Source organism: Muntiacus reevesi, chromosome 1, assembly GCF_963930625.1.
Source record: "Muntiacus reevesi chromosome 1, mMunRee1.1, whole genome shotgun sequence".
NCBI lineage: Eukaryota > Metazoa > Chordata > Mammalia > Artiodactyla > Cervidae > Muntiacus > Muntiacus reevesi.
Window position 1 is genome coordinate 191,542,368 of NC_089249.1, and position 72,089 is coordinate 191,614,456.

The window sequence follows — 72,089 nt, forward strand, 5'->3', positions numbered from 1 at the left end:
TTCTATCCTACAATTTCAAGAACAAGTGTTTCGCCAGCAGCCATTATAAGCCCAGAGAGGCGTAAATCTAGCCTGTGATTTGTGAATTTAAATGTTGTGATTCTCCATCTCACAAAAAGAGAATGAAAAACTTGAAATAAAGAAGTTATCCCACAACCATCAGGGCGTGACTCAAAGGTCAAGCTGGAGTCCTAATACTGGGGAGAGAAAAGACATTTTAAAAATATTCCTCAAATATTTTGCTCTAGAGCCCTGTAAACCCAAAACACCTGTTTCACTAGAGTCTAACGCAAAGACTAAAAATATAAAAAAACACAGAACAAAACATTCATGAACCTGACATGACATTTTTTTAATGGAATATTTCAGGTACAGCTAGTGAAAATAACTAAATGGAAAGAGAGACAGAAATCACAAGCACTGAGGTTTTCCTAACATTAATGACAGACAACACCTGTCCAAGGAGCTCAGTAAACAAAAAATTAAAAACTCCTAAAATGGAGACCAATGCATGTTATAGTCAAAAGAAGAAAAAAACAAAGGCAAGAGAATAAATTATAAAAAGTCAGAGGTAAACTTCTATGTACAGGAAAAGACTAGAATCAGATGGACTTCTTTTCAGTACAAACATAAACTAAAACAAGAATCATGTCAACTGAAATATTTAATGATTTCGTGTTAAAAAAAAAACTTCCTAGAATTTTGTTAGCAAGCACAATTAGGAAAAATTAAGAATACAAAGCCGTTTTCAGAAAAAAATCGAGGGAATTAGTCATTAATATAACAAGTTTGAAAGATAACTTTGAAAATTCATTAGAAATGGGGTGGTCAGCAGTTGACAAGCCACCTGCCAATGCAGTAGACACGAGTTTGATCCCTGCTTTAGGAACATTCCACATGCAAAGTGGCAACTAAGCCAATGGGCCACATGTACTGACTCTGATCTCTAGAGCCCTAGAGCCAGAACTACTGAGCCAGCATACTGCAACTACTGAAGCTCTTGCCCATAGAGTTGATGCTCCACAAGAAAAGGCATCCCAGTGAGACACCTGCTCACTGAAACTAGAGACTGGCTCTCTCTTACCGCAACTAGAGAAAGCCTGCATGCAGCAAGGAAGAGCCAGGACAGGCATAAATAAATAAATCTTTAAGAAAAAATTCATTAGAAAGAATATAAATTACACAGGTGGACTGACTAAAAGCAGCATTCTTGTTGTTCAGTTGCTCAGTCTTTTCTGACTCTTTGTGGCCCTGTGGATTGCAGCATGCCTGATGCCTCTGTCCTTCGCTATCTCCTAGAGTTTGCACTGATTCAACGAAAAACATGTAGTCATTATGACTACAAGGGAAGAAAGAAATAACTAATATAAGGAAGACACACAGGGGAAATGAAAATTTAAAGGACTTAGTAAATTCAAATAGTCATTCTGTGGCACATAACTATGTCTGTGAAACATTTGAAAGATACTCCAACAACAGATAACTGTTGGTTAGGGAGACATATTCAGAGTCTTCCCTGGTAACCTAGTGCTTAAGAATCTGCCTTGCAATGCAAGGGATGCAGGTAAGAACCCTGCTCCTGGAATTAAAGTCCTGCATGTCCCGGGGCAACCAAGCCTGCCTGCTTTAGAGCCCCTGCTCCATAACAAGAGACGCTGATGTGCCTGAACTACAGAAAAGTTAGCAAGCTGCAGCAAAGATCCAAAGCAGTCAATGTAAAGATGATGAAAATTATAATAATAATCTGGAAAATAAAAACTTGAAACTTCAAAAACAACAGGGCAAGACTTATCCTAATATTGGAAGAAAATCAGTATCTTCCTAGAGAGCCACAGTGAAGTTGGCCAAAGGAAAGGAAAGGCAATTCAAATGAAAATAAACTTTTTTTTAACAAATAATGCAAGAATTAATAGATATTCACAAACACACAAATAAAATGAATGTTGACACAGGACTTACATATTTTACCAGAAAAACCCTCAAAACCATTACAGATCTAAATGTAAGGTACAAAAGTAATAAACTCTTGCAAAATTTCACAGAAAGAAATTAAGTCACCTTGGCTTTGATGATTAATTCTCAAACAACAAACACAAGGTCTACAAAAGAAAATAAGTATAATTTCACTTCATTAATAGAAAATGCCTCCTCTGAGAAAGAGAGTGTTAAGAGAATGATAAGCCAAGTCACAGGAGAGGAGAAAATATTTGCAAATCACTTATGTGATAAATGGGGCTTCATGGTAGCTCAGCTGGTAAAAAGTCTGCCTGCAATGCAGGAGACCCTGGTTCAATTCCTGGGTTGGGAAGATTTCCTGGAGAAGGGATAGACTACCCATTCCAGTATTCTTGCCTGGAGAATCCCCATGGACAGAGGAGTCTGGTGGGCTGCAGTCCATGGGGTCACAAAGAGTCAGACACGACTGGGCAACTAAGCACAGCACCACACATGTGATAAATGACTAGTATTCAAAATAGCCCCACAACTATGAAAACTCAATAGTAAGAAGACAAAATAATCCAGCTAACAATGGGCAAATGATCTCGACAGTTGACCAAAAAGCATATACAGACGGGAAGTAGGAAATATGAAAACAAGCTGAACATCAAATGTCAATTGGAAACTGCAAATAAAACAATAAGCTGTCACTACACACTCATGACTATCAAGAAAAATACTCAGAAAACCAATTAGATGTGAAGATCATCCTCATTCACTGTTGTTGTTCAGTCACTAGGTGGCGACTGTGAGTCCCACGCTCTGTATTCCCATGGACTATAATTAAATATTGCAGGCTCCATAGGGGAGTTCCAGGCAAGAATACTAGAGTGTTCTGCCATTTCCTTCTTCTTCTTCTTCTTTTTTTTTTTTTTTGCCATTTCCTTCTTAATGGAATCTTCCCAGAGCAGGGATCCACCTGGAGGCTCCTGAATTGACAACGGGATTTACTGCTGAGCAAAATGGAATTTGATATCCCTATCAAGGAAGACAGGAGCATTCTTTGAAAACAAAATATACTGTTACCTTACTAAGTATCTTAAGACCCAGCTATACCACTCCTTGTTATTTGTTGAAATGAGGACAACTCTTGTATTCACACAAAAGTCATACACAAATAGTTGTATGAGCTCGATTCCCAGGGAGCAGAAGTTAACAGGTAAGCAACAAATACTGCAAGAGTCAAATAATCAGTGACACATTCATACAATCAAATACTGTTCACTAATGAAAAGGAATGAAGTGTTAATATCAAACTATGAAAACACATGAAGGAAACTTGTATTAAAACTGTACTGCTATCTGAAAGGAGCCAATCTGAAAAAGCTAGAAACAGCATGATTCTAAGTATATGAAGGCCTTCAAGTACTTCCCCTCCACAGAGCCTAAGCCGGGCCCTTAGCCTGAAGACAATGAACCCAGGCTCTGCTCCCCACTAAAGGTGCTCTACACCACCACTAAACTGTTAAATACACAAATCCTGTTTGACCAATTCAGCAAAAACACTCAAATCCAGTGTTTATGTGGAAATGAGGGAAGACATGTATAAGCCACGTCTATTACTTCACCCAGGAAACCACAAATAACTCTTCCTTTCATAAAAATATATGTCAATCATTATTTTCAACACAAGTAATCCTACTCGAATACTTTTTGTCTGCAACTGCAAATCCTGGAATGCCACTGGAAATCGAACAAAAGTAGAGCGCCCCCCGCCCCTATGATTTCACCATACTCACTCAGGGAATGAAAGAAAGTGAAACAAGTGGAATGTAAGAACGGACAATTTCCCAACTGACATTCCCATCTTAAGTCTTCGGAAATATTGTACACTGTTCGTTAAGCTCCATTAATTAAATATATCTTACAGTATAGAAAAAAGAAACTTAAATGAGTAGATCTTCTGAGGGGGACTCACAGGGTAGTTCGTCAAAAAGTTTCCAAAACAAAAATAAAAACCTTCATGAAAGTACTTCCTATGGAATATCTGTTCCCAGTAAAAAATCGGGCGAAGAATGGCTATCAGACAACCAACTTCCAGGCGGTTACTCTCGGCTCTCCGCTAAGGTAAAATACCTACCTATGTCTCCCCCACAACCCGGAAAAATGCCATCCAAGACTCTGAGCAAATAGGAGAAAAAATTAAAATATTGGGTTTCTTGAAAATGCACCGCAGAGACGAATTGATCATTTCAATCGGAGTCTTGGGAATGAGGGGAACGACCTGGAAGTTTAATGATTACTGCCAATAATAAAAAGAGCTTCCCTGATGGCTCACTGGCAAAAATACCGCCGGCCAACGCAGAAGACGCAGGTTCCATCACTGGCGCTAAAAAATCCCCTGGAGAAGTAAATGGCAACCACCTTCAGTATTCTTGCCTGGAAAATTCCACGGACAGAGGAGCCAGGAGAACTACAGTAGTCCATGGGGTCCCAAAGCATCGGACACGATCGAGAAACTAAGGCCTGGGAGCCCTCAGACATCTAATCCTACGACCTGACCCTGGAGAAAGAGTCGCGACTGTCCCCTGAAGACCATGCACGTGGTCAAGCACCATCTTGGGAAGAAGGGCTGCGCACGCCGAACTTTCGGCGCGCGCGGTGACCGGGCCAGACGCCCGGGTCCCGGCTGCTGGGCCATCCAACCCCGCTGCAAGCTGGATGGGACTGAAGTCCGAGTGGCGCCCCAGACCCCGCGTATCCGCAGACTCCGGCGGTGACCCCGAGGTGCCGGATCAAACCGTAGCCGGCTTCGGCCGGTAGCAACCAGTCCCACCTCGGTGTCGGTAACCCAGTCAGCGGACTCACCATTTCAAGTTGCTCGGAAGTTGCTCTGAGTCCCTCCTAAGAGCTCCAAAGACCTGCGCAGGTCGCAGGGCTTCTGAATGCTATTGCAACTAGACGGGTGAGACCGGAAAGACACCGGTCCTTCTCCGCAGTGGGAGAAAGGAAGCCCAGGCATTGGTGCAGAATTGCCCCGCCCACCTGCCGCAGCGGCCTCCTGGTTGGACAGATTCCGATGTCCCGCCCCTTCCTCCTGAGTGACAACCTGTGGCAGGTGGGATTGGACGGCCACTGCCCCCACCCCCGCCCCGTCCTGTTACTTGTGCTTGGAAAAAGAATAGTCTTGGGGTCTATGATTCCCGATTCCGTTTCAAAATGAAGCAAGTACAGATAAGATGGTGGCCCTGGCCAGTCCTCCCGGGAACAAAAGGGTCTCAGATCCTCCCGGGGTCAAGAGCTTGGCGTAAAATTGTGCGGCCAGGCATGGAACTGTGCTCCTTAAGAAAGGCAGACACTGAAATGTGAACTCACCGTCTCTAATAAAGGGGTCGCCTCCAATTTCATCTTTGGTCCTATGGAGGACTGAGCTTTCCACCTATCCCTTCCCCAGCCCCACTCATTAGGTCCTGAAGCTCAAGAATCCCTTGGCTCTGGTAGGAGGTCTGAATCACTCAGCCTTACCTGGGTGCCAGCACGAACCTCAGTCAAACCACAGCTTGTGAGGTGTCTTCATTAACTTCTTGGGTGTATGTTCTATACCAGAAGAAATTTTGACTAATTTATTAATTTGTTAATTTTATTCCATTGTAGCTGATCTACGATGGTGTGCGAGCCTCAGTAGAAGTCACATATTTATGTATGTTGTAGTTTGATCACTAAGTCATATATGAAACTTTTGTGGCCCTATGGCCCAGGCCATAGGAAATCCATGGGATTTCCCAGGCATAACGTAACTGTGGTGATTATTGTATCTACAAATATATTAAAAGCTTAGTAATGATTAAATAATGGGTGCCTTCTACTGGTGAGGGGATGGGGGTGGACCAGAATACTCTCCAGGTATATTCCAACTGACAGTATCATTTCTTGTTTTTATTGGATTATGGGAAATAGGAATACAGTTACCTTACATATATTTAAACTGTTGACATTACAATATTTTGTTGGCACACAGGTGGTTTCAAAAATTAATCACTCAATCTAAGAAATAATTGGGAAAATTTATTTGAGACAGATTTGAGGATTATTATCTGGGAAGAGCATCTCAGATAGCTCAGGGTAGGAGGAGTTGTGGGGGACAGCAGAAGCAATCCAGGCCTGGAAAAACTGTTCAAGAACCAGAAGTGCCTGGCAGGGATACATCCCAGGGCAGCCGCAGAAATGGCTCCACTGAGCAGCCATCCTCCTGCAGCTTATCCCTCAGGCACGAAGGGGTGGGCTACTGAAATCTACACAGCCAGGAGGCCAGGAAGGCAAGTGGAAAGGTCCACTGGCCAGTTTCCAGTTGCCATCCTGTGTGGGTGGGTTTTGCTAATACTTGTGGATTCCCAGTAGTTCTTGAGTATCCTCTGTGATTTGTGTTTGTCTTCAGAGTCGTTAGGAGGGACTCAGACCTCCTAAAGAGTCTGTTCAGAAGGCCTTGCTACTTTTGATTTCTAACCTGTTGATCTCATTCATTTCATTAAAGAGTTTGAGATGCTAGCCCAATTTTTCATCCTAAGAAATAGCCAAACTTGGTCATGTTTTATAATACTTTTTTCATAATACTGGCTTGTTGTTGCTAGTATTTGTTGAGATTTTTTGAATCTATATTCAGAAAAGAAAAAGGTGTGTGTTTCTTTGGTTATGTTTTTTCCTGTTTTTCTTTTTTTGGCAGTTCTCATGTGTGTATGAGAGAAAAACGGGTGTCAAAAACTGAGTGTGGAGTATTGTCTGCATTCTATTATTTACAATAGATTGTGAAAATCAGTAAATTTATATGGCACCAAGGGGAGCAATCACAGTCCATTAGTAACAATGCCAAAATAGTGTCTATAAATAAATACATTTGTTCTAGCCAAGGAATCAAGAAAGCCCAGATCCCTCATTAAAAAAAAAAAAAAGGTTTTGGCTGCACCCTGAAGCATGGCAGTAGGTTTGCTTTGTGGCTCAGCTGGTAAAGAAATTGCCTGCAATGCAGGAGGCCTGGGTTCGATGCCTCGGTTGGGAAGATCCCATGGAGAAGGGAAACGCTACACACTCCAGTATTCTGGCCTGGAGAATTACATGGACTGTATAGTCCCTGGGGTCACAAAGAGTCTGACATGACTGATCGACTTTCACTTTCACACAGCATAGGGGATATTAGTTCCCAGACCAGGGATCCAACCTATGCCCCTTGCAGTGGAAGTCAGTGGAGTCTTAAGCACTGAACCAACAGTCAGTCAGTGTTACCCTCCCTCCCCCCTTCCCTGTACAAAGAGGCTGTATGAATGGTTGACAATTTCAATTGGAGAGGCGAAACTGACTTTGGCAAAGAGAAGTGTGCTCTAGAAATTTAAGAATTTATTGCCAGCCCTACAGAAAGCCCATCTAGAGTGGAAAAGGTCTTGGATTTGAGATTCCAAGTCCCAAACATTTGGAAACGGAGATTCCACCTGTCCTACCACCGCCCAGAATCCTTCTCATTGACATCCATCTTGACTGACCAATGTGTACGCCACCAGGAAGGACCCTGAGTCAGAGTGACTGGCCAAAGACAACCCGGAAAGTAATCCCATCACCATAAAATCCGGGCCATGTGGCAGAGCAGTTCTCCTGGGTTCCCTTACCCTAATGCTCTCTGCCTGGGCACAATTCATTTCCCAGTGTTAAACAAGAGCTCCCTTTCAGGACGCCCAGGGCAACAGCCCCGCTAACCTTGCGAATCTAAGGGACCGAGGCCCGATCAGCCCCACAGAGACTCGCCCAGTCACAGACCCTGGCGGTGATCAGGAGAAGACGGGGTCCAAACATGGTCGGTTCAGCCGGTCCCAAAAAGTCCCTCTGCCGTGGCCGCAGCCGGATCAGCACACTCACCATGTCCAGGTTCCTTGGTTTGTCCGAGTCCCGCCTAAAGGACGCCAAAGACCAGTGCATATCAGGGGGCCAAAGAAGGACTTTTAAAGTTACCGGGGGAGTGAACCACACAGGAAACAAGCGCAACCTTCTCCGCGGTTCAAGAAAGTGAAGTCTAGGTAAAATCGCGGCATCGCCCCGCCCACCTGCCGGGGTTGCCTCCTGGTTGGACAGAGCCTAGTGCCCCGCCCCGCGGGACTGACCGACGACCTACAGAAGGTGAGGTGGGACTTGTGACCCCAAGTTTAGAGAAGTTTTTCCCGGTCTGGGACTGCCTCTGCTGTCTTCTCCAGGTCCTCCTGCACTGGCATTCCCGATTCTTGTAAGGTTTAGTTCGAGACGAGGCAATGAAGAAAGGAAGAAGACCTCAACAGAGACAGGTTACCTTTATTCAGGCAAGGAGAGGCGACTGTCGGTCTAACGACCAGGCTGACCGCCTGAGGGATCAGGGAGGTTTCATATTTAAGAGGAGGTTTGCGGAAGCGACACGGGAAGATTTAGTAAGGCGGGGCGTTCTGGGTAATCTTTAGCTGAGAGGGCAGTTTGCGGTTGAACAAAGGTGGGGTCCCGGGCAGGGGGTTGAAAATCTGCCCGGAGTATGGGGGTGGGACTTTTATGCTCAGTTGTATTTTCCCCGAAGTCAGGTGGTCCAGCACGGGCCTTTGAGATCGTTATCTCCTTTTTCCAGGCCCGAGGACTCCTTCAATTCTGTTTCAAGATGGCACAAGTATAGATAGGAGGGTGATCCAGGTCAGTCCTGCCTGGAACTTGAGCCTCTTGGGTCCTCTAGGGGCAAAGGCTTGCTGTAAAACTGTGTGGCCAGGCATGGAACTGTGCTTCTTCTTAAGAAACGCGGAACTAATGGGTGAACTCACCATCTGTAATAAAGGGACTGGCTCCATTTTCATCTTTGGTCTTCGACAGAGCTAGCCTTCCACCTCTCCCCTGTTGACACTCAATGGATACTTAAGCTAAAGAATCCCAGAGCTCGTGGCTCTGGTAGGAAGTGAATCAGTCAGCTTAAGGGCTTGTGAGAACAAGTTTCAATCAAGCCACAGGATGTGAAGAAGGGACATTAAGTGCTCAGGTGTACATTGAACACTGGAAGAAATTTTATTAATTTATAATTGGAATATAGCTGATCCAGAATGCTGTGCTAGCTTCAGTTGTCCAGCATGGTGAATCAGTCATGCATATACATATATCAGCTCTTCTTAGATTCTTCTCCCATATAGGCCACTACAGAGTATAGAGTAGAGTTCCCTGGGCTACAAAGCAGGACCCCCTCAGTCATCTATTCTGTAGATAGTATCGTGTACACTTCCATCCCAGTGTCCCAATTTATCCCTCCTCCCTTATGACTTGGTAATTACAAGTTTGCTCTGCACATCCCCGACCCTACCTCTGTCCTGCAAACAAGTTGTTTCACGTGTCCTGGTCCGTGCACGGGTTGGAAAAGAATTTCCAGACATGAGGCAGAACGACAGAAGAATAAAGTTTGTTAGAGTGGGAGACGCTGTTAGAATCAACTCAAGGAGCCGACTGGACTTAAGGGGGAGCCAAAGGCTTTTGAAGGCTTTTGGCCAGTTTTTATAGCCTCAAGACAGAGAATTCCTACTGGAATGGCACTAGGTGATTGGTTAGGATGCTATAGGGTGTATAGTAGGATGAGTATTTTACATTATATGGGGTCAGGGAACTGGCCGGTTTATATCCAGAGGCTCATGGAAACAGTTGCTATGGGGCTTGGTCAGTTTCAGAGATTTTTATCCTGTGACCGTGGTGTAGGGCTCTGCACCACCTGTAAGCGACATCCTGTCTCAAGGACGAGCCTATTCAGACTCTATGCTAGGTCTGCTGCTTTTCTTTTTCATTGCTTTTGCTATTAGTTTTGCTCAGAGGCTCTGTGATGTCCAACTCTTTGAGACCCTGTGGACTTTAGCCCACCAGGCACCTCTGTCCGTGGAATTTTCCAGGCAAAAATAGAGAGGTGGGTTGTCATTTTCTACTCCAGGGGATCTTCCTGGCCCAGGGATCCAACTCACCCATATCTCTTGCCTCTCCTGCATTGGTACATGTGAAAGTGAAAGTCGCTCAGTCCTGTCTGAATCTGCGACCTCATGGACTATACAGTCCATGGAATTCTCCAGGCCAGAATACTGGAGTGCTTAACCTAGCCCTTCTCCAGCGGATCTTTCCAACCCAGGAATCGATCCGGGGTCTCCTGCATTGCAGGCAGATTCTTTACCAGCTGAGACACGAAGGAAGACCCAGCTACCACGGAAGCCCCAGGAATCGAGCACAGGGAGCCGGGCGCGGGGCGCAGGGGCGACGAGTGGCAGCGGAAACCCAGCGAGGCGAGGAAGCGGGAAGGCGATCACCAGGGGACTCCGGCCGACCGGTCCTGCTCCGGGCGAGGACGGTCTCCCGCCCACGCTCGGTCCACAAGGGACGCAGAGCGCCGCCGCGACGGCGTGGAGGAACCAGGGTGCGAGCCTCGTGGCTGATCGGCCTTCCAGGCGGGGCCGGGAGCGGGGCCTGAGACACTGGCCCGGAGCCTCGGGAACGGCCGAAGCTCCCTCGGGTCCTCTGCCCCAAGGGGCGGGAGGCGCGGGCACGGCGGCCGGTCCACAGTGGCCCGCCGCGGACTGTATCTGCGCTCTAGCGAGCGCACCCTAGCTGGACGCGGCGCGGGGCACGAGCGCTCCCCCTGGTTCAGAGCAACGACGTCAGCGGACGGACGGCGGCGACGGGCAACGGAGAGAGACTCCGGCGGGCTCGGAGAGCGAGACGCACCAGGGCGCGGCCCCGGGTATCAATAGACAGGACGCACGAGGCTGACGGACGGACGGACGGACGGAGAGGGACACCGACGGGGTACGGCCACGTAGGCTGACGTTGCGAAGACGCTGCGGCAGCAAAAATCCGGGCGTGGAGTTGGGTGGCCGTGCGCCACCGCGAGGGTCCCCAGGGCCGTTCGAAAAGACCCGAAAGCAAGTCGGCCGCGGGGCACGCCGCGGGATCTCACCGCCAGAGGCCTCCAGCACAGGGGCGGTCCCGCGGCACCCAGGACGCGGAATGGCCTCCCGGGCTTTCGCGGGGCCACCCTCCCTGGGCTCGCGCCAACCACCGCTAACGCAGAGAGCCACAGCCCGCCCTGGAGAAGGCTCTCCCGCCGAGTACCGCGCCGCACGGCCCTCAGGCACTACTCCGCCCGGGACGCCACCCACGTAAGACGAGGCAGGTTCGGTCCCAGACAGGGGAAGCGGGCGCGGGCGGTCACCGGTCCGGTACCGGGTAGTGGGTGCGGGGTCGGGGGGCGGAGGGGAGGCCAGCAGCGACGGGGAGGGGCGGCAACCACGCAGAGAGAGGGCCGCGGGACAGGGACCAGAAAGGCCGAGACACGGACGGGCCATCAGGAAAACAAGCACTGGGTTCCACCGTCACACACAGGACCGCGGTCCTGAGACGCCGGACGGCCCCGTCCACCCCCGGAGCTTCCCACTACCCGGGCTGGCGTGTCACAGCCCCACCGCGTGCAGTGGAGGGGCCCCGTCCATCCATCTCCTCGGTCTGTCCGCAGCAGATCCGTCTTCATCCAGTCCGACCTTGAGGCTCAGGTCCTGGCGTCCAGCTCTCCAGCGAAGCGGCTCAGCCCATGCCCGACACCGACACCGACACAGACACCGGTTGAGACTGGGGTGGAGGGAGGGCAGGCGTGACAGGCTCCTCAGGGCTGCGGGACTGGGGTGCTGCACCGGGAGTCCCCCCTCCTCCTGGGCTCACACGGGGATTGTTCTTGCGCGTGAGAAGCAAGCGCGGCCTCAACCTGCAAAGGGGCGAGATGGGCCCAGCGGGACCCACCCAGACTCGGGAGGTGGGAGGCTCGGGCTGCCACCTGCATTGTTAGGCAGATTCTTTACCGCTTGGCCACCTACGTGTTATAATCCTACGTGCAGAACTACCTCAGGGAACCCTGCCTCTCACCGGAAGAGATTAACACCTCCCCTCCCTAATGGCAGAGACACTACTTTGCCAACAAAGGTCCGTCAAGTTAAAGCTATGGTTTTTCTAGTAGTCATGTATGGATGTGAGAGTTCGACTATAAAGAAAGTTGAGCATGGACGAATTGATGCTTTTGAACTGTGGTGTTGGAGAAGATACTTGAGAGTCCCTTGGACTGTAAGGAGATCCAACCAGTCCATCCTAAAGGAAATCAGGCCTGAATACTCATTGGAAGGACTGATGTTGAAGCTGAAACTTCAGCCTGGCCCACCTGATGCGAAGAACTGGCTCATTTGAAAAGACCCTGATGGTGGGAAAGATTGAAGGCAGGAGAAGAAGGGTTCGACAGAGATTGAGATGGTTGGATGGCATCACCGACTCAATGGACATGAGTTTGAGTAAACAATGGGAGTTGGTGATGGACAGGGAGGCCTGGTGTGCTGTAGTCCATGGGGGTGGCAAAGAGTCAGACACGACTGAGCGACTGAACTGACCGAAGAACTTTAAAGAAAATAAGGTAGGAGATCCCTGGAGAAAGAGAAACAGGCGTGGCTTTCTTGACAGGAAGAAGCCGTTTCTGGATTAACATATTCTGTGATCTAAGCCTGACCTGGATGCTTGCCCTTGAACAGGTCTGAGCAGTGATCTTAAAGGAACAAAGGAATGAAAGAACAGAGAAAAGGCAGTCAAACACTGCCTAGTGCAATGATACTATAGAGTCCTAGTCCTTCCTTAAGGGAGATACATAACAATGTATTTTTCAGTTATGTAGGAACTAAGGCCTCTACCCACGTGGAGGATGGAATTAGGAAGTTTGACCCTCCTGATTTCAATCAACTATAGCTTGGACTCTGTCAACATCTGTCAAATTCCTGGATGAAAAAAAAACCCATTAATATCCTAGACAAAGTGCATGCTAATCACCTCAGTCATGTCCGACTCTTTGTGACCCCATGGATTGTAGCCCACCAGGCTCCTCTGTCCATGGGATCCTCCAGACAGGAATAGTGGAGTGGGTTGCCATGCCCTCCTCCAGGGGATCTTCCAGATCCAGGAGTTGGACCTGTGTCTCTTATATCTCCTACATTGGCAGACAGGTTCTTTACCACTAGCACCACCTAGGAACCCATCTTAGACCAAAAACACCTTGTAATCAGTTCCCTCAAGACTGCTTCCAGCCAAATTTTAGAACACAGTGCAATTACAGGCCAGAAAAACTCTTTCTCATCACACCCTAACAGTATACACCGGACCTTACTGCCTTAAGGAAAAAGTTAAGAGCTACAGTGTACGAGGGAGTTCTCCTACATCCACAATAGTTTGGTGGTGAATTTTCCCATGATTATAAAATATGTAAGGGTTAAATCATTGACATCCTTCAAAAGAACATAAAGTCTCCTTGTAATTTCAGGAACAACTGTTTCCCAAGCAGCCACTATAACCACTGACAGGTGAAAATCTAGTCTTTGATTTGTGAATTTAACCATTGTGATTCTCCATTTCACAAGAGGAGAATAAGAAACTTTGAAATAAATCCTCCCAGAGCCATGGGAGCACTGACTTCAAAGGGCAAACTAGTGGGTGTCCTAAAACTGGGAAAGAGAAAAGAATGAAGTTTCTTAAATATGGTCCAAACATTCTGTTCCTAACGCTTATATCCAAGAAATTCTGTTTCACCGAAATCTAACACAAAGACAAAAAACATCACTAGAGGTATAACACAATATTCTGGAATCCTGGCATGACCTTTATTTATTTATTTATTTTCATTTTAAAATTTATTTTTTGGCTGTCCTGTGACTTTGTTGGGCTTCCCTGGTGGTTTAGACGGTAAAGAATCTACCTGCAAGGCAGGAGACGTGGGTTTGATCCCTGGGTTGGGATGATCCCCTGGAGAACAGAATGGCTATGCACTCCTGTATTCTCGCCTGGAGAATGCCAAGGATAGAGGAGCTTGGCGGGCTACAGTCCATGGGCTCCAAAAGAGCTGGACATGACCGAGCAACTAAGCATACAGCACATGTGTCTTTGTTACTGCATGCTGGCTTTCTCTAATTGCAGAAGCAGGGGTGACTCTCTAGTTGCAGTGCGTGGGATTCTGATTGTGGTGGTTTCTCATGTTGTGGAGCACAGGCTCTAGGGTGCAAGAGTTGCAGTATTTCCTGCAAATGGGCTCAGTAGTTAGGGCACGCTGAGTCTAGAACGTGTGGGCTTTAGTAGTCGTGGTACATGGGGTAGTGGCCCCATGGCATGTGGAATCTTCCTGGACAAGGTTCAAACCTGAGTCACCTGCTTTGATAGGCAGATTCTTAACCACTACACCACAACTGAAATCTTATAGCATGACCTTCTTTAACAGAAAATTTCAGATACATATAATGAAAATAACTGGGAAAAGACAGATAGAAGGAACAACCACTGAGATTTTCCTATTATTACTGACTGCAACATTCACAGACCCAGGAAACTCCCTAAAGAGTAAAAATGAAAACATCTAAAAATGGAAACCAAAATATATTATATGCAAAGTGTAGGAAAAAACAAAGGCAAAGAGCATTTATTGTAAGAAGTCAGAGGTATAGTTTAGGTAGGGAGAAACAAACACTAGAATGAAATTGGAGTTCTTTTCATGAAAAAAAGAAATAAAAACAAAAATAAGTGAGAACCGAGACTGCGCTGGTGGTCCACTGGTTAAGAATCCACCTTGCAATGCAGGAGGCACAGGTTTGATCCCTGGTTTGGGGAATAAGATGTCACACACTGCAGGAAAGTCCATGTGCGCCACAACTGCGGAGCCAGTGCTCTAGATCCTATGAGGCAAAACTATAGAAGCCCAAGCTCCCTAGAGCTGGTGCTTCGAAACAAGGGAAGACATGAGAGGCTGTGCCCTGAAACGGAGAGCCCCTGTGGTAAAACAAAGATCCAGTGAATACAAAAATAAATACATAAATATATGGGCCAGAACCAAGTGGAATGAAATGTTTAAAGTTCTGAAATTAAAAAAAAAACTTTTCTAGATTTTTGTTAGGAAGCAGAATTATTCTTAAAAATTAAGAAAGATAATGCCATTTTAAGACAAAGCTTCAGGGTATTTGTCACTAGTACACCAACTTTGAAAGACAGGTTTAAAGATTCATCGGAAAGAATGTAAATTACGGATGAGGATTAAAAGAGGAATAATGCTAAACACCTTTTATATTTCTTCTATAACAGATGACATGTCTACAATAATTTAGCAACAATGATGTTGGGAATGATAACTTTGTGATTCAGTGAAATAAATGACAGTCATGTGGTGGCTAAGATGGTAGAGAATCCACCTGCAATGCTGGAGACCTGGGTTCGATCCCTGGGTTGGGAAGATTCCCTGGAGCAGGGCATGGCAGCCCACTTCAGTATTCTTGCTTGGAGAATCCCCAAGGACAGAGGAGTCTGGGGGCTACAGTCCATGGGGTCGCAAAGAGTCAGAGACGACTGAGCAACTAAGCGTGGCATGTGGAAAAGGACAGAGGAGGGGAACTGAGAACAGTGTGGTGTGAGGTACCTGCACAACCACTGGAGAAGTACTGTGTTAAGTTGCAGAGGATGAATGTTAATTCTAAATGTATACTAAAATCTCAAGGATAACCACTTGAAAACTTTTTTTAAAAAATGGATAAGCTAAGAAAAGAAAAAAGGAGGCACGAGGTAAAATGCTCATTTAAATCCAGAGAAAGTAGGAAAAAAGAGAAAAAACGAAAGAATAAGAGTAACAGAAACTGTAAAACTGTGGGAGTTATTAATCCAACTGTATTAATCACCATCTCAACCACCAATGGTCTCAATATATGTGAAAGAAAATTTTACAGTAAAATCGGATTATTTGTTTATTTTTATTAAAGGAGAACTGCTTTACAATGTTGGGTTAGTGAGAGAGTTAATTCCTAGGTAGGTTGTTAAGAAGTCCGGGGTTCCTGAAAAGGAGAGGGGTCTTGGGTTCTCAAGGAGGAGGAAAGGACAAACTTTTTTCTCTACATTCCTTAGTCTTAGTCACATAAAACTTTTTTTTCCTTTAAACCTGGAACTGATGATTACACAACTCAGTCTAAACTCTGTACTAGTGATTATATAACAGCAATGTATCCTGTTTGAGGACAGTTTCTCCTTCCTGAAAACCTTCTGACTAATCCTGCTATCTTAGAATGCATATTATAGGAGTGGAGTCTGGTAAAAATTTTCACAAACTTGAGACATTCCTTTGATTTATTGTAATAACTAATTAAAAAAGTATATAACTCCCTTGTTAGCACTAGTGAGGGGGGCACTCTCCTTCCCCCTTCTGATGTCTATGTCAGAAGCTTTCTCTGTCCGTTTTCATACTTATATCTTGGGGGCTCAGCCGGGATCTTCAGGACAAGGCAAGAATGCTCGGAGCTCAAGACTCTGCTTTCTCAGTATACACATTTTCTGCCTTACCTTACTAACTCTGCAGTGTGCTTGTGTGAATGAATGACATGCCCTGTGCAAAGCAAGTGACGAGCCCTGCTCTGCAGTTTCATGGTGCCTCATAATGACTGAAGGCAACCCCCAAAAGGGGAGCCTTGTCGGGGGTTTATACTGACCCACCAATGCCAAGAGACACCCAACATCCCTGTGAGGGGAGAGGCCAGAGATGGTCAAAGCGTGTGGACTGAACTTTCCTCTCTCGATCACCTTTCCCTCGTCTCTTTGACCATTTTGTAATTGCACGGGGAATTAGAACTAGTAACACAATCTGTTGGATCATAGACTTTCAAGGGACTTGTGATCCATGCTGTTGCTATGTGCTTTCGCTTGGACTCCAAGCCTGGTAGTCATGGAAGCGCCTAGCCTTACTAGGAGCCGAAGGTTACAGGAGCACGTTTGGGAGTGAATAGCTCCAGGAATGTCTCTCAGGCTGGAGGTCTTGGCTGCCTGCCGCAGGGGCCAGCGACCTGAAAGTGAGTCTTTGTCACAGCGGTGTCTCCTATCTATGTGGATAGAAGCACTGCTGGTGACCATGTGGTTTTTGAGGACACAAGTTGGGAATTGCAGGATCTGGCCAGATTGGAGCAATGTGCTTCTTCCTTTGGTAGCGCTAGCTCTTAGTGGACCAGAGGAGGCTCTCCGCTGGCTTTTGTCTCAACTCCCTAAATATTCCTTTTGTGGACTCTGTGGGAATGAACTGGAAGGACTGGCCCTAGTAGCTTGAGGACAAAAATCACTTTTTCCTCGCTGGCCAACCCTCCACCACCTCTTTTGCTATACTGGTGTGGTGACACTCATAAGGGACATCTTGGTTGTTGTTCATCCCTTTATGACTCACCATTTCTACTGCAGTCAGGACTGAACTCACGAATGTGCATGGGCACATGTAAGATGGATGCTTTGCCTAGTAGTCCTAGCTCGAGAAACATTCTGGGAAACTACTCTGGCAAATCAAGCAAAGGTCTTGGTAGTGTGGAACTAAATTGGTCTTTGATGCCATCAGGTCTACCCCTGGTGTATCTCCAACCCCATCCCAGTGGTAGACCCCGGAGGGACGAGTAAGACGCCTTTGTCGGTAAGGGACAGACTAAGTCTGACCAGGGAAGGAAAGCTTCAGTGGAGTGTCTGTCTACAACCCCATCTAGAGCAGGGAAGGACGCTTCCAGTGGAAAAATGCCACGACTATGGATGCCGCTTTTTTCTGTCTTACAGATGGGAGCTAGCAGTTCCAAAACCACTCCTTTAAAATGTATTAACAACAACAACAGCAACTCTGGGACACGTTTGATCCCCAGAGTTTAAAAAGACATGCCTGATCCTCTTCTGTGATACTGAATGGCCATAGTATCCTTTGGAAGACGGAACGCGGACCTGTTGAAGGATCTCAATTACTACTGTTTTACAACTAGACGGGCTCTGTAGAAAATAAGGGAAATGGGTAGAAGTGCCTTATGTGTTGTTCTTTATCTCTCTGCGAGACATGCCAGAATTATGTCCTAAGGGTACAGATTTGGGTGTGAAACCTTCAGCTCCCTCCTGTTCTCTTATTTTGCTCCTTTATCTGGAACTCCCAACTGAACAGGCTGAGAGTCGGGACACCCTTCCAGGAGGAATTGCCTCGGTCTCGGGAGAAATTCAAACGTACCAATTGCAGTTGAGACTATTTAGAGGATCCAAAAAGTACATAGAAGACTTCTACAGGATTACCTGTACAAGACTGTAAAGACTACCGACTTTACAGGTGGTATATTAGGGTAGAGAATATGAGGAGAAAAATAACAGGAAAAAAGAACCAGGCAAAAGACTGAAGCCCCAATACTGTCTGTTAGATCTGCTATGAAACAGCCTGAGGAAAAGAGGTACATAAAAGATTTTACTTTATGACCTTACTTGGTGACATGTAATGTATGTCTTGGAATAGACACTGACTCCTGACTCGAAAACTTGAGTTTTGGGGGAAGCTACTACTTTTGGAGATGAATGGCTTGACCATGAGACAAGGGGAAAGAGGGAACAGAAAATATCCCTCTTTCCTACTGGGAACCAAATGGTTCCAATAACAGAGATGCTTTGCTGGATGTATTCTTGAAGGACTTAAGCAAGCACACGCTAAGACTTTAGACTATGCTAAGTTGGCTGACAGAACAGGGAGAGAAGGAAACTCCTGATAAATTCCTAGATAGACTATGGGAGGCTCTCTACAAGTTTACTGATGTTGATCTCGAAAATGCAGAAGGAGGAATGATCTTAAAAGATAGATTTCTCGCTCAGTCAGCTCTAGATATCTGCCATAAGTTATGAAAACAGGCATTTGGACCAAATCAGTCTTTAGAAAAACTGTTGCAGCTGCCTCAGACATTTTTATGGTAGAGAATATGAGGAGGAAAATAACAGGAAAAAAGAACCAGGCAAAAGACTGAAGCCCCAACAATGGCTGTTAGATCTGCTCTAAAACAGTCTGAAGAAAAATGCCCAGAAGAACCCAGGTGAAAATGGACGGACTTGCTATTACTGTGGGAAGGGAGGGGCATCTCAGGCGGGATTGCCCTCAGGCATCTAAGCTGCCCCCGGCTCCATGTCCTGTCTGCAAAGGACCATACTGGAGAAGAGACTGCCCTCCGGGCTGTAGGTCCCAGGGGTCGGACTCTCAAGACAGTCTGGACTGAAGGTGCCCCAGGGGTCCCCACACAAGCTCCCGTCCTAATTACACCTGAGGAACTTCAGGTATTAATAACTGTGGAGGGCCAATCAGTCGTTTCTTTTGGACACTGGGGCAAATTTCTCTCTGCTCACTAAAGTCGCTGGTCTGCTTTCCTCCTGATCCACTACCATAATGGGGCTATCTGGATGAGCCAAGCATTATTATGTCAGTTATTCTTTAAGCTACAACTGGAACTCTGTGCTATGTTCATGAGTTTCTAATCATGCCAGAGTCTCCCTCACCCCTTCTGGGGAGGGATATACTGAACAAGGTTCAGGCCTCTGTTTTCATAAATATGGAACCTGCTCTTTTTAATGGAACAAACTGTAAATCCTAGAGTGTGGACTGATGGAAAAACTATGGGTTGAGCACAAAATGCTGTTCCTGCCGTTATCAAGCTTAATGACCCTCACTTATTTCCACATCAAAAGCAGTATCCACTAAAGCCTGAGGTTAATGAATGGGCAAAATCTTACTGTACTGACTTCTCATGATGTAAGTGGGATCTTAAACTCTAAAGTTCAGAGCAACAAGGCTCCACCTTTAAAGTTGCTGTAACTCAAGGGGTGTCAAAAGCTCTAGGAACAGAAATCACTTACACTGTTCCTGGAGAGCCCAATCTTAAGAAAAAGTTGAAAAGATTAATGACATTATTAAAAGACACGAGTGTAAGCTAACTCAGGAAACACAAGACAGTTGGTTTACAGTTCTACCCGTAGCTTTGTTATGGCCACACTTTCCGGGAAACAACCTCACTCAGAAGGACAATGCAGATAGTGGAGTGCAGTTTATTACACCAGGGGCCCAAGGCAGAGTCTCCTCTTAGCCAAGGACCCCGACCAGCATTTGTAAAAATCTTTTATACCCCATGTGTACGTGTCCAAACCCACCACCTTAAATCCCTTGAGGCTTACAAAGGAAGGGTAAATACAATCACAATAATCCCATCATTCACGTGTTATGTGTTCAAACAGTTAATAATCAATAAGCCCACAGTTACATTCCACCCAGTTAGTAACCAAGCCTGTGATTACATTCCAATAGATACTGCCCAGAGGCAGGGGTGATTAGTGTCTGTTTTCTCTTACGTGATGAGTAACCTGGATATGGTCTTCAAGGTTCCCCTGTCTGGAGGGGGTCTTATCCTTCCATTGTTATTCCCACAGTCACTAAGCAGAGTTCAGAGTCCACTGGAGAGGTGGCCGAGCACGATTAGCACGGACAGGCCTCAGATGGAGTCAAGGCCCGATGAATTCCTTCTTCAGCTTTAATGAGGGCTCAAACTGCCCCTAAGAAGGGACTGTCCCTATGACAGACTGTTTTTGTGCACAGATATTGTTATAGATCCTGAAGCCTTAAAATTAACTACGTGACTCAGCTTTTAGCTTTTCAACAGACATTACCAGAGGTTAACTCAAGGAGGTTAACTCCTGACCCAGCCTTTGAGTCAAACAAGCCGCTGTTTGCGCCAGGAACCACCAAGGACCTGAGAATCTAGGTGAGCTTGCTTCTGCTGACCCCCAGAATCCTAAGCCTGCCTTTGACTCTCAAGACAACGCCTTCCTGTCCTGGACTCATTCCTATGCCGCAATCCACAATCTGTCTAATTGCTGGGTCTGCGGAGCATTCCGTTCCTCATCAACTGAAGACTTCCCATGGTGGGTTTCTCCGCTTCAAGGAAAGGACTTTTTTCAACTCTATGATGACATCTAACAATCCTAAAATGGACTGGTATAACACTGAGAGGGTAACAGGCAGGAAGGCCAGGGGTCGCCAAATGGAGGAAATAGTCTGCAAGTGCCAGACATTTTTATCTCTCTTAAGCGGCAGGAGGAAACAAACTAGCAATATTTTTTTTCCTTCTCTATACAAATTTAAAAGGAGGCTTCTCTTAAAATGCTGTGTTGCCATGACACCTGGTTTCACCTGAAGCTAACTATTCTCAAACCTTGAGTTAACCAATACATTTTTTCTTATGGAAATGTTTGTCTTAAGCTATGTTAATGTACCCCAGACACTGTCTCCAAGTTGGTTCCGCCAAATGGCTCAGAAACTACTTGACAGACCTGTAAGTTATACTCAGATATTTTTTCCCTTATATATGTAAATGAAACTATTTGTTTGGTAATGTGCCCTTCTACAAGATTCAAGTCAATCATTTTATGGCCTGGGATGAATTATCTGGTGCCATTCTGAGTTTTAAGACATTCCTTTCTTTTCATTAACAGATTGCAAGTGACTATATAACATCCAGCTGAAGTCTAATAGGGGGGTACTCTTTCTGTCCCCTTCTGATGCCTATGTCAGAAGCTTTCTCTATCTCCTTTATTCTTTAATAAAACTTTATTACACAAAAGCTCTGAGCGATCCAGCCTCGTCTCTGGCCCCGGATTGAATTCGTCTCCTCTGGAGGCCAAGAATCCCAGCGTCTTATCTTATCATTCAGCAACATTTCAACATATTGTACCTTAACTATGGACATAATGTGACTTTTAATTTTGGTTAGGTTTTAACTTGGTTTAATGACTATTTTGCCTTACACCTGTAAAATGGGGTTTTCTAATTGTCTGAAAGCTTTAAAGTTACAAATGATTGTCCAAGCTCCTGCGAGTGCCACAACCTCCTCCAACTATTACCTGGGGCTCCTGCATCAGAGACCCTCAGTATGAGGGTTAGGAGAATATGTTGCCTCAACAATTTAAGGATAGAGCCCCATCACAGCAAGAAGTAGTTATGGAACGAAAACAATGCCCCTTTCCCTTGGCAACATAATTCTCCTAAAAGAAAAGGGGGGAATGAGAGAGTCAGTTCCTAGGCAGGTTGATAAGAAGTCCAGGGTCCCCAAGGAGGAGAGAGGGGTCTGGGGTTCTCAAGGAGGAGGAAAGTATAAATTTTCCCCCTTTGCATTCCTTAGTCACATAAAGCAGTTTTTTTCTTTAAGCCTGGAACTGGTGATTACACAACTCAGTCTAAACTCTGTACTAGGAGTTATATAACAACAGTGTACCCTGCTTGAGGACAGTTTCTCCTTCCCGAAAACCTTCTGACTAATCCTGCTATCTTAGAATGCGTATTATGAGAGTGGGTCTGGTAGGGTCTTTCTATTGTTAAATTCTAATCCTGTTACCCTAACATGTAAATTGTAGGAGAGGGTCTGGTAAAATTTCCAAACTTGAGACATTCTTTTGATTTATTGTAGTAACTAAAAAAGTATGTAACTCCCTTGCTAACACTAGTGAGAGGGGCACTCTGTCTCCCTTCTGATGTCTGTGTCAGAAGCTTTGTCCCTTTTCTTACTTTAATAAAACTGCTACACAAAAGCTCTTGGGTGATCAAGCCCGGTCCCTGGTCCCGAAGCTAAATCTTCAAAGATCACGAATCCAACATCGTTCACCATAAGCTATCATTAGGTTCTGGTATACAGAAAAGTTGCTCAGTTATGTATATATGTATATATCGGTGCACGCTCCATTGCTAAGTTGTGTCTGACTCTTTGCGACCCCATGAACTGTAGCTCTCCAGGCTCCTCTGTCCATGGGAGTTACCAGGCAAGAATACATGAGTGGGTTGCCATTTCTTTCTCCAGGGGATCTTGTCGACCCAGGCATCAAATCCATGTCTCCTGCACTGGCAGGTGGATTCTTTACCACTGAGCCACCAGGGAAGCCTGTAAGCATCGCTCAGTCGTGTCCAACTCTTTGCGACCTCATGGACTTGTAGCTCTCCAGGCTCCTCTGTCCATGGGATTTACCAGGCAAGAATACTGGAATGGGTTGCCATGCCCTCCTCCAGGGGATCTCCCCAACCCAGGGATTGAACCCGGGTCTCCCACATTGCAGGCAGATTCTTTACCATCTGAGCCACCAGGGAAGCCCTTAAGTATATATACATACACATGTATCCTTTTTTACTTTATTTTCCAATATGGTTTTTTAGAAGATGTTGATTACATTATCCTGTGGTATACACAAGGACCTTGTCGTTTATTTTATGTACAGTAGTTTGTATCTGCTAAGGTACAACTTCTAATTTATCCCTCCCCACCTCGTTTCCTGTCATATTTTAGATACCACATATAAGTGATATCATATGGTAATCTGAAAGTCAACCTTCGTTGTTGCAAAGAGTATTATTTCATGTTTTATGTCTCAGTGATATTCCAATGTATATATGTGCTGCATTTTAAAAATCCCTTTATCTGTCAATTAACATGTTTTTTGTTTCCATGCCTTGGTGGTATTATTGATAGTGCTGCTATGAACAGAGGGGTGCCTAGAATATTTCGAATATGAGTTTTTTCTGTATATATACCAGGAATGGGACTGGTGGATCATATGGCAACTCTAGATGTTGGGGAACCTCCATACCATTTTCCAAAGTGGATACACCAATTTACATGCCCACTAACAATATAAAAGTGTTCTCCTTTTCCGCACCCTCCCCAGTATGTTATTTGCAGACTTTTAACAATGGCCATTCTGACCATGGTGAGGTGGGTACCTCGTTGTAGTTTTGGGCTTCCCTGGTGGTTCAGACAGTAAAGAATCTGCCTGCAATGCAAGAGATCCGTGTTCAAACCCTGGGTCAAGAAGATCCCCTGGAGAAGGGAATGGCAAACCACTCCAGTATTCTTGCCTTGAAAATTCCATGGACAGAGGAGCCAGATGGGCTACAGCCCCTGGGGTTGGAAAGAGCAGGACACCCAACTGAGTGACTAACACTTTCACTTTTAAGTAGAGAGGTAGTAGTATTAAGTAACCTGGAAACTCTTAAGTGCCCAAAAGACTGCATTGAAAAACTCTTTTCCATTGTAAAAAACACTTCAACGCATTAGTTTATTTGAACAGCTTTATTGATGTGTATCACACATAATGTAGAAGGCTCTCATGATGAGTACATTTTATAAATTTAAGGATATTTGTAGGTACATGCAATCATCATCACAGTCAATTAAAAAAAAATATTTACTTAGGGACTTCTCTTGTGGTCCACAGGTTAAGAATCCAGTTCCAATGCAGAAGATTGAGGGCAGAAGGAGAAGGTGGCAACAGAAGAAAAGATAGTTGGATGGCATCACTGACTCAATGAACATGACTTTGACCAAAGTATGGGAGATAGTGCAGGACAGGGAAGCCTGGTGTGGTGCAGTTCACAGGGTCACAAAGAGTCCAACATGACCTACTGACTGAACATTACAATTCCAAAGCAGGTGGCTAGGGTTCAGTTCCTGGTCTGTGAACTAAGATCCTACCTACTCCCAGGGGAACTAAGCCTTCCCACCACAACTAGAGAGAAGCCTATGGGGTGCAAATCCTGCTATGCTGCAAGAGAGTGTGCCACAACTACTACCAGATGTAGCCAAATCAACATTTCAAAAAATAATTGTTTAAAAAATATTTATTTGGCTGAGTCAGGTCTTACTTGTGGCACGGGAACACTTAGTTGCACAATGTGGGATGGACCAGAACAGGAACAGGTTCTCTGCATTGGGAGCTCAATGTCTTAGCCCCTGGACCACAGGGAATTCCCAACATTAGATAATTTGGTGGAAAGTAATTGATGCCTCATGTTACAGGAAATCTTCAATATGAAAGAGTTGTTTTTAAAGTTTACAATTATGTTGTGTTTACTAAGGATCTTTCTTCAAGTGTGTCCTTGAATGCTGGAATTCTACTAGTTTTAGAAATTTTAGAAATGAATACTAAAATGAGCAAATTCTATAAGCTGTCTTTCAACACTAGTGTGTGTGTGTGTGTGTGTGTGTGTTCAGTGGCTCACTTTTATCTGAGTCTTTGTGACCCCATGGACTGTAGCCCACCAGGCCCCTCTGTCCATGGGATTTTCCAGGCAAGAATACCGGAGTGGGTTGCCATTTCCTACATCAGCGAATCTTCCACAGCCAGGGAATCCATGTCGCTCGCATCTCCTGCATTGGCAGGCAGATCCTTTACCGCTGCCACCTGGAGGTCTTCAACACTAGGAGGCATTAAACTTAAGACTTAAAGGTAATTATTTTTTCTTTTAATCAGATAATGAGTTTTTTTCTCTTCCTGTTTGAAGCCTGTTGGATCCTGGAGTGGGGTTAAGTGAAATTAGAGTGAAATGAAAGGTTTATAATGTCCTATTCATTATCAGTTAATGGGCCATTGAAAACATTACAGTTTGATATTTTCTAGTTCCCTGACCAAGGATGGAACAGGAACCCTCTGCACTGGGAGCCCCGAGTCTTAGCCACTGGACCATCAGGGAAGTTCGGGCAGTTTGGTATTTAATGGGATTTTCCTAGTAGCTTTGTGTATATGTGTGTGTGTGTGTTTATATATATATATAAATATATGTGTGTGTGTTTATATATATATATAAATATATGTGTGTGTGTGTGTATATATATATATATATATACACACCCTTTTCATTGAGAAAAGATAAATTTTGGCTGTGATAAGTATGGGAGCCTTTTTTCATTTTCCATTCTATTAAATACTTGAAATATATTTTACCTTTGGCAAGGATGTCAAAGTGTATATTGTTATGGAAAATATGATTTGCCTTTCCTTCTGACTAGTATTTGTTGAATAGACTATGAGACTTGTGATAATACAAAAAATTCTAGCTGAAAATATCCTGCCTGTGAGCGTATTAGACATAGATTTTCTAGAATCTATTCCCTTTCTGGTTCCATTTCAGCATTCACAAATAGCTCACTTGATGTGATTTAAAAGTAAATGCAAAGAAGACATACATTCCTCAGATGCTGTAGCCCTGACACCATACTTGAGACCTCTCCATTATCCATAACACAGTCTGAATCCTAATTTTTAAAATTTAGTTTCATTGGAGGAAAATTGCTTTACGATGTTGTGGGGGTTTCTGCCATATATCAACATGAATCAGTCATAGGTATACATATGTCCCTTGCCTCTTGACCTCCTCCCACCCCCCACTCCATTCCACACCTGAATCATCTTTTTTTTTTTTTTGCATTGCCATGCAGCACGCAGACCTTCCCTGACAAGGGATAGAACCTGTGCCCCCTGATTTGGAAGTGTGCATTTTAAAACACTAGACCACCAGGGAAATCCCAGTCTAAATCCGTTTCAACCTTTCCCAGGTTTGAGCCTTTCCTCATTCCTTCCCAATCCCCACTCATTTGGTACTTAAGATAAAAATCTGAAAACACTTCACCCTGGTGAGAAGTTTGAATCCTGTAGCCCCAGATGGATGCAAGGGTTCTCCTCAAACACGGTGTGACACATTTCATTAAACACTCCAGTACATTTCATACTGGAAGGAAATTTATTTTGGGTCATGTTTTGTTTCAAACCCTAGTGAAAACTGACACTATAGTAAATGATTATAGTGTCTCTAAGGAAATTGATTCCTGTTTTTTTTTCTGGTAGAAGTAACACATTCAATCTTTCTATAAATTGGGATTCACCTGGAAATTCTTCTCCCTCCCCACCCACTTTTTGAGATTATCACTGACTTAAAAACATTGTCTTTCTGTAACTACCATAATGTCTTGACTACCTTTCCTTAGTACAAAGTTTTGAAATCAAGTCATGTTAGTATCACTAATTTTTTTCTTCTGCAAGAATGTTTTGTCCATTCTGGCTTCCTTGCAATTCCTGAAAAATTGATAAAATGTTTTGCCAGTGAAACTTACAATTGGCATTATAATATTACATTATATCTTAGATCATTACGGGCAGTAGTGCCACATCAATAATATGTCTTCTGATCTGTGAAACTAGCATGTTTCCCATTGGTTTACACACATTTAATTTCTTTTGAACATGTTTGTAGTTTTCAGAGTATTTGCTTTATACTTTATGACATATATTCCTGCTTGCTTGCACTGGATTCTATTATAAATGCATTTCTTTTCTTCATTTCAATATAACAGTGTTCATTACAAGTGTACAGAAATAGAATTCATTGGTTATAATTTGTATTTCTTTTCAACCGTGGTGAATTCAATTATCAGTTTCTTTGGTTTTCCTACTGGCCCCTAGAGTTTTCTGTATATAACATACCAGATTGCAAGCTGAGACACTTATAGCTTCCTAACCAATCTGCATACATTTTATTCCATTTCTTGCCTAGTAGGTTCTTGGCTTAAATCTCCAGAATTTATCATTTTTAAAAAAACGTTACCATGAATTCTCATCTGGAATCCCATGCTGTTAGCCTGAAGAAATCCTCTAGTAATTTCTGTTAGGTAATCAGCTATCAGTATATTCTTTCACTTTTTGTTGATCTGAGTCTTTATTTTTGAATTCAATTCTCAGAACCTAGTTTTGGTGAGTATAGGTTTGTTGGTTCACAGCGTTTTTTTTTTCCTGGTGCATTTTGAATGTTTCCCTTCTGGCTTCCTGAGGCATAATCTGGTAATTTTACTGTGGTTTTTTCTGTAAGAGTTGGTTCACTTTTCAATTGCTGTTTATTATAACCCTATGGTTTCCACCTTCTTGTTTGTTCACATGTCTCATATTTTGGTTATAAACTAGACATCTTAGGACATCTAAGTAGCAACTGTATACACTGGGCCCATTCCTTCTAGGGATTTTTATTGTTATGTGCTTGTTTATTTGTTCACTGAGTCCTTGTACTATTTTAATGAAGCCTATTCCCCCTGTACTGTGAATCCAGAACTTGTATGGTGAATTAAGAATATGTAGCAAATTTGGAAAACTCAGCAGTGGCCACACGACTGGAAAAGGTCACTTTTCATTCCAATGCCAAAGAAAGGCAATCCCAAAGAATGCTCAAACTACCGCACAATTGCACTCATCTCACATACTAGTTAAGTACTGCTCAAAATTCTTCAAGCCAAGCTTCAGCAATACGTGATCCGTGAACTTCTAGATGTTCAAGCTGGTTTTAGAAAAGGCGAGGAACCAGAGATCAAATTGCCAACATAAGCTGGATCATCAAAAAAGCAAGAAAGTTCCACAAAAACATCTATTTCTGCTTTATTGACTACGCCAAAGCCTTCAACTGTGTGGATCACAATAAACTGTGGAAAATTCTGAAAGAGATGGGAATACCAGACCACCTGACCGCCTCTTGAGAAACCTGTATGCAGGTCAGGAAGCAACAGTTAGAACTGGACATGGAACAACAGACTGGTTCCAAATGGGAAAAGGAGTGTGTCAGGGCTGTATATTGTCACCCTGCTTATTTAACTTATATGCAGAGTACATCATGAGAAACGCTGGGCTGGAAGAAGTACAAGCTGGAATCAAGACTGCCGGGAGAAATATCAATAACCTCAGATATGCAGATGACACCATCATTATGACAGAAAGTGAAGATGAATTAAAAAGTCTCTTGATGAAAGTGAAAGAGGAGAGTTAAAAAGTTGGCTTAAAGCTTAACATTCAGAAAACTAAGATCATGGCATCTAGTCCCATCACTTCATGGGAAACAGATGGGGAGACAGTGGAAACAGTGACTGACTTTATTTTTTGGGGACTCCAAAATCACTGAAGATGGTGATTGCAGCCATGAAATTCAAAGACGCTTACTCCTTGGAAGGAAAGTTATGACCAACCTAGACAGCATAGTAAAAAGCAGAGACATTACTTTGCCAACAAAGGTCTGTCTAGTCAAGGCTATGGTTTTTCGGGTGGTCATGTATGGATGTGAGAGTTGGACTGTGAAGAAAGCTGAGCACCAAAAAATTGATGCTTTTGAACTATGGTGTTGGAGAAGACCCTTGAGAGTCCCTTGGACTGCAAGGAGATCCAACCAGTCCATCCTAAAGGAGATCAGTCCTGGGTGCTCACTGGAAGGACTGATGCTGAGGCTGAAACTCCAATACTTTGGCCACCTCATGTGATGAGTTGACTCATTGGAAAAGACCCTGATGCTGGGAGGGATTGGGGGCAGGAGGAGAAGGGGACTACAGAGGATGAGATGGCTGGATGGCATCACCGACTTGATGGACACAGATTTGTGTAAATTCCAGGAGTTGGTGATGGACAGGGAGGCCTGGCGTGCTGTGATTCATGGGGTCGCAAAGAGTCGGACATGACTGAGCGACTGAACTGAACTGAGATTATATGATCCTATAATTTCACTCCTGGGTTATTAAAATCCAGTGAAAACTATACCTCAGAAAGATACATGCAAGGGGTGATACAAGAGAAGGGGTGGGAGGTGGGGGGAAGGTTCAAGAGTGAGGGGACATATGCACACCTATGGCTGACTCATGTTGATGTATGGTGGAAACCAACACAATATTGTTCAGCAATTATCCTTCAATTAAAAATAAATTACACAAAAAATACATCAATTGAAAATGTCCCTACCAACACTATATACAGTATAGGCAGAAACAGCCAAAATGTCCAGCAACAGATGGATGGATAATAAGGGGTAGGACATACATACAAGGAAATATTACTCAACCACAAAAAAGAACGAAATGCCATTTGCACAACATGAATGAATCTAGAGATTACAGTGGTGAGTGAAGTAAGTTAGAAAGAAAAGATAGCTGGCATCAGTTGTATGTAGAATCTAAAATGTGTCACAAATGACCTTGTCTAAAATCAGAAATAGACTCACAGACATCAAGAGTAGACTTTTGGTTGCTAAGGGGAAGAGATGATGGAGGAGTGATGAAATGGGAGTTTGGAACTGGCCTATGCAAACTACTATACAGCGAACAGCTCAACATCAAGGTCCTACAATATAGTGTAGGGTACTGCATTCAATATCTTCTGATAAACTGTAATAAAGTAAAATATAAAAAACAATGTCATATATAATGGAATCACTTTGTGGTACAGCAGAAGTTAATACAACATGGTAAAATCAACCATACTGCAATAAAATTAAGTTTTTAAAAAGAGCAGAGTCTTTTAAAAAGGCTTCACTGGCATTGTTGTCCTTTCTCTCTAGCCATCTTTTATTGTCTCACAATTGCTGTGACATGGAACTTCTCATTGCTATTTAAGTCTGGATGTTGTTCAAAACCCAATTTGGTGATGTATATGCAATACGCTGCTGTTTCTATTTCTCTTTTAATTTTAGTATGTTGAAAGTAAGCTAGATAATTCTCTAATAAATATTTGTATTATTTATTTGTATATAATGAGTGGCTTATTTTGTTGACAAATCCTTTGAACCTGAGATGAAAAGCGAAAACTTTCAGCAAAACATTAATTGGTGCTGTGAGCAGGATTTGTGATACAAAATGCCACTCTTTAAGAAAAAAAGAGATTAAGGTTGATGAAGATTTTATTCCCGGATGGGAGGCTTCACCTTATTACCTTGTTAGCTAATGAATGAGATGTATTCACTGAATTATGTGAGAAATGGAACCTTAAAGTTAGCCAAAATTTTTAAAGTTATTAAATGTTTTCGGCTTGCCCTGATTGAGAAATGTTAATAATGCGTTAATTGAGAAAGGTTTGCTTGCTCCTTGGAAGAAAAGTTATGACCAACCTAGACAGCATTTTAAAAAGCAGAGACATTAATTACTTTACCAACAAAGGTTCGTCTAGTCAAAGCCATGGTTTTTCCAGTAGTCATGTATGATGTGAGAGTTGAACTATAAAGCTGAGCATGGAAGAATTGATGCTTTTGAACTGTGGTGTTGGAGAAGACTCTTGAGAGTCCCTTGAGAGATCTCCAAGGAGATCCAACCAGTTCATCCTAAAAGAAATCAGTCCTGAATATTCATTCAAAGGACTGATGCTGAAGTTGAAACTCCAATACTTTAACCACCTGATGTGAAGAACTGACTCATTTGAAAAGACTCTGATGCTGGGAAAGATTGAAGGCAGGAGGAGAAGGGGATGACACAGGATGAGATGGTTGGATGGCATCACCGACTCAATGGCCATGAGTTTGGGTAAACTCCGAGAGTTGGTGATGGACAGGGAGACCTGGCATGCTGCAGTCCATAGGGTCTCAAAGAGTCGGACACGACTGAACGACTGAGCTGAACTGAAATGAACTGAAGAATGTGCCGTGCTAGCTGAGAGGCTGGATTCTCCTCTCTCCCTACCGTGAGGTACATGAATTTAAGTTAAAATTGTCTAGAGAAGTTACAATTGGAAAAAGAATTATGTGATTTGTGAGGATGACTGTCCAAGTTACAATGCCAAAAGTATATTTTAGTTGATCAAATCTTCACTTTTTAAGTTGGCTCTCCCTTGAGTTGGCCCACAGCTCTAGCAGTGACCCCACTCCTCTCTCTCTCTTTTCTTTGTCCTATTGCTGCCTTATCACCCCCCCCCCTCCCAATCTGCCTCTGTCTCCCTCTCCATCAGCTAATCCCCTTCTAACTTTCCCTAACTCTCAGTGGGAAGAGGGGAAGCCCAGCTTCCCCAACTCCTTCCCCCCTCTACCAAGTTTTTTTTTTTCCTTCCCCTGTTATCAGAGTCAATTTGAGCACTATTTGGTCTATATTTTAGCTATAAAAACTACAGAAAGGAAAGATGACTTTTGACACAGGCTGGGCATGATATTCTTTAGACACTGAAGAAAACTGGTTAAAATGAAAAAATTTTTTTCCTTTGAAACTGCAATACTGGTTCTTTTTGCATATGAAATTAAAAAGAGCTAGCTTTTTACAAAGGCCTACCTAGAAAAAAGCTTGATGTCAACCTTTGCCTGGGCTTTCCAGATGGCCCTGGTGGGGCAGAATCTGTCTGCCAATGCAGGAGATGCAAGAGACATGGGTTTAATCCCTAGGTTGGGAGGATCCCCTGGAGGAGGGCATGGCAGCACACTGCAGTGTTCTTGGTTGGAGGATCCCATGGACAGAGGAGCTTGGAGGGCTGCAGTCCATGTGGTCACAGAGTACGAAACGACTGAAGATATTTAGCACAGCTTGCAACCTTTGCCAAGTTCTTGAAATAAACAGCCCAATTTGCCTCAGCCTTGGGCAAATTAGAATTTCAAGCCAGGAAAAAAAAAAAAAAAAAAAAAGAGCGAGAAAATAGTCAAAGAGAACATTTTAGATCTCAAGCAGGAAAACTATGAGATCTCTGTCTGTCTGTCTGGATTTATCTGTGTCTCAGTTTGTGTCTTTGTTTTTGGATAATATGAGGTTAATTTGTAAACGAGCTCTAATTAAATTGGCTTAAAGAAAAGTAAGCACTTAGAAATCAGTTACAAGAGAAATTAACCTAAATGAAACTTCAGGTTCATGTGAACTGGGAAGTATTCAATATTAAATATCTAGTATTAATGCTTGTTTGCTAATCTAATTAAGACATGTTTTGAGTCATCAACACTGTATAATACTTTTATTGTGCCTACTTTTTTTTTTTTTTTTTTTGTGCCTACGTTTAATGTAAGCGAAATTTGTCAACAAGGAAAGTAACTTGAGTGAAGAAACTGTTTTTAAAAAAAGAAAAATATAAATGGGACAAGAGCTTTTAGATAAACTCTATTAAGAATAATTATACTTTTGGAATGTCTGTCTAAAATAGTCTCTTGAGGTAACTTGAACTTCTAGCATGTGGTAAACTAAGTGATGAAAGTTTATTGAATAGCTAGGTCATTTCCAAATAAAAGAAGATTTTGAAACATTACTGAACACGAACTTCCTCTTATAGAGAAACTGAAGAGATTTTGGACTATTAATAAATGTTGCATCCTGAGATGCTCTCTTTAAGAAAGCAAATGTTTTTAGAAATTAAAACTTTTATTTATGTTCACCAATGTACTGAATGATAATGTAAGGACTGTTCATGGTTGCTTAAGGGAAATAAGATGTATGTTTTTAATTAAAAAGAAAAAGGTATAAGAAATGAAATTTCAGCTTATTAATAAAAAAAAGTATATCTGACTTACAGGTGGCTGTTTCTAAATAAAGTGATTTTTAAAAGAGAGAGAGGTTTTATGGAAAGTGGGCCCCCCCCAAAAGAGTTTTGTATATAATACAAGTTTTCTTGAGATGTTGAACGCTTTTTTTTTTTTTTTTTTTGTGAGTCTAGTAGGATTTTATTTACAGGGACACTCAATTACAGATAAGGTGCTTTCTAGGATACACATGCTAGCCCTGAAACTACTTGGTTTCAGGTTTCTTGTCTCCGGCTTCAAGCTTGAGACTCTCAGGGGGCTGGCGATAGGCAGGGAAAATGTCCCACGGGCTGTTCAGATCAAACTTGCGGAACTCTTGAGCCAACTCCACTGGCTCGGCCACCACCCGCTTCACCTCATCGTCATAGCGTAACTCAACATAGCCAGACAGGGGGAAGTCTTTCCGGAAAGGATGTCCCTCAAAGCCATAGTCTGTTAGGATTCTTCTTAGGTCAGGGTGGTTAGCAAAGAAGACTCCAAACATGTCCCAGATCTAGAAAAAGGAAGCAACTCTCTCTCATACCAGTTGGCTGCCTTGTACACAGACACAGAAGACTCAATGGGCGTCAGCTCATCCGTATAGGTCTTCACACGGAGCCGCGAGTTGAAGCGCAGAGACAGCAGGCTGTAAACAATCTAGGGAGAATGGAGGTGGCCGGAGGACCAAGATGACCACAGGCTTAGGGGTCTGGGACAGAAGTCCTTGAGTGGGGCCATGATAATGAGGGGATAAAGTTCCACCCTGTGAACCTGCCTTCTGTCCCGAAGCTCAAAACCTCAAGATGCTCCACTGCTCACAACCACTTGCAGGTGCCTAAGCCACGCTATAGCTCAGCCTGTCGTCGTGCTTATCTCTGCTCACACTATTCGATGTCTCCCACCTCCTCCTCCCCGCCACCCCACCCCCACGGGACCAATACCTGGTCTCCTAATTATCCATCAAGATGCAGCACAAACTTTCTTTCTCCCTTCATAAACGCCTTCCAGACTGGGCTAAGTGCCCCTCCTGTGTTCTGACAACATCCCATGAATTATGTTATTACAGTAAACTTTTTAAAAAATACATCAGTATGTTGAATCTCTTGTTTCCATAGGCTTTTCTGGAGGGTAAGTAACAGTCACTGTATCTACTTTGTGGTGGTGGTTTAGTTGCTAAGTTGTATCTGACTCTTGCAACCCCATGGACTGCAGCTCCCCAGGCCCTTCTGTCCATAGGATTTCCCAGGCAAGAACACTGGAGTGGGTTGCCATTTCCTTCTCCAGTTGAACGCTTTTTGACAATGGATTTTAAGTTTCTTTACCTCTGAAGTGATCTGTTCCATGTTTAGCCTTGAAATCTTTTGTTAACTTTGGCTAAGCGAATAACTGTTGTTTCACAATGATCTATATGAACCTATCTGTTGATATTTTTGGCAAAATTTCCTAAACTTAAATTCTAATTAAGTTCTTTTGACCTCTAGCCGACTTTGGGATGCTTCAGAGGGCCCCTGAGACATCCCAAAGAGAGGTATTAAACTTACCTGGGTTCATTTGACATGTTAAATTATATGGGAAGTACTGAAGGGGTGATAAATCTTCTCAGGTTATACTGTATGGCTGATGTTACTAATATAGATATCCTAAAATTATGTGGAACTCATAAAGATCTGACATGTCCTGATAAAATGTTGTCAATTATAATTCTAGTTATCATATTAAAGTGTTACATGTCACAGCAATGACCAGGTTGCTTTGTCAACTGCAATACAATCAGATTTTAAACATGCCTTATATGGTTTCTCTCTGATGCCTTTGGAAGAATACTACTACTTCTTCAAAATTTATGGGAAAGACTTTTCTAAGATTAACCAGATAAACATATTTTGTCTGTTGGTACCAGACTGGAATTTGAATTTCTCTATTAATTCTTAGAATGCGGCTTTTGATAAGATTATGAATTTCTTTGCCTTTAAATTATTCATATTTGTTTTTAAAATCTTGTTACTTTGGTAAAGTAAATAAGTATTACTTCATAGTCATCTATGAAGATTATGATACATGTAGATAAAGCATCTTCTGCTTCTGTAACATTAACCCTTCACTGTCAAACTATTGATATCCTGATGTCCTTAAAACATGGCAATAGTCTACTCCTAATTGGGGAATTTAAAATGGGTAAGCAAGCAAACATTCAGGGTTATGGGAAATCCAAGATGGCCGCTTGGTTTTTCCTACCTCCCTGACAAACCTCATTTTTATTTGATGGGATAAAGCATTCCGTGGCTGCAAGGTTAATGCCCTCACAATGAAAAATGTTTCGCTGATCATTAAATCCTAGTTTTGTTACTCACTTCTGAGATCGTTCTGTGTTGTTATATTATTAAAAATTTAATTAAGTTGTTAAAAGGACAATCGAATTTTGTTTTTAAAGTTTATTATCAGTAGTCAATCTTTAGATAAAGATCAAATGCTCCATGATGTACAACCAGGAGATTAACACCTGAATATAACCATTTAACCAAGTCAGATGACCTAGGGTATATTGAGATATACCTAATAAAAGTTCTTGACTTAAATTCTTGCTTGTGACCTTACTAATAACTGCTAGTTACATTATTTTCTATGTTGCCTGTTTCAGAAAATTATTGTCTCTTACATTACCAAGTGGGCTTCCCTTGTAGCTCAGTTGGTAAAGAACCTGCCTTCAAGGCAGAAGACCCTTGATTCCTGGGCTGGGAAGATCCCCTGGAGAAGGAAATGGCAACCCACTCCAGTATTCTTGCCTGAAGAACCCCTGGGACAGAGGAGCCTGGCAGGCTACGGTCTATGGGGTCACAAGAGTCGAACACAACTTAGCGACTAAACCACCACACCATCACATTACCAAGTAAGTGACTGAGCCACTGATAAAATAATGATATATATATATAGTTCCATATGAGATCAATGATTGTAATAATGTAACTCTAGATATGGGAAGAGGAACTGAGTGGCTTTGTCAATGGAGTCTTTGCTAGACCTGGAAATGAGCCTTTCCAGCACCATGGGACACAATGGCCATGAAATGCCCTCAAAGCATGGTCACATCTGTGGCTATGAAGGGGCCCTGCTGACTGGAAACTGGCACTTGCAGACTGCCTCTACAAAGGTTAAATCATGGCCACTACTGTTGCTGAACTTCAACAACCCCTGAAAGGAATTCAGGGTGGATATCAGAAATTAGGCACTCAATTTGTGCTCTGAAAAAAAAATGGACAAAACAGGACTTCAGATAGTCAGATGTTTTCAAGTAATGGTTGTTTTTTTTCTTTTTCTTTTTGTTATGACCCCAATTCTTGAATCTTCTCATATCTACAGAAACACTAACATAATGGACCAATGTCTTGTCCTAATTCTGTCTAGCTTTTCTTCTAGGTACCTTGACAGCTCTTCTACTTTTATGCATCTTTAATCCTCTTGATCTAATCCCTTGAATCTATTTGTCACTCCCACTGTATAATCATAAGGGATGATTTGGGACTCTAGATGTGCTGTGACATAGGTCTTCCCAATGCTATTTCAGTCTGGATGTTGGTCAAAAACTCAATTTGGTGATCTATCCTATGCTCTTTCAATTTCTCTTTTAATGTCAGTATATTGAAAGTAAGTTAGACAATTCTCTAATAAATATTTGTATTATTTATTGTATATAACTAAGGGCTTATTTTGGTAACAAATCCTCTGAACCTGAGATGAAAGTGAAAACTTTTGGCAAAACAATTTACATAAATTTATAGGCCTTGATTATGTCATAAAGGAGATTAAAAAATACTACCTAGCATATGGAAGAGCTGAATTTATATATTTTATAACACTGTCTCACTGATTAAAAAAATAAAATATGAAATCATAAAAATGACTAATAGTTCCCTCTCCTTACTAATACAATTGAATGAAGCTTCTTACTATTGAACCTTAGCTATATGAGAAAATTTTTGCCCTTAAGAAAATTATTCCAATCATCAATGACAAAATAAACATCTGAAATCATTCAATAAAGAAAAACACCAAAAAAAAAAAAAAAAAAAAAAAGAAAGAAAGAAACAAAGAAAGAAAACCACCTTGCTACCTTGCAAAGCAATCAACTCCTCTAACACAAGTGCAACTCACAGAAGGCCATCTTGTGACCTCTTACTGTAACATACCACAGTCTTATAGGGTTTGTAACATTCTTTTCTTAATTTTTATTGAGGTATAGTTGATTAGCAATATTAGGGTAATTTCTGCTGCATGGCAAAGTGATCCCATTATATATGTTCTTTCAGTTCAGTCGCTCAGTCATGTCTGACTCTTTGCGACCCCATGAACCGCAGCATGCCAGGCCTCCCTGTCCATCACCAACTGCTGGAGTCTACCCAAACCCATGTCCATCCCGCCATCTCATCCTCTGTCGTCCCCTTCTCCTCCTGCCTTCAGTCCCTCCCAGCATCAGGGTCTTTTCCAATTAGTCAACTCTCCACATCAGGTGGCCAAAGTACTGGAGTTTCAACTTCAGCATCAGTCCTTCCAATGAACACCCAGGACTGATCTCCTTTAGGATGGATTGGTTGGATCTCCTTGCAGTCCAAGGGACTCTCAAGTCTTCTCCAACACCATAGTTCAAAAGCATCAATTCTTCAGCGCTCAGCTTTCCTTATAGTCCAACTCTCACATCCATACATGACTACTGTAAAAACCACAGCCTTGACCAGACGGACCTATGTTGGCAAAGTAATGTCTCTGCTTTTTACTATGCTGTCTAGGTTGGTCATAACTTTCCTTCCAAGGAGTAAGCATCTATTTGCCATGAAGTGATAGGACTGGATGCCATGATCTTAATTTTCTGAATGTTGAGCTTCAAGCCAACTTTTTCACTCTCCTCTTTCACTTTCAAGAGGTTCTTTAGTTCTTCTTCACTTTCTGCCATAAGGGTGGTGTCATCTGCATATCTGAGGTCATTAATAATTCTCCCAGCAATCTTGATTCCAGCTTGTGCTTCCTTCAACCCAGTGTTTCTCACGATGTACTCTGCATATAAGTTAAATAAGCAGGGTGACAATATACAGCCTTGACGTACTCCTTTTCTTATTTGGAACCAGTCTGTTCCATGTCCAGTTCTAACTGTTGCTTCCTGACCTGCATACAGGTTTCTCAAGAGACAGGTCAGGTGGTCTGGTATTCCCATCTTTTCAGAATTTTCCACAGTTTATTGTGATCCACACAATCAAGGGCTTTGGCATAGTGAATAAAACAGAAATAGATGTTTTTCTGGAACTCTCTTGCTTTTTTGATGATCCAATGGATGGTGGCAATTTGATTTCTGGTTCCTCTGCCTTTTCTGAAACCAGCTTGAACATCTGGAAGTTCATGGTTCACATATTGCTGAAGATGGCTTGGAGAATTTTGAGCAGTACTTAATTAGCATGTGAGATGACTGCAATTGTGTGGTAGTTTGAGCATTCTTTGGGATTTCCTTTCTTTGGGACTGGAATGAAAAGTGACCTTTTCCAGTCCTGTGGTCACTGCTGAGTTTCCCAAATTTGCTGGCATATTGAGTGCAGCACTTTCACAGCATCATCTTTCAGGATTTGAAATAGCTCAACTGGAATTCCATCACCTCCACTAGCTTTGTTCGTAGTGATGCTTTCTAAGGCCCACTTGACTTCACATTCCAGGATGTCTGGCTCTAGGTGAGTGTGAGTGATCACACCATCGTGATTATCTGGGTCGTGAAGATCTTTTTTGTATAGTTCCTCTGTGTATTCTTGCCTCCTCTTAATAACTTCTGCTTCTCTTAGGTCCCTACCATTTGTGTCCTTTATTGAGCCCATTGTTGCATGAAATGTTCCCTTGGTATTTGTAACTTTCTTGAAGAGATCTCTAGTCTTTCCCATTCTGTTGTTTTCCTCTATTTCTTTGCATTGATCGCTGAGGAAGGCTTTATTATCTCTCCTTGCTATTCTTTGGCGCTCTGCATCCAAATGGGAATATCTTTCCTTTTATCCTTTGCTTTTCACTTCTCTTCTTTTCACAGGTGTTTGGAAGACCTCCTCAGACAGCCATTTTGCTCCTTTGCATTTCTTTTTCTTGGGGATGGTCTTGACTCCTGTCTCCTGTACAATGTCACAAACCTCCGTTCATAGTTCATCAGGCACTCTATCAGATCTAGTCCCTTAAATCTATTCTCACTTCCACTGTATAGTCATAAGGGATTTAATTTAGGTCATACCTGAATGGTCTAGTGGTTCCCCCCACTTTCATCACTTTAAGTCGGAATTTGGCTATAAGGAGTTCATGATCTGAGCCACAGTCAGCTCCCGGTCTTGTTTTTGTTGACTGTATACAGCTTCTCCATCTTTGGCTGCAAAGAATATAATAAGTCTGATTTTGGTGTTGACCATCTGGTGATGTCCATGTATAGAGTCTTCTCTTGTGCTGTTGGAAGAGTGTTTGCTATGACCAGTGCGTTCTCTTGGCAGAACTCTGTTAGCCTTTGCCCTGCTTCATTCTGTACTCCAAGGCCAAATTTGCCTGTTATGCCAGGTGTTTTTGACTTCCTACTTTTGCATCCCAGTTCCCTATAATGAAAAGGACATCCTTTTGGGGTGTTAGTTCTAGAAGGTCTTTTAGGTCTTCATAGAACCATTCAAGTTCAGCTTCTTCAGTGTTACTGGTCAGGGTATAGGCTTGGATTACTGTGACACTGAATGGTTTGCCTTGGAAATGAACAGAGATCATTCTGTCAATTTTGAGATTGCATCCAAGTACTGCATTTCAGACTCTTTTGTTGACTATGAGGGCTACTCCATTTCTTCTAAGGGATTCCTGCCCACAGTAGTAGATATAATGGTCATCTGAGTTAAATTCACCCATTCCAGTCCATCTTAGTTCACTGATTCCTAGAATGTCTATGTTCACTCTTGCCATCTCCTGTTTGACCACTTCCAATTTGCCTTGATATATGAACCTAAGATTCCAGGTTCCTATGCAATATTGCTCTTTACAGCATCAGACCTTGCTTCTATCACCAGTCCCATCTACAACTGGGTGTTGTTTTTGCTTTGGCTCCATCCCTTCATTCTTTCTGGCATTATTTCTCCACTGATCTCCAGTAGCATATTGGGCACCTACCGACCTGGGGAGTTAATCTTTCAGTGTCCTATCTTTTTGCTTTTTCATACTGTTCATAGGGTTCTCAAGGCAAGAAAACCGAAGTGCTTTGCCATTCCCTTCTCCAGTGGGCCACATTCTGTCAGACCTCTCCACCATGACCTGTCCATCTTGGGTGGCTCCACTATGCTCACTTTATTTCAGGATGTTGACTACAGTTTTCTGTGCTATACATTAGGATCTTGTTTATCTGTATTCACTCTTAATAAAATTTATTTCATCACAATATTTGACTACAGGAGAGTTGTGACCTTAGGGGTCACTGGCTCAAAGTTACTGACATGTCCCATAATTTTACAGTTAAAAATTAGAAATTATTTTTGATACAAAACTGTAACTAAATCTAACAAAATGGCCTGAGAATGAAGTAGCTGACCTATGCACAGGATAAAACTAACTGATACTGTGTAATGATCAACTGAAAAAAACTGCAAGGTTTTAAGTACTACTCATAAATAAAAGGGGAACTTTAATATATTCTTTCAGGAACAAAAAAGTTTCTTAGCTAACATACACTTCCAAAAGAGTCAGTAAAATATTTGAAACTACAAAAACTGTTTCACAAAAAAAAACAACACACTTTTAATCATATAAAATACAATAAAAACATATTGGGGGATTATATTTGAGTAACAAAAAATACCCAAAGGCTTCCTGACAGAAGGTGCTTATTCTTACATGGAAACAAAACACCTTTCCCACATTGTTCACATTTGACAGGATTACTGTCCAGTGTGAATATTTTCACTTGCACATGAGATGACGTGAAGGTTTTCCTGAGTATTTTTCACTCACTGGATGTCTCTAAAGTATGGGTTCTTAAATGTTTATTTATATATGATTGATATCTATAACTTTTACCACATTGATGACATTGATATGGTTTCTCTCCAATGTGACTTTTCTGATGTATTTTAAGAGAACTGGCATTAATGAATGCTTTCTCACATTCTTTACATTTATAAGGACCATCTCCAGTATGTGTTATCATGTGTTTCTGGAAGTAATAGTTAAATATGTAAGATTTTCCACATTCCTTACACTCATAGGGTTTTTCTCCAGTGTGGATTCGTTCATGCTTTTGAAGAGAGCTTGCAGAAATCAATACTTTAGAACATGTTTTACATACATATGGCATCTCTCTTATGTGATGTCCTTTGTGTTCCTTTAAGGAAGTCAAATAATTGAAGGCTTTACCACACTGGTTACACTCACAGGGTTTTAATCCTCTGTGAATTCTTTCATGAATTTGAATACTTTTAGGACTTTTAAAGGCTTTTCCACATTGTTTACATTGATAGGATTTCTTTCTAGTGTGACTCCTTTCATGCTTTCGAAGATCACTGAAAATAATGAATGCTTTCTGACATTTCTGACATTTAAAAGGTGAATCTCCAGTGTGTGTTACCATGTGTCTTTGAAAAGTTATTTTCTGTAAGAAGGTTTTCCCACATTCTTTACATTCATAAGGTTTCTCCCTGGTGTGAGTTCTTTCGTGTTGCTGGAAACAGTTTTGAGATAGAAAAACTTTTCCACATAGTAGACATTCATAGGGTTTCTCTCCAATGTGACTCCTTTCATGTATTTCAAGAGAACTGGAATTACTGAATGCTCTTTCACATTCCTTACATTTATAAGGGCCATCTCCAGCGTGTATTATCACGTGTTGTTGGAGGCTTTCATTTAATCTGTAGGCTTTCCCGCACTCCTTACACTCATAGGGTTTTTCTTGAGTGTGGATTGCCTCATGCTTTCGAAGAGAGCTGGTAAAAGTCAATGCTTTAGAATATGTTTTAGATACATATGGTGTCTCTTCTGTGTGAAGTCTTTTGTGTGCCTTTAAGGAATACAAACAATTGAAGGTTCTACCACACTGGTTACATTCATAGAATTTTTCTCCCTTGTGAATTTTTTCATGTATTTGAATCCTTCGAGGAGTTTGAAAGGTTTTTCCACATTGTTTACACTGATAGGGATTCTCTCCATTGTGACTCCTTTCATGATATTGATAATGACTGAAAAAAATGAATGCTTTCTCACATTTCTCACATTTATAAGGTAAATCTCCAGTGTGTGTTACCATGTGTTTTAGAAAACTTATTTTCCACATAAAGGCTTTCCCACATTCTTTACATTCATAGGGTTTTTCCCCCGTGTGAGTTCTTTCGTGTAGTAGGAAAGATTTGTGATATGGAAAAACTTTTCCACATTGTAAACATTCATAGAGTTTCTTTCCAGTGTGACTCCTTTCATGTAGTTTGAGAGCAGTGGGAGAAACGAATGCCTTCCCACATTCTTTACACTTATATAACTCCTCGGGGTACCCTTGATGCTCTCTTGGTTTGCCTTCAACATGACATTTCATGTGTCCAGTAAGTGATGAATAGTTCGTGAAGGTTTTTCCACATAGATTGCATTTCCATGATTTTAAATCATGAGTCTTTTTCTTCATTTTGAGAGCTGGAATAGGATTTTCTTCGAAGGAACTAATGTCCTTATTCTCAGGCAGTTTCCCTCTCATAGGACTTCTGCAAATCATGAGAATAACATTCTTACTTTCTTTATTCTATTACATTTTTGTATTTATTACATCTTATAGGAACAGTGAGGTTTTCTATCTTGTGTGAATTGTTACAAGTTGAATATACTGAACGCTCTTCAACAGATCTTCAACCTTTCTATTAAAAAGTTATATTGAGGGCTTCCCTGGTGGCTCAGTGGTAAAGAATTCACCTGCGAATGCTAGAGACATGGGGTTGATCCCTGGTCTGGGAAGATCCCACCTGACATGAAGAAAATAAGCCTTTGAAGCACAAGTACTAAGTCTGTGTTCTAGCAGTCCAAGAGCTGAAGGTATTGCAGCCTGAGCTCTGCAACAAGACAAGCCACGGCAACGAGAAGCCTCCTCAATGCAACACAGATAGCCACCACTCTCCACAAGTCAAGAAAAAGCCAGGCACCAATGCAGACCCAGCAGAGCCAAAAATAAATACGTAAGTAAATAAAATTATTTAAAAAAACTGATATTCAAATACAGTTTATGAATATGAACAGCACACAAATTACACTGAAACATGTTAACATTTTTTCTACATTTAAGAAAATATTTCTTGGAGACATTTTCAAGAATAATTAAATTTCAAAATGTGGCTATTTCTTTTCTTTGGTTCCTTTAAAATTTTCATAATAGACCTAAATTCACACATGAAACATGCTTTGTATTGTGAATATGGCTCACCTTAATTTTTTCCCATGGTTTTTCTCCAAATCTTCAATGTCGTGATCTTGTTTTTCCGCTGAAATGCAGAAACAGAAAAATGTTCCAAAGTATTAGAAATCAAAGAAAAACTCATTGGATTTTAGGTCCATGATGAACTCTGACTCTGCTCAGTTTCTGTTTCTTTTTTCCCCCACCATGTTGTGCAGCTTGTGGGATATTACTTCCTGACCCAGGGATTGAACCCAGGCCAGAGTGGTGAAAGAGTCAAGTCCTAACCTTTGGACTGCAGGAGACTTGCCCTTTTTTCCCTCATAGTTTCTTTACCAATGCACTCTCTTCCCACATTCCAAATCTTTGAACACTACAGACAGGTAACACTTGTTCTCTAGTAGACCAATGAAGGGAATTTTGTCATTCTTACCTACTGATGCCAGATTCCTGATATTTTCCAACATCACGTCTCTGTAGAGTTTCTTCTGTGAGGAATCCAGTAAAACCCACTCCTCCTGGGTAAAATTCACAACCACATCCTCAAAGACCAATGAGTCCTAAAACACCCAAAATATTCACACAGTGAGATACATGAGACTGAAACACTTAACATCTATGTGTGTGTATGTGCTTAGTCACTCAGTTGTGTCCGATTCTTTGCGACCCCATGGGCTGCAGCCCACAAGGCTCCTGTGTCCATGGGGATTCTCCAGGCAAGAACACTGGAGTGAGCTTCCATGCCCTTCTACTCCATTTAAAAATGCTATGCAGCTTATGTATGATTCTAATGACTTCATCATGAGAAATCTATTCTCCACACTTCCTCAACAATGGAATAGCATCATGAAGAAATGAAATTATTTATACATCATTTCTGTGGTCACAGTATTGCTTATATCACAATCATGGCCAAGTCAGGGAATGGAGGGAAATGACAGAAATCCTTTACAAATGAAACAAATACAATTTTAGAAACACTGATTTCCTGTGAAAAAATTCTTTCATCTTATTCTTTGTGATCTACAATTTACAGTACCACATGGGGCAGGTTATCAACACTGCATAGGGTTTCAAAGAATAAAAACCCAGCAAAAAAACTGGAAAGCCTTTTCTAGTCATATGACCTAACATCAGAAGCCAGGTGACCACTATAACTCAGACTTTGAACAAAGTCCAGCTGTCCACACTGTCCCAAAGTCTTCCAAGTCTTTAGAAAAAAATCACCTGCAGCTGCATGAATATAAATATTCTTCTGAAGAAACACAACCTTTAAGTTGGTTGATAATAATCACAGAATCTGCTTTTCTCTCTACATAATAAAACAATGCAGATAGCAAGTGACTTCAACCTTAGACCTCAGAGATGAAGAATCATTAACAATAGGTTAGACCACAAAATTCACTCTACTCAAGTGTCTCTGGGCACTTCCAGTCAAAATTTAAACACACAGTGCAATTACACACCAGAAACGTTCTTTCTCACCACACACTAACAATATACCCCGGACCTTACTGCCTTTAAGCACAGGTTAAGAGCTGCAGCTACATCAACGTCCATAATACTTTGAGGATGAATTTTCCTGCGATCATAAAATATGTGAGGGTATCATCATTGGCTTCCTCCAAAAGAACATAAAGCTTCTATCCTGCAATTTCAAGAACAAGTGTTTCGCTAGCAACCACACTATAATCACTGCCAGGCATAAATCTAGTCGGTGATTTGTGAATTTAAATGTTGTGATTCTCCATCTCACAAGAAGAGAATGAAAAAACATGAAATAAAGAACCATCAGAGCACAACCTGAAAAGTTAAGCTGGAGCCCTAATGCTGGGATAAAGAAAAGAAAGACATTTAAAAAATATTCCTCAAATATTTTGCTCTGAAAGGCTTGTACCCCAAAATACCTGTTTCACTAGAATGTAACACAAAGATTCAAAATACCAAAAACACAGAACAAAATATTCATGTACCTGGCAGGATATTTTTTAATGGAATATTTCAGGTACAGCTAATGAAAATCACTAAAGAAAAAGAGAGGCAGAAATTACAAGCACTGAGGTTTTCCTAACATTAATGACAGACAACATCTGTAGATCTAGAAGTTCAGTGAACAAAAAATGAAAACAACTAAAATGGAGACGAATGCAGGTTATATTCAAAATACAGAAAAAAACAAAAGCAAAGAGAAAATAATGTAAAAAGCCAGAGGTACACTTTTATGTATAGGAAAAGACTAGAATCAGATTGGACTTCCTTCTGGGGCAAAACATAAACTAAAGCAAGAACCAGGTTGACTGAAATATTAAATGATTTCATGTTTTTAAAAATTGCTAGACTTTTGTTAGCAAGCACAATTAGGAAAAATTAAGAATACAAAGCCGTTTTCAGAAAAAAGTTGAGGGAATTAGTCATTAATATAACAAGTTTGAAAGATACCTTTGGAAAATTCATTAGAAATGGGGATTCCCAGGTGGTCAGCGGTTGACAAAGCCACCTGCCAATGCAGTGGACACGAGTTTGATCCCTGCTTTAGGAACATTCCACACGCAAAGTGGCAACTAAGCCAATGGGCCACATGTACTGACTCCGATCTCTAGAGCCCTAGAGCCAGAACTACTGAGCCAGCATACTGCAACTACTGAAGCTCTTGCCCATAGAGTTGATGCTCCACAAGAAAAGGCATCCCAGTGAGACAGCTGCTCACCGCAGCTAGAGACTGGCTCTCTCCTACAGAAACTAGAGAAAGCCTGCGTGCAGCAAGGAAGACCCAGGGCAGCCAAAAAGAAATAAATAAATCTTTAAGAAAAAATTCACCAGAAAGAATATAAATTATGCAGGAGGACTAAAAGTGGCATTCTTGTTGTTGTTCAACTACAAGTTGATAAAAATGTAGTCATTATGACTACAAGCGAAGAAAGAAATGACTAATATAAGGAAGACACACAGGGGAAATGAAAATTTAAAGGACTTAGTAAAATCAGGCATCCATTTATCATCACAAGCAAGAAATAGAGGCAACTTCTACTTCCTAAGAAAGAACATGTTCCTAAATTCTGTAGGTAAATTCAAATAGTCATTCTGTGACACATACCTATGTCTGTGAAACATTTAAGATACTCCAACAACAGATAACTCTTGGTTAAGGAGACATATTCAGAGTCTTCCCTGGTAGCCTAGTGCTTAAGAATAGGCCTTGCAATATGAGGGATGCAGGTAAGTACTCTGCTCTAGGAATTCAAAGTCCTGCACGTCCTGGGGCAACCAAGCCTGCCTGCTTTAGAGCCCCTGCTCCATAACAAGCGAGGCTGATGTGCCTGAACTACAGAAAAGTTAGCAAGCTGCAGCAAAGACCCAGAGCAGTCAACATAAAGATAATGAGAATAATATTACACTGGAAAATAAAAATTTGAAACTTCAAAAACAACGGGGTAAGACTTATCCTAATATTTAAGAAAATCAGTATCTTCCTAGAGAGCCACACTGAAGTTGGACAAAGGAAAGGAAAGGCAATTCAAATGAAAATAAACTGGTTTTAACAAATAGTGTAAGAATTAATCAATATTCACAAACACAAATAAAATGAAGGTTGACATTTTGAGGATTAATTTTCAAACAACAAACACAAGGTCTATAAAAGAAAATAAGTACAATTTCACTTCATTAATAGAAAACGCCTCCTCTGAGAAAGAGTGTTAAGAGAATAATAAGCCAAGTCACAGGAGAGGAGAAAATATTTGCAAATCACTTATGTGATAAATGGGGCTTCATGGTAGCTCAGCTGGTAAAGAGTCTGCCTGCAATGCAGGAAACCCTGGTTCGATTCCTGGGTAGGGAAGATTCCCTGGAGAAGGGATAGGTTACCCATTCCAGTATTCTTGCCTGGAGAATCCCCATGGACAGAGGAGCCTGGTGGGCTGCAGTCCATGGGGTCACAAAGAGTCAGACACGACTGGGCAACTAAGCACAGCACCACACATGTGATAAATGACTAGTATTCAAAACAGCCCCACAGCTATGAAAACTCAATAGCAAGAAGACAAAATAATCTAATTAACAATGGGCAAATGATCTCAACAGTTGACCAAAAAGCATATACAGACGGGAAGTAGGAAATATGAAAACAAGCTGAACATCAAATGTCAATTGGAAACTGCAAATAAAACAATAAGCTGTCACTACACACTCATGACTATCAAGAAAAATACTCAGAATACCAATTAGATGTGAAGATCATCCTCATTCACTGTTGTTGCTGTTCAGTCGCTACGTGGCGACTGTGAGTCCCACTCTGTAACCCCCAAGGACTGTACTATTCCAGGCTCCATGGGAGTGCTCCAGGCAAGAATACTAGAGTGTTTTGCCATTTCCTTCTCCATGGAATCTTCCCAGAGCAGGGATCCAACTGGAGGCTCCTGAATTGACAAGGGGATTTACTGCTGAGGAAAATGGAATTTGATATCCCTATCAAGGAACACAGCAGCATTCTTTGAAAACAACATATACTGTTACCTTACCAAGTATCTTAAGACCCAGCTATACCACTCCTTGTTATTTGTTGAAATGAGGACAACTCTTGTATTCACACAAAAGTCATACACAAATAGTTGTATGAGCTCGATTCCCAGGGAGCAGAAGTTAACAGGTAAGCAACAAATACTGCAAGAGTCAAATATCAGTGGTACATACATACAATCAAATACTGTTCACTAATGAAAAGGAATGAAGTGTTAATATCAAACTATGAAAACACATGAAGGAAACTTGTATTAAAACTGTACTGCTATCTGAAAGGAGCCAATCTGAAAAAGAAACTGTCTGATTCTGAGAATATGAAGGCCTTCAAGTACTTCCCCTTGCAGGCTACAAGAGGCCTTGCTGCTGCTGCTGCCGTGTCACCTCAGTCGGGTCCGACTCTGTGCGACCCCATAGATGGCAGCCCACCCGGCTCCTCTGTCCCTGGGATTCTCCAGGCAAGAACACTGGAGGGGGCTGTCATTTCCTTCTCCTCCAAGGGGCCTTAGCCGGGCCCTTAGCCTGAAGACAATGAACCCAGGCTCCACTCGACACTAAAGGTGCTCTACACCACCACTAAACTGTTAAATACACAAATCCTGTTTGACCAATTCAGCAAAAACACTCAAATCCAGTGTTTATGTGGAAATGAGGGAAGACATGTATAAGCCACTCTACTACTTCACCCAGGAAACCACAAATAACTCTTCCTTTCATAAAAATATGTCAATCATTATTTTCAACACAAGTAATCCTACTCGAATACTTTTTGTCTGCAACTGCAAATCCTGGAATGCCACTGGAAATCGAACAAAAGTAGAGCGCCCCCCGCCCCTATGATTTCACCATACTCACTCAGGGAATGAAAGAAAGTGAAACAAGTGGAATGTAAGAATGGACAATTTCCCAACTGACATTCCCATCTTAAGTCTTCGGAAATACTGTACACGGTTCGTTAAGCTCCGTATTAATTAATTAACTATATCTTATACAGTATAGAAAAAAGAGACTTAAATAAATGACTAGATCTTCTGAAGGGGACTCAAAGGGTAGTTCATCAATAAAAGCTTAAAAAAAAAGAAGGAAAACCTTCCTGAAAGGATTTCCTATGTAATATCTGTTCCCAGTTTAAAAAAAATCGGGCGAAAAATGGCTATCAGACAACCTACTTCCAGGCGGTTACTCTCGGTTTTCCGCTAAGGTAAAATACCTACGGATGTCTCCCCCGGACCCCAGAATAATGCCATCCAAGACTCTGAGCAAATAGGAGAAAAAAATTAAAATATTCCGTTTGTTTGAAATGCACCGCAGAGAGGAATAGTTGATCATTTCAATCGGAATCTTGGGAATGAGGGGAACGACCTGGAAGTTTAATGATTACTGCCAATAATAAAAAGAGCTTCCCTGATGGCTCACTGGCAAAAATACTGACGGCCAACGCAGAAGACGCAGGTTCCATCACTGGCGCTAAAACATCCCCTGGAGAAGTAAATAGCAACCCCCTCCAATATTCTTGCCTGGAAATTTCCACGGACAGAGGAGCCGGGGGGCAACAGTAATCCATGGGGTCTCAAAGCATCGGGCACAATTGAGAAACTAAAACACAACAAAGAATTACTAACTGGTGCTAAGGTCTTTGAGATTCCGCTTCCCAAATCTTTGGAAAAATCAGAGGAAACCGGTGCCTGCCGAGTAAAAAGACAGCCCGGGAGTTCTCAGACAACCTCTAATCCTACAACCTGACCCTGGAGGACGAGTTGCGATTGTCCCCTGCAGACCATGCACGTGGTCACCCGCAATCTTGGGAAGAAGAGGGGCTGCGCGCGAAGAACCGCCGGAAGAGGCTTCAGGGCCGAAGTTCCCGCGTGCAGTCACCGGACCAAACGCCCAGGTCCCGGCTGCCGGGCCATCCCGCCCGCTGAGAGCCGGAGGGGACTGAAGTCCGAGTGGCGCCCCAGACCCCGCGTATCCGCAGACTCCGGCGGTGACCCCGAGGTGCCGGATCAAACCGTAGCCGGCTTCGGCCGGTAGCGACCAGTCCCACCTCGGTGTCGGTAACCCAGTCAGCGGACTCACCATTTCAAGTTGCTCGGAAGTTGCTCTGAGTCCCTCCTAAGAGCTCCAAAGACCTGCGCAGGTCGCAGGGCTCCTGAACGTTAAGAGGGACCAAAAAGGTGAAACCGGAAAGACACCGGTCCTTCTCCGCAGTGGGAGAAAGGAAGCCCAGGCATTGGCGCAGAATTGCCCCGCCCACCTGCCGCATTGGCCTCCTGGTTGGACAGATTCCAATGTCCCGCCCCTTTCTCCTGTGTGACAACCTGTGGCAGGTGGGATTGGACCTCCCCTAGCCCGTTGCTTGTGCTTGGATAAAGAATTGTTTTGCGATCTGGGACACCTGATTCTATTTCAAGATGGAGCAAGTACAGATAAGATGGTGGCCCTGGCTAGTCCTCCCGGGAACAAAAGGGTCTCAGATCCTCCCGGGGTCAAGAGCTTGGTGTAAAATTGTGTGGTCAGGCATGGAACTGTGCTCCTTAAGAAAGGCAGACACTGAAATGTGAACTCACCGTCTCTAATAAAGGGGTCGCCTCCATTTTCATCTTTGGTCCTACGGAGGACTGAGCTTTCCACCAATCCCTGCCCCAGCCCCACTCATTAGGTCCTGAAGTTCAAGAATCCCTTGGCTCTGGTAGGAGGTCTGAATCACTCAGCCTTACCTGGGTGCCAGCACGAACCTCAGTCAAACCACAGCCTGTGAGGTGTCTTCATTAACTTCTTGGGTGTACGTTTTACACTGGATGAAGTTTTATTGACTAAGTTATTAATTTGTTAATTTTATTCCAGTGTAGCTGATCTATGAGGGTGTGCAAACCTCAGTAGAATAGCAGGTGAGTCAGTCCCATATGTTGTAGTTTGATCACTAAGTCATATATGAAACTTTTGTGACCCTATGGCCTGTAGCCCACCAGCTCCTCTCTCCATGGGATTTCCCAGGCATAACTTAACTGTGATGATTAATGTATGTATCTACGAGTATTTTAAAAGCTTAGTAATGATTAAATAATGGGTGCCTTCTACTGGTGAGGGGGTGAGGGTGGACCAGAATACTCTCCAGGTATATTCCAATTGACAGTATCATTTCTTGTTTTTATTGGATTATGGGAAATAGGAATACAGTTACCTTACATATATTTAAGCTGTTGACATTACAGTATTTTGTTTTTACACAGGTGGTTTCAAAAATTAATCACTCATCTAAGAAATTAGGAAAATTCATTTGAGACAGATTTGAGGATTATAATCTGGGAAGAGCATCTCAGATAGCTCAGGGTAGGAGGAGTTGTGGGGATTGCAGAAGCAATTCAGGCCTGGAAAAACTGTTCAAGAACCAGAAGTGCCTGGCAGGGATACATCCCAGGGCAGCCGCAGAAATGGCTCCACTGAGCAGCCATCCTCCTGCAGCTTGTCCTTCAGGCACGAAGCGGTGGGCTACTGAAATCTACGCAGCCAGGAGGCCAGGAAGGCACATGGAAAGGTCCACAGGCCAGTTTCTAGTTGCCATCCTGTGTGGGTGGGTTTTGCTAACGCTTGTGGATTCCCAGTAGTTCTTTTTTCCGTTTGTTTGTTTTTCTTAGAATGTTTCCCAGTAGTTCTTGAGTATCTTCTGTGACTTGTGTTTGTCTTCAGAGTCTTTAGGAGGGACTCAGACCTCCTAAAGAGTCTGTTCAGAAGGCCTTGCTACTTTTGATCTCTAACCTGTAGATCTCATTCATTTCATTTTAACTCTTTAGAGTTTGAGATGCTAGCCCAACCTTTCATCCCAAGAAATAGTCCAACTTGGTCATGCTTTATAATACTTTTCATAATGCTGGTTTGTGGTTGCTAGTATTTGTTGAGATTTTTTGAATTTATATTCAGAAAAGAAAAAGGTATGTGTTTCTTTGGTTATGTTTTTCCTTGTTTTTTTCTTTTTTTTTTTTTTTTTGGCAGTTCTCATGTGGGTATAAGAGAAAAACCGGTGTCAAAAACGGAGTGTGGACTATTGTCTGCAGTCTATTATTTACAGTAGATTGTGAAAATTGTGAAAATCAGTAAATAAATATGGCACCAAGGGGAGCACTCACAGAGTCCATCACACACAATGCCTAAATGGTGTCTAAAAATAAATACACTTGTTCTAGCCCAGGAATCAAGAAAGCCCAGCTCCTCCATTTAAAAAAAAAAAAAAAGGTTTTGGCTGCACCTCACAGCATAGGGGATATTAGTTCCCATACCAGGGATCCAACCTATGCCCCCTGCAGTGGAAGTTCAGTGGAGTCTTAAGCACTGAACCAACAGTCAGTGTAACCCTCCTTCCCCCAATACAAACATGCTGTATAAAAGGTTGATAGATAATTTGAATCGGAGAGGCGAAACTGACTTTGGCAAAGGGAAGAGTGCTTTAGAAATTTAAGAATTTATTGCCAGCCCTACAGAAAGCCCATCTAGGGTGGAAAAGGTCTTTGATTTGACATTCCAAGTCCCAAACATTTGGAAACGGAGATTCCACCTGTCCTACCACCGCCCAGAATCCATCGCACTGACATCCATCTTGACTGACCAATGTGTACGCCACCAGGAAGGACCCTGAGTCACAGTGACTGGCCAAAGACAACCCAGAAAGTAATCCCATCACCATAAAATCCGGGCCATGTGGCAGAGCAGTTCTCCTGGGTTCCCCTACCCTAATGCTCTCTGGCTGGGCACAATTCATTTCCCAGTGTTAGACAAGAGCTGCCTTTCAGGACGCCCAGGTGCTGCTGACTAGCACCACAGAGCCTCGCAGAACAGACTCTGGTGGTGACCATGAGGAGACGGTTCAAACATGGTCGACCAAACATGGTCGGTTAAGCCAGTCCCAAAGAGGCCCTCTGCTGTGGCTGCAGTCGGATCAGGACACTCACCATGACCAGGTTCCTTGGTCTGTCTGAGTCCTGCCTAAACGACGCCAAAGACCAGTGCAGATCACAGGGCCAAACAAAGTACTTGAAAGTTACCATGTAAGTGAACCACACAGGAAACAAGCGCAACCTTCTCCGCGGTTCAAGAAAGTGAAGTCTAGGTAAAATCGCGGCATCGCCCCGCCCACCTGCCGGGGTTGCCTCCTGGTTGGACAGAGCCTAGTGCCCCGCCCCGCGGGACTGACCGACGACCTACGGAAGGTGAGGTGGGACTTGTGACCCCAAGTTTAGAGAAGTTTTTCCCGGTCTGGGACTGCCTCTGCTGTCTTCTCCAGGTCCTCCTGCACTGGCATTCCTGATTCTTGTAAGGTTTAGTTCGAGACGAGGCAATGAAGAAAGGAAGAAGACCTCAACAGAGACAGGTTACCTTTATTCAGGCAAGGAGAGGCGACTGTCGGTCTAACGACCAGGCTGACCGCCTGAGGGATCAGGGAGGTTTCATATTTAAGAGGAGGTTTGCGGAAGCGACACGGGAAGATTTAGTAAGGCGGGGCGTTCTGGGTAATCTTTAGCTGAGAGGGCAGTTTGCGGTTGAACAAAGGTGGGGTCCCGGGCAGGGGGTTGAAAATCTCCTGCTGATGCAATCTGCCCGGAGTATGGGGGTGGGACTTTTATGCTCAGTTGTATTTTCCCCGAAGTCAGGTGGTCCAGCACGGACCTTTGAGATCGTTATCTCCTTTTTCCAGGCCCGAGGACTCCTTCAATTCTGTTTCAAGATGGCACAAGTATAGATAGGAGGGTGATCCAGGTCAGTCCTGCCTGGAACTTGAGCCTCTTGGGTCCTCTAGGGGCAAAGGCTTGCTGTAAAACTGTGTGGCCAGGCATGGAACTGTGCTTCTTCTTAAGAAACGCGGAACTAATGGGTGAACTCACCATCTGTAATAAAGGGACTGGCTCCATTTTCATCTTTGGTCTTCGACAGAGCTAGCCTTCCACCTCTCCCCTGTTGACACTCAATGGATACTTAAGCTAAAGAATCCCAGAGCTCGTGGCTCTGGTAGGAAGTGAATCAGTCAGCTTAAGGCTTGCGAGGACAAGTTTCAATCAAGCCACAGGATGTGAAGAAGGGACATTAAGTGCTCAGGTGTACATTGAACACTGGAAGAAATTTTATTAATTTATAATTGGAATATAGCTGATCCAGAATGCTGCGCTAGCTTCCGTTGTCCAGCATGGTGAATCAGCCACGCATATACATATATCAGCTCTTCTTAGGTTTTTCTCCCATATAGGCCACTACAGAGTATAGAGTAGAGTTCCCTGGGCTACAAAGCAGGACCCCCTCAGTCATCTATTCTGTAGATAGTAGCGTGTACACTTCCATCCCAGTATCCCAATTTATCCCTCCTCCCTTATGCCTTGGTAATTGCAAGTTTGCTCTGCACATCCCCGACCCTACCTCTGTCCTGCAAACAAATTGTTCCACGTGTCCTGGTCCGTGCATGGGTTGGAAAAGAATTTCCAAACATGAGGCAGAACGACAGAAGAATAAAGTTTGTTAGAGTTGGAGACGCTGTTAGAACAGCCGGCCGACTCAAGGGAGAGCTGAAGTCTTTTGAAGGCTTTTGGCCAATTTTTATAGCCCCAAGACAGAGAAAATTCCTACTGGAATGGTGGCATTAGGTGATTGGTTAGGATGCTATAGGGTGTATAGTAGGATGAGTATTTTACATTATATGGGGTCAGGGAACTGGCTGGTTTATATCCAGAGGCTCATGGCAACAGTTGCTATAGGGCTTGGTCAGTTTCAGAGATTTTTATCCTGTGACCTTGGTGTAGGGCTCTGCACCACCTGTAAGCAACATCACGTCTCAAGGAAGAGCCTATTCAGACTCTATGCTAGGTCTGCTGCTTTTCTTTTTCATTGCTTTTGTTATTAGTTTTGCTCAGAGGCTCTGTGATGTCCAACTCTTTGAGACCCTGTGGGCTTTGGCCCACCAGGCACCTCTGTCTGTGGAATTTTCTAGGCAAGAATACCGAATTGGGTTGTCGTTTTCTACTCTAGGGGATCTTTCTGATCCAGGGATCCAACTCACCCACATCTCTTGCCTCTTCTGCATTGGTACACGTGAACTTAAAAGTCGCTCTGCTGCTGCTGCTGCTACTAAGTCACTTCAGTCGTGTCCGACTCTGTGCAGCCCCATAGACGGCAGCCCACCAGGCTCCCCCTTCCCTGGGATTCTCCAGGCAAGAACACTGGAGTGGGTTGCCATTTTCTTCCCCAATGCATGAAAGTGAAAAGTGAAAGTGAAGTCGCTCAGTTGTGTCCGACTCTTAGTGACCCCATGGATTGAAGCCCACCAGGCTCCTCCGTCCATGGGATTTTCCATGCAAGAGTAAAAGTCGCTCAGTCCTGTCTGAATCTGCGACCCCATGGACTATACAGTCCATGTAATTCTACAGGCCAGAATACTGGAGTGCTTAGTCTATCCCTTCTCCAGCGGATCTTCCCAACCCAGGACTCGAACCGGGGTCTCCTGCATTGCGGGCGGATTCTTTACCAGCTGAGCCACGAGGGAAGCCCCAGCTACCACGGAAGCCCCAGGAAGCGAGCACAGGGAGCCGGGCGCGGGGCGCATGGGCAACGAGCGGCAGCGGAAACCCAACGAGGCGAGGAAGCGGGAAGGCGATCACCCCTGGGTTCCGGCCGCCCCGCCCCGCCCCCGGCGAGGACGGTCTCCCGCCCACGCTCGGTCCACAGGGACGCAGAGCGCCTCGGCGGCGTGGAAGAACGGTAAGGTGACCCCCGTGGCAGATCGGCCTACCAGGTGGGGCCGTGAGCGAGGCCTAGGAAAGTGACCTGGGGCCTCCGGAACGGCCGCAGCTTCCTCGCATCTTCCCGCCCAAGGGCCGGGGGGCGCAGGCACGGCCGCAGGCCGGGGACCAGACAGACCCGCGGTCTGGCGAGCACACCCGGGCGGGGCGCGGCGTGGGCAGCGGCGCTCCTCCTCATCCGGCACGGAAGGATTGTCGGCGGACAGACGGCGACGACCCGCAACGGAGCGGAACCGCGGCGGGCCCGGGGAACCAGACGCACCGGGGCGCGGCCCCGGGGATCAATAGACAGGACGCACAAGGCTGACGGACGGACGGAGAGGGGCACCGACGGGGTGCGGCCACGTAGGCCGACGTTGCGAAGACGCTGCGGCAGCAAAGAACCGGCCGTGGAGGTGGGTGGCCGTGCGCCACCTCAAGGGTCCCCAGGGCCGTTCGAAAAGACCCGAAAGCAAGTCGGCCGCCGGTGCACGCCGCGGGATCTCACCGCCAGAGGCCTCCAGCACAGGGGCGGTCCCGCGGCACCCAACACGCGGAATGGCCTCCCGGGCTTCCGCGGGGCCACCCTCCCTGGGCTCGCGCCCACCACCGCTAACGCAGAGAGCCACAGCCCGCCCTGGAGAAGGCTCTCCCGCCGAGTACCGCGCCCCACGGCCCTCAGGCACTACTCCGCCCGGGACGCCACCCACGTAAGACGAGGCAGGTTCCGTCCCAGACAAGGGAAGCGGGCGCGGGCGGTCACCGGTCCGGGACCAGTGCGGGGTGCGGGATCGGGGGGCCGAGGGGAGGCCAGCAGCGACGGGGAGGGGCGGCAACCACGCAGAGAGAGGGCCGCGGGACAGGGACCAGAAAGGCCGAGACATGGACGGGCCATCAGGAAAACAAGCGCAGGGTCCCACCGCCACACACCCGACCGCGGTCAGCTGACGACTGGGACGCCCGACTGCCCACCCCCACCCCTGCCTCCCACAGTCCAGCCCCGCCGAGCCGGGGAGACACGCGTGCCGCAGCTCTAACGCATGCTGCGGGAAGGTCCCGGTCACCCGTGTCTTCCGTCTGTCTGTTGCAGGAAGGGGGACCCCTTCCAGGGCCCGAAACTGGGCTCTTGTCTGACACTAGGACATGAATTGTGTGAGGAGACACTTGTGCTGACAAAGCAAGAGATTTTATTGGGAAAGGGCGCCAGGGGCGGAGAGTAGTACCCATAAGGGAACCCAGAACTGCTCTCCAACGTGGTTCGCAGTCCTGGCTTTTAAAAGCCAAGTGATGGGATTTAAAAGCCATAGTGATGGGATTAGTTGCCGGGTTGTCTTTAGCCAACCATTCTAACTCAAGTGTCCTTCCTGGTGGTACTCACCTCCTTCAGCAAAGAGGGATGCCAGTGAGGATTCTGGGAGGTGTTCAGACATGTGGTGTCTCTTTTTGACCCTTGGGGATCTCTTCCGGCTTGTGGTGGATTATTAGATCCGAGTTCCTTAGCAGGACCTTCTGTCATAAAACAACTGGTGGAAATGGTTACTATGGTGCCTGGCCAGGGTGGGCGGTTTCAGTCAGTGTGCTTCCCCAAACAACTGCCCTCTGGAGACTTCATACTCAAGATCTTTAAACTTAGGAGTTGAGGGTGATGACAGCCTCTCATTGGATGAATAATTGAAGCAGTTGATTTATTGTAGGAGATGCATACATTTTTTTCTATGTGACCTATAATGGATCATTCTTTTGTGATGAAGAGTCTCTTGCTGGGGTGTGTAAATAAATAGACAATTCCTCTAACTGATAAGGAGAGGACATGGGTTAGAAGTCCTCTGATTAACAAATTGAAGAATAAAAACCACAACATATCAATAGATGTAGGAAAAGATTTAGAAAAATTTCAGCATCTGGGTTCCCTGCTGGTCCAGTGGTTAAGAGTCCACCTTGCGATATAGGACTCACTGGTTTCATCCTTGATCCGGGAAGATCCCACATCCCACAGAACAACTAATAAGCCCATGTGCCAAAACTACTGAGCCTGTGCTTTAGACCCCTCAACAAGAAAACCAACCGCAATGAGAAGTCCATGCAAGGCAACTAGAGTAGCCCCCACTTCAGCAACTAAACAAAGCCGAGTGTAGCAACAAAGACCCTGCACAGCTGAAATAACTAAAAATTATTAAAAACATTTCCAACATTCATCTATGATAAAACCCCCCAAAAGTGTGCACTGGAAACATCAATGTAATGATAGCCATATATGACAAACCCACAGCTAATATATGCTCAGTCACTAAGTCGTGTCTGACTCTGACCCCATGGACTGTAGCCCGCCAGGGTCCTCTGTCTATGGGATTTCTCAGGCAAGAATATTGAAGTGGGTTGTCATTTTCTTCTCTAGGGATTTTTCTCAACTCAGGGATCAAACTTGAGTCTCCTGCATTCACAGGTGGATTCTTTACCATTTTCGCACTAGGGTTTCCTTTTACTCCCCTAAAACAAGGCAATTCCAGCCTCTTATACACCTTTACCTAAAGACACAGGTTCCAGGCAACATACATACCAGCTGAGGACCACTTTAACAAAAGGCCTAAGAAAAGACAAGAAATTTCCAAAACTTCCAACTGTATTATTTTTCATGGTGCTGAATCTTAGTTGCTTGTGCATGGGCTTTCTCTAGCTTTGGTGAGTGGCTGCGCCACCAGGGAAGCCCCCAAGTACTGGGGAGTTTACAAGACCAGAAGTATGGCTCGAAAAAAATAAATAAATAAAAAATAATAATCCAAAGCCCACCAGACCTTTTACCACTATCAAAACTTCCCCTATTTTTCTAAAGAGGCTTGTAAGTATTAAAGAGGAAACAGCCATCCTAGGAAGGACTTGCCTGTATGTTTGAGATGCAAATGTCCTAACTGGTCTTCTCCTGAATCCTTATCTTTGCCTTTGTTTTAAAATGAAAGTTGTAATATGCAAATGAGATAAGAACTTTGGGTGAAGTTTAGTAATAATTATGTTTTGAAAAAAAATTATGTTTTGGAGTCTCTCCAGATATTGAACAACTTGAAACTTAAAATTGTGCTAAAATTGGTGATGAAAAATTTGTGGAAAATACACCCAAATAAAGAGTTTTGTACATGATCCCCCAAAATTGAGTACGTTTAAATAGGTTTAAGTGAGTAAAACGAATTTTTAAAAGGAAGGCAGTGCAAAACCTTAATTTGGCTTTTTTATTTACTTTTTCACTTTTTTTTATTAGTTGGAGGCTAATTACAATATTGTAGTGGTTTTTGCCATACATTGACATGAATCAGCCATGGATCGAGAAGCTTCTTAGTATGTTGAACTGCCTTTGGTAACAGATTTTAAATTTCTTTACCTTTTAATTTTGTGTATTTGCCTTTGAAAGATTTTTTTTTAAAAGATTTATTTAGTTTTGGCTGTGCTGGGTCTTTGTTGCTGCACTCAAGCTTCTTCTCATTGTGGCAAGCAGGGGCTACTTTTTGTTGCGGTGTGTAGGCTTCTCACTGGTGTGACTTGTGTTGTTGCGGAGCACGGATTCTAGGTATGCAGGCTTGAGTAGTTGTGACTTAGTAGTTGTGGTGCGTGGGCTTAGTTCCACTGTGGCATGTGGGATCTTCCTGAATCAGGGTTGGAACTCGTGTCCCATGTATTGCGAGGCAGATTCTTAACCACTGGACCAGCAGGGAAACCCTGCCTTTGAAATCTTATTCTTACTTTGGCTAAGTGAATAACTTTTGTTTTATGGTGACCTGTGATCCTATTGTGTTTTAAAACCCTTTTGAATTTTTGAAATCAAATTATAATGAAGTTTCTTTGACCTCTGGCTAACTTGGGATACTTCAAAGGGCCCTTGAAAAAACTCAGACAGAGATACTAAACTAATAGGTTCATTTGGTATGTTAAATTACATGGGAAGTATTATCAAATGAGTAATAAATCTTCTTAGGTTATATTGTATGGTAAAAATGGATTATGTCCTAGTAAAATATCAGTCATAATTCTAGTTATTATCTGAAAGTATTGTATGTCTCAGCAGTTAGAAAGTTACCTTGTCAGTTTTCTTTGTAATCAGATTTAAATGTGTCTTCTTAAGTCTTTTATCATTACAGATAACTATGGTTTTCACTCTGATGCCTTTTCAAAAATGCCTCCTCTTCAGGAAGACTTATAAAAAGGACTTTTGGATAAATACAAGTTTCTGATTTCCATACCATACTGCTAAACTGGGTAAGAAATCAAAGAATTCTAATGGGAAACCTGATGGCTTCATAAAGCTGTTAAACAAAACGGATTAATTATATAGGGCTAAGTGAACTGGGAAATAATGTTATAATTTTTATGGTTTCTATCTAAAAAATTAAGGGAAATCTTCCCCTTAACCTAATTATGATTTAGAAATGTAGTAAATTAAACCTTTTTAAGAAGAATTGAAGGATGTACTTTTTTATGTCTACCTGGTTGATTGTGCCAGTAACATATGCTTGTCTCAAAGATTAAGCTGTGCATATCTGGATGTGCACAGCTGGTACAGTGTAACTGTAGATAGCTCATTCAATCATTTATGGCCCCTTTGGCTGCTCAGTTATTGCAACTGGATTACAACTAGTTATACTGATCATTGTTTTCATTTAATGTTTAATTTCAAATCATACTTTATCTCTCCTTGTTGCAGTATGTCTTTTTCAATGTTACTAACTATATTACCTATATCTTGGCTAATTTCTAAGACTGCTGCCTATTTTTTAAAAAACTTATTCATTTGGCTGCTCTGGGTCTTAGTTGCAGCATGCAGGATCTTTTAGTTGTGGCTTCTGGGATCTATTTCTCCAACCAGGGATTGAACCCAGGCCCCCCTGCATTGAGAGCTCGAAGTCTTAGCCACTGGGCTACCTGGGAAGTCCCCATAAGACTTACAGCATTATGTAAGACACAAGTCTCTTACAGTACCTAGTACATAGCCAGGTCTCCGACAAAAAACTTACATGGGTAAACATCTTGAGGAAATACAAAGTAATTGCAAGTGACTCTAGGTATGGAAAGAGGCAGCAAGAGAAAAATGTCTCCTGGATCATAGTTAGGCCCACGATCCAGGGAATCTTTAATTATTGATGGGAATCTAATACAAAATTTTTAACACCTGGAGTGGCGCATCAAGCATTTTCAACCAACCTGGGATGAACCTCCCAGGGCCATGGAAGAAAATTTGATTATGAAATGTCTCCAAATATTGGTCAAATTGCTGACCCAAAGCAGAGGACCTGAGAAATGCTGCCATATCAGTCATCAGTGATTGCAGCCCTTCAACACAAGTCGGTGAGCAATGAGGAAATTCGGGATATGGGACACAGGCCCCCAGATCAAGGAAATTATTTCAGGGAGCCCAAACTCTTGCATCTTCCCATACATAGAAAAGTCCTACATGCCTTAATTTGAAATTTAGGTTGTCAATATTTCTAAGTCTACAGGTATAAAGTAGACACTCTCCAAAGAAGAACAAGGAAGACAAATCTCAACATTTAGAATCCTGGCAGTGATGGCAGACACTCCCAGAAGATCCATGTGATGAAGTAGTTAGAATGATCACCACCCTATTTCCCACAAGATTGTGTAATGGACATTGACTGGAGTCACTGACAGTCTGGCATCTTCTCAGTCTGCCAGTTTTCTGAATAAAGTCATTCCTTGCCTCAACAGCTTGTCTCTTGCTTAATTGGTCTGTTATGCATCAAACAGAGTGAGCTTGGACTCAGTCACAGATCCAGTCTCTTAGCAAATTTCAGTTGTACAATACAATGTGAAATATCAGATTGAAACAGGGGGGCAGGGGGAGGGGCACAACTTTTGCAGAATTGCATAGCCATGAATAAGAACCAAGTAGGTCCAAGGTGGTAGAAGATTTGACTTCTAGTGAAATTTGAGCCTCATTTTATGCTTATTATATTAGCATCAGAATGACACACTCACCAGCACCATGACACTTCCAAGACTGACCATAAAAGGTCAAAAAATTGGGTAATGGCCCAGTTTCTAGAACCTCCCTGCTCCAAATGAAAGAAGAATCAAACACTTCCACTCCCTATGAAATTACCCAGATGATATAAAGTAACCACTGCATATTTCCAGCCTGTTGCCAAAGCCATAGGCTCTGAGATTCCTTAGCTTAAGATACCTACTGAGTAATCTAGGGATGGTGTAGGGATGGGTGGAAAGCTCAGAACTTTCAAGGATCAAAGATGAAAATGAAGCCAGCTCCTTTATTTACGTTTACAAGTCTGTGGACAATTTCTAAAGTCTTTATTGCATTTGTTACAGTATTACTGGGATCTTAGCTCCCTGGCCAGAGATCAAAGCCAGACCCCCTGCAATGGAAGGCCAAGTCTTAACCACTGAATCGCCAGGGAAGTCCCCCTGGACATCCTCTTATCTATAATTGTTGATGTTTAGTCACTCAGTTGTATCCAATTCTTTGCAACCCCATGTACTGTGGCATGCCAGCCTTCCCTGCCCTTCATTATCTCCCAGAGTTTGCGCAAACTCATGTCCATTGAATTGGTAATGCCATCCAACCATCTTGCCCTCTGTCGCCCCCTTCCACAGTTTATTGTGATCCACACAGTCGAAGGCTTTGGTGTAATCAATAAAGCAGAAATAGATGTTTTTCTGGAACTCTCTTGCTTTTTCGATTATCCAGCGGATATTGGCAATTTGATCTCTGGTTCCTCACCTTTTCTAAAACCAGCTTGAACATCTGGAAGTTCATGGTTCATGTATTGCTGAAGCCTGGCTTGGAGAATTTTGAGCATTACTTTACTAGTGTGTGAGATGAGTGCAATTGTGCAGTGGTTTGAGCATTCTTTGGGATTGCCTTTCTTTGGGACTGGAATGAAAAGTGACCTTTTCCAGTCCTGTGGCCACTGCTGAGTTTTCCAAATTTGCTGGCATATTGAGTGCAGCACTTTCACAGCATCATCTTTCAGGATTTGAAATAGCTCAACTGGAATTCCATCACCTCCACTAGCTTTGTTCATAGCGATACTTTCTAAGGCCCACTTGACTTCACATTCCAGGATGTCTGGCTCTAGGTGAGTGTGAGTGATCACACCATTGTGATTATCTGGGTCGTGAAGATCTTTTTTGTATAATTCCTCTGTGTATTCTTGCCTCCTCTTAATAACTTCTGCTTCTCTTAGGTCCCTACCATTTGTGTCCTTTATTGAGCCCATTGTTGCATGAAATGTTCCCTTGGTATTTCTAATTTTCTTGAAGAGATCTCTAGTCTTTCCCATTCTGTTGTTTTCCTCTATTTCTTTGCATTGATCACTGAGGAAGGCTTTCCTATCTCTCCTGGCTATTCTTTGGAACTCTGTATTCAAATGGGAATATTTTTCCTTTTCTCCTTTGCTTTTCACTTCTCTTCTTTTCACAACTATTTGCAAGGCCTCCTCAGATAGCCATTTTGCTCTTTTGCATTTCTTTTCCATGGGATGGTCTCAATCCCTGTCTCCTGTACAATGTCAAGAACCTCCGTCCATAGTTCATCAGGCACTCTATCAATCTAGTCCCTTAAATCTATTTCTCACTTCCACTGTATAGTCATAAGGGATTTGATTTAGGTCATACCTGAATAGTCTAGTGGCTTTCTCCACTTTCTTCACTTTCTGTCTGAATTTGGCAATAAGGAGTTCATGATCCAAGCCACAGTCAGCTCCTGGTCTTGTTTTTGCTGACTGTATAGAGCTTCTCCATCTTTGGCAGCAAAGAATATAATCAGTCTGATTTTGGTGTTGACCATCTGTGTAGAGGTCTTCTCTTGTGTTGCTGGAAGAAGGTGTTTGCTATGACCAGTGTGTTTTCTTGACAAAACTCTGCTAGCCTTTGCCCTGCTTTATTCCATACTCCAAGGCCAAATTTCCCTGTTACTCCAGGTGTTTCTCGACTTCCTACTTTTGCATTCCAGTCCCCTGTAATGAAAAGGACAACTTTTGGGTGTTAGTTCTAGTTATTACAGTGAATCACAAGAATGTCTGGAGGTTGTAAAGACCTCACTAGACCCACTCCCATAATTTACATTTTAAGATGACAGGATTCGCCAGAAGGTTGTTTTTCCAGAGACTGGCCTCAAGCAGGATACATAATTGTTATATAATCCTAAGGAATGTAGAAGGACAAAAAAGTTTGTCCTTTCTTCTTCCTTGAGAATTCCAAACCCCTCTCTCCTTGGGTACCCCTGGACTTCTTATTAATCTGCCTAGGAATTGACTCTCTCAAAAAGAAAGCGAAGTGACTCAGTTGTGTCCAACTCTGTGACCCCATGGACTGTAGCCTACCATGCTCCTCCGTCCATGGGATTTTCCAGGCAAGAGTACTGAATGGGCTGCCATTTCCTTCTCCAGAGGATCTGTCTTACCCAGGGGTCAAACCCAGGTCTCCCGCATTGTAGGCAGACCGCTTTACAATCTGAGCCACCAGAAAAGTTCTACTGAGTATGGACCCACCCACCAGAACAAGACCCAGATTCCCCCACAGTCAGTCTCCTATTAGGAAGCTTCCACAAGCCTCTTATCCTTATCCATCAGAGGGCAGACAGAATGAGAACCACAATCACAGAAAACTAACCAAACTGATCATATGGATCACAGTCTTGTCTAACTCAATGAAACTATGAGCCATGCCATGTAGGGCCACCCAAGACTGATGGGTTATGGTGGAGAGTTCTGACAAAACGTGGTCAACAAAAATGGACTGGTTCCAAATTGGGAAGCAAGTATGTCAAGGCTGTATATTGTCACCCTGTTTACTTAACTTACATGCAGAGTGCATCATGAGAAATGCCAGGCTGGATGAAGCACAAACTGGAATCAAAATTGCTGGGAGAATTATCAATAACCTCAGATATGCAGATGACACCACCCTTATGGCAGAAAGCAAAGAGGAACTAAAGAGCCTCTTGATGAAAGTGAAAGAGGAGAGTGAAAAAGTTGGCTTAAAACTCAACATTCAGAAAACTAAGATCATGGCATCCGGTCTCATAACTTAGTGGCAAATAGATGTGGAAACAATAGAAAAAGTGACAGACTATTTTCTTGGGCTCTAAAATCACTGCAGATGGTGATTGCAGCCATGAAATTAACAGACGCTCCTTGAAAGAAAAGCTATGACCAACCTAGACAGCACATTAAAAAGCAGAGACATTACTTTGCCAACAAGGGTCCATCTAGTCAAAACTATGGTTTTTCCAGTAGTCTTGTATGGATGTGAGAGTTGGACTGTAAAGAAAGCTGAGTGCTGAAGAATTGATGCTTTTGAACTGTGGTGTTGGAGAAGACTCTTGAGAGTCCCCTGGACTGCCAGGAGATCAAACCAGTCCATTCTAAAGGAAATTGGTCCTGAATATTCATTGGAAGGACTGATACTGAAGCTGAAACTTCAATACTTTGGCCACCTGATGTGAAGTGACTCATTGGAAAAGACCCTGATGCTGGGAAAGATTGAAGGCAGGAGGAGAAGGGGATGATGGAGGATGAGGTGGTTGGATGGTATGAAGGACTCGATGGACATGAGTTTGAGCAAGCTCCCGGAGTTGGTGATGGACAGGGAAGCCTGGCATGCTGCAGTCCATAGGGTTGTAAAGAGTTGGACACGACTGAGCAATTGAATTGAACTGAACTGATCTCCTCGAAAGAGTCTTCTCCAGTACCACGGTTTGAAAGGATCAATTTTTGTCCATTTATCTGTCTATGAACACATAGGTTGTTTCCATGTCTTGCTGGTATATTTAGTGCTGCTATGAATATTAGGATGCCTAGAATATTTCTAATCCATGCCTAGTATTCCAGAAAACTTTAAACATGAAAGAGCTGTTTTAAAATTTACAATTATGTAGTGCTTACTAAAGATCTTTCTTTAAGTGTAACCTTGAACGCTGGAAGTCTACTAATTTTAGAAATGAATACTAATATGAGCTAATGCTGTAAGTTGTCATTCAACACTAGTGTGTGTGTGTGTGTGTGTGTGTGTCTGTGCACTCAGTTGCTCACTTGTATCTGACTCATTGTGGCCCCATGGACTGTAGCCTGCCAGGCTCCTCTGTCCATGGGGTATCCCAGGCAAGAATACAGGAGTGGGTTGTTATTTCCTACTCCAGGAGATCTTACCTACCCAGGGGTTGAACTCATGTCTCTTTCAGCTTCTGCACTGGCAGGTGGATTCTTTACCTGGGAAGCCCTTCAACACTAGTACATAAGGTTTCAGTTTGGTTCAGTAGCTCAGTCATGTCTGACTCCTTGTGACCCCATGAACTGCAGCACGCCAGGCTTCACTGTCCATCACCAACTCCCAGAGTTTAGTCAAACTCATCTCCATCGCATTGGTGATGCCATCCAACCATCTCATCCTCTGTTGTCCCCTTGTCCTGCCTTCAATCTTTCCCAGCATCAGGGTTTTTTCCAATGAGTCAGTTCTTCGCATCAGGTGGTCAAAGTGAAGAAGGAATTCATAGGGCCTGGACTCCATCTCAGGCCTGTCCGCGCTGATCGTGCTAGGCTGCCTCTCCAATGGACTCTGAACTCTGTGCTTAGCGCCTGTGGGAATGACTGGGCAGGGGAATCTTGAAGACACTAATCATCCCTGCCTCCGGACAGTATCTATCGGAATGTAACCACAGGCTTATCGGTTATTAACTGGTTGGAATGTAACTGCGGGCTTATTGATTATTAACTGTTTGAATACATAACACGTGAATGATGGGGTTATTATGATTGTATTTACCCTTCCTTTGTAAGCCTCAAGGGATTTGGGGTGGTGGGTTTGGACACGAACACAAGGGGTATGAAAGATTTTCACAAATGCTGGTCAGGGTCCTTGGCTAAGAGGAGACTCTGCCTTGGGCCCACCGGTGTAATAAACTGCACTCCACTATCTGCATTATCCTTCTGAGTGAGTTTGTTTCCCAGAAAGCGTGGCTATAACAAAACTATTGCGGTTTCAGCTTCAGCATCAGTCCTTCCAATGAATATTCAGGGTTGATTTCTTTTAGGATTGACTGATTTCCTTTATGATAGATCTCCATGCAGTCCAAGGGACTCTCATAAGAGTTTCAAAGGTAGTGATTTTTTCCTTTAATCAGATAATGAGTTTTTTTTTTTTCCCACTTGAAGCCTTTTGGATCCAGGGGTGCATTTAACTGTATTTGTAGTATGCAGTTAGATTTAAATGTTTATGATGTTCTCTTCAGTCTCTGTTTATGGGCCATTGAGAAAAATGATAGTTTGGTATTTTATTTTAATATTTGTTTCTGTTTATATGACTGTGGCACTTGGGATCTCTGATCTTTTGGGGGAGCAGCAGCAGTATTTTTGTCGCAGCATGCAAACTGTCAGTTGTGCCACGTGGGATCTAATTCCCTGACCAAGGATAGAAGCAGGGGCCTCTGCACTGGGAACACCAAGTCTTAGCCACTGGATCACCAGGGCAGTCTTGGCAGTTTGGTATTTGATGAGATTTTCCTAGTAGCCTTATGTGGTAGTTCCTGGATAGTCATAACCTATTATTTATATTGTACCCTTTTCAGTGAGAAAGATACATGTTGTTTGTGTTGAGAATGGGAACCTTTTTAAATTTTCCATTGTATTAAATACTTGGAATACATTTTATGTTTGACAAGGATATCAGTGTATACTGTTATATAAAGTATGATTTGTCTTTCCTTCTGACTGGTATTTGTTGAGTAGACTATGAGATAATACAAAATATGTGATAACACAAAAAAATCTAGAGTTGGAGAGGTCCTGTCTGAAAATAGAAAGATTTTCTAGAATCTATCCCCTTTCCGCTTCCATTTTAGCATTCACAGATAGCTCACCTGTACATGATTTAAAAGCAAAATGCAAAGGAAACATGCATTTCTCAGATTCTAGAGCCCCAACACCATGCTTGAGACCACTCACTCTATCTTCTGTAACACAATCTGAATCCTCATTTTAAAAATCTAACTGGAGGATGATCGCTGTGCAACGGTGTGTTGGTTCTGTCATACACCAACATGAATCAACCGCAGGTGTACATATGTCGCCTCCCTCTTCAACCTCCCTCCGACCCCCTTGTACCCTTGAATCCTAATTTTTTTTTTTTTTTTTGGTGGCATTACCATGCAGCACGTGGATCTTCCCCGACCAGGGGTAGAACTCATGCTCCCCGGTGGCTCAGACGGTGAAGAATCTGCCTGCATTACAGGAGACCCAGGTTCCATCCCTGGGTCAGGATTATCCCCTGGAGGAGGGACTGGCTACCCACTCGAGTATTCTTGCCTGGTGAATTCCATTGACAGAGAAGCCTGGTGGACTACAGTCCATGGGGTCGCAAAGAGTCGGACATGACCGAGAGACTTTCACTTTTGTTCTTACACACTAGAGCACCAGGGAAATCTCAGTCTAATCTAATCTAATCCATTTTAAACTTTGATCTTTCACAGCACTGAGCCTTCCCTCCTCCCTCTCTAGCCCCCATTCATTTGGTACTTAAGGTAAATAATCCCAGAACAGGTGGCCCTACTGACAAGTTTGAACCCCATAACCCTAGCTGAGTGCAAGGGTTCTGATCAGTTTAACAATAGGGTGTGAGAAGTTTCATTAAACTCTCCTGTGTACATTTCATATAGGAAGGAAATTTATTTTTGGTCAGTTATTGCTGCAAACCCTACTGAACTTTTAAATGTAAATGACTATAGTGTCCATAAGGCAATTGATTTTTTTTTTTTTTTTTTTTTCTGGTAGAAGAAGCACATTAACTCTTCTCCCTTCTCCCATCCCCCCTTTTGAGGTATCATTGACTAAAATCCTTCTCCTTCTGTTAGGACCACAGTGTCTTGATTAATTTTTCTTAGAAGACAGTTTTGAAATCAAGTCATGCTAGTCTTACTAGGTTATTTTTTTCTTTAAGAATGGTTTGTCCATTCTGCCTTCCTTGTATTTCCTGATAAATTTGTGAAACAGATTGCGTATAACACTGTTGTGACTGTGGTAGACATTACATTGTCTTTTAGAGCATTATGTACAGTAGTGCCACATGAGCAACATAAGACCACCTATCTGTGAAATTGGCATGTTTTCTTATTGGTTTACATACTTAATTTTTTGAACATGTTTATAGTTTTCTTTCTTTTGTTACATATGTTTCTCTTTGTTTTCTTGCATTTATTCTATTGTAAATACATTTCTTAATTTCATTATCAGAATGTTCATTATAAGTGTACAGAAATAGAATTATTTTTGTCTTGATCTTGTATCTTACAAACCTGTTGAATTCAAATTATCCATTCCTTTAGTTTTTCTGGTAGGCCCTAGATTTTCTCTATATAATATACTGGATTGAAAGTAGAGATGGTTTTAAAGCTCCCTAATCAATCTGCATATATTTTATTCCCTTTCTTGCTGAGTGGGTTCTTGGCCCAATTCTCTAATAAACCGTCAAATATAAGGAAGAGATATGGTTTATTAGTTATGGCTTGGGAAAACATTCACTTTTTCACCTTTAAACATAATATTTGGTGTTTTCCATAGCTGTTCAATATGAGATTAGAAAATTTCAGTCTGCTTTTGGTATGCTGAGTGTTTTAATCATGCAGGACTATTGGATACTGTTAATTATTTCTTTGAGTCTGTTGCCACTCTTTTTTTTTCTAAAGGCCTTAGAGACCTTTTTTTTCCCCATAGATTTTTTTAGCAATTTATTTATTTTTCGCTATACTGGGTCTTTGTTGCTCTGCGGGCTTTTTTCTAATTGCACTGAGCAGGGGCTGCTCTTCGTTACAGCGCACTTCATTGCAGTAGATTCTCTTGTTGCAGAGCACGGGCTCGCGGGCACACAGACTTCAGTAGTTAAAGCACATCCTTACCCACCATGCCGAAAGTGTCTATAAACAAATACCCCTGTCCTAGCCAAGGAGTCAAGAAAGCCCCCCTCCCCATTTTATTTTTCACTTTTTTCCCAAACTTTAAACTTTTAATTTTGTATTGGTGTATAGCTGTTTCTCTCTCGTGTTTTTTTTTTGTTTTTTTTTGTTTTTTTAAAAAGGGATCCTGTTCCTTGACCAGGGAATGAACTCAGGCCCCCTGCATTGGGAACATGGAGTCTTAACCACTGGACAACTAGGGAAGTCCCTCCCCCCAAATTTTTAAAAAACTATTTGGCTGCACCTTGCAGCATGGGGGATCTTAGTTTCCCAATGAGAAATGAAGATCATTCTTTAAAAAATTTTTTTTATCGAAATATAGTTGATTTATAATATTGTATTAATTTTGCTGTGCAGTGATTCAGTTATGCATTGTATATACACTTTAAAAATATTTTCTCCATTATAATTTATTACAGGATATTGAACAGTTTCCTGTGCTATATGGTAGGACCTTATTTACCCGTAATCATTCTTAATGGAATTGATTTCATCCCAGTAGTTGACTAGAGATGTGATCTTATGAATAACTGGTAAGACAACACTGATAATACCTATGATTTAACTGTTGCAGATAAGAATGAGTAAGAAATTATTTTTTTGACAAAAACTGATGCATGAGACAAGTGCTCGGGCCTGGTGCACTGGGAAGACCCAGAGGGATCGGGTAGAGAGGGAGGTGGGAGGGGGGATCGGGATGGGGAATCCATGTAAATCCATGGCTGATTCATGTCAATGTATGACAAAAACTACTACAATATTGTAAAGTAATTATCCTCCAAAAAAAAAATAATAAAATTTTAAGAAATTGGTCTAAGGATAATGTAGCTGACATCCTATTTACAGGATATAACTGACTGATATTGTATAATAATTAAATGAAGAAAACTGCAAGGATTTCAGAATATTCATAAATAAAATGGGTAATTTATTCTTTGAGGTAATGAAAAACAAAATGTGTTATCTAACAAATGCTTCAAAAAATAGTTGGTAAAGCACTTGAAATGAGTACAAAAATGACTGTTTCAGAAAAAATTCAGTTTTAGTCATAGAAAATAAAATACAATTAAAAAAACACATTGAAGGATTATGTTCCACTACAAGTAATTGGAAACAGCCACAGTCTTCCTGACAGAAGGAAGGTGCTTTTCACAAGGAAACAATGGGTCAAGGATGGCCTTGCACGATGCACTGGAGAAGCAAACTGATATGCAGGAGAGAAACAAGGACATAATCCAGAGAAGAGTAGCATCCGAGAGTATTCCCAACCATAAAGCACTGAAATATTGTCATAGTAGACATAAGAGGCCTTACAGAAATTCAGACTCTGCTGGATCTTTGATGTGGAAGCTGTGAAGACATCAGGGGAGACTATACTTCTTTATGAATGGAAATCAAACATCGGTTGCTGGTGTTGAGGCTACTCTTGACTGCTGCTGCTGCTGCTGCTAAGTCACTTCAGTCGTGTCTGACTCTGTGTGACCCCATGACAGAAGCCCACCAGGCTCCTCTGTCCCTGGGATTTTCCAGGCAAGAATACTGGAGTGGGTTGCCATTTCCTTCTCCAAAGCATGCATGCATGCTAAGTCACTTCAGTCGTGCCTGACTCTATGCAACTACCAGGGTCCTCTGGCCACGGGATTCTCTAGGCAAGAATACTGGAGGGGGTTGCCATTTCCTTCTCCAACTCTTACTATAAGGACATATAATCTTGAAGGAAGATGGTGTCCTTGAAGTTCTTAGCTATCTGTCTTTCTCCCAGTGTGGGAGTTCCAATATCTGAAGAATGTCCTCTTTGCATCTGGTTTTAAATCACACATAAGTGAGCTACTGGTGAATGCTGAAATGGAATCACAAAGGGGATCGATTCTGGAAAGTCCAGGTCCTAATACTACTCAGAGGCAATGTATCTCTAACTCTAGATTTTTTGTATTATCACAAATCCCATAGTCTATTCAACAAATACCAGTCAGAAGGAAACACAAAAGGAAATAGGAAAAATCATAATTTACATAACGGTATACTCTTTGACACCCAGTTATACATAAAATTTATTCCAAGTAATTAATAGAATGGAAAATGACAAAAGACTCCTATGTGCACCACCACCAAAAGGGATCTTTCTCAGTAAAAAGCATATATGTAATTATAAATATCTAGGAATTGCCACATATACTACTAGGAAAATCCCTACAAATATCAAGCTGCCATGTTTCAATGGCCCATTAACAGAGAATGAATAGAACATTATAAAAATGTAAGCCTCACTGCATACTAGAAATACATTTAAATTCATTCATGACTCCAATAGGGTTCAATTGTGAGAGAAAAAATTACTAACTGATTAAAGGACAAATTACTACCTTTATACCTTACGTACTATTGCTGAAAGACAGCTTACAGAATTACCTAACATTAATACTTGTTTCTGAAATTAGTAGGAATCTATAATTTAAAGACATGCTTGAAGAAAGATCTTAAAAATCACAATACAGTAATAAAACTACCCCCCCCCCCCCCGAGCTGTGTCTTAGTTGTGGCACTCACAATTTTCATTGCAGCATACAGGGATTTTTTTTTTTTTTA

General features: G+C 42.8%; 1 protein-coding gene and 1 pseudogene across 1 annotated transcript; both read right to left on the bottom strand.

Moving 5' to 3' along the window:
- Window positions 1-33,016: 33,016 nt before the first annotated feature.
- On the bottom strand, window positions 33,017-34,218 carry LOC136156141 (NADH dehydrogenase [ubiquinone] iron-sulfur protein 3, mitochondrial-like; annotated as a pseudogene).
- A 1,820-nt stretch (window positions 34,219-36,038) lies between these two features.
- Window positions 36,039-42,584, bottom strand: LOC136156145 (zinc finger protein 709-like). The gene is made up of 4 exons (XM_065918619.1): window positions 41,914-42,584; window positions 41,330-41,667; window positions 40,925-41,170; window positions 36,039-36,064 (listed from the first exon to the last, which is right to left on the bottom strand). Exons 1-4 carry the CDS (start codon window positions 42,582-42,584, stop codon window positions 36,039-36,041), a joined length of 1,281 nt encoding a protein of 426 aa, XP_065774691.1.
- Window positions 42,585-72,089: the final 29,505 nt, after the last annotated feature.

Coding starts and splice junctions, on each gene's coding strand:
- LOC136156145 (XM_065918619.1), bottom strand. CDS start 42,584: ATGAGAGGGAAACTGCCTGAGAATAAGGACATTAGTTCCTTCGAAGAA. Junction 41,668..41,913: donor GGTAGAACCTTCAATTGTTT/GTATTCCTTAAA, acceptor AAGAGCATTCAG/TAATTCCAGTTCTCTTGAAA. Junction 41,171..41,329: donor ATGTGGAAAAGCCTTTAAAA/GTCCTAAAAGTA, acceptor CATGTTCTAAAG/TATTGATTTCTGCAAGCTCT.